This window comes from Nyctereutes procyonoides, unplaced genomic scaffold (assembly GCF_905146905.1).
Source record: "Nyctereutes procyonoides isolate TBG_1078 unplaced genomic scaffold, NYPRO_anot_genome, whole genome shotgun sequence".
In the NCBI taxonomy this organism is placed as follows: domain Eukaryota; kingdom Metazoa; phylum Chordata; class Mammalia; order Carnivora; family Canidae; genus Nyctereutes; species Nyctereutes procyonoides.
Genome location: NW_026575128.1, coordinates 17698923 through 17759870, shown reverse-complemented (window position 1 = coordinate 17759870; position 60948 = coordinate 17698923). Strand labels below are relative to the sequence as shown.

Genomic DNA, 60948 nt, shown 5'->3' with positions numbered 1-60948 from the left:
AGTTTTATTGTTAATTTAATGCTATGGTTCAAAATTAAAAAGGGACCAAAGTGTTATCACCAAGTCTCCTACGCCACCTAATTCCCCTCCCCAGTAACAGCATTAACAGTTTCTTATGTATCCTTTCTGAGATATTTTATGTAAGTATAAGCAAATACATGCATTTCACCCTCCTCTCTTCTTTACATACTCTAGCAGGTATTTTTTCCCAGTTAAGATTTCCAAATTGGGGGAAAAAAAAAGATTTCCAAATAAGTAAATAAAGAACATCCACACTTTTAAAAAAATTATTTATTTATTTATTTGAGAGAGAGAGAGAGAGAGAGAGAGAGTGAGTAAGTATGAGCAGAGTGGGGAGAGGCAGAGGGGGAGAAAAGCAGATTCTCCACTGATGCAGGCTCCATCCCAGGACCCTGGGATCGTGACCCGAGGCTCAAGGCAGATGTTCAACGGAGCCACCTGGGCACCGCCATCCACATTCCTTATAATGGTTATACAGCAATCTAATGTATGTGCATGCCATGATTTATTTAACCTTTATTGTCAACATTTAGGTAGTTTACAGTCTTATTGTTTGCCCCAAAATGAGTGTGCATAAGTCAGTTGTCACATGTGACAGTTCAGGTAGGTTTTGATATATTGTTTATCAGGACTCTAAATGTGCAGTTCTTCCCTTTAATATTTATTTTGTACACAATGATGACTAGAAACCAAACAGCACCATAAATATCTTGACTGAGCAATAAAGGATTTTCTATCAAAAGCAAAACCGTGCTTATGGCTTTTATGTGAATATACCTTAGCCCACTTCAGTTTAGGTAAGGGATGGTTTATTTTGCTGTGAGCATGTATCTAATGTTGAGAAAGAATGGCAGCAAGAACCAGAGAAACCACATGGTTGTGTTCACCAAGGGCAGAAGGGGCATGTTCCAGGGGTTGCGTAGCAAACTGTGTTGGATAGCTTCCCGAAATTATGGTGTTGAGGGGGTAAACTTGTATTTTAGCATTAAGTTAGGGAAAATGGAAATTTTTTTTTGGGATGTAAACATGCAAAACGAGCTTTTGGGAATCCCACTAAAGGTATAAATATATATCTTTTTCTTTTCTTTTCTTTTTCTTTTTTTTTTTTTTTAGGTCTTAGTCTTAAAAGACTAAAATCATGTCTTGTGAAACATCCAGTTTTCCAATTAGAAGTATCTCGGATTTGGAAGGGCCTTATGAGGGGTATGAATGACTTTCCTGGCTTCAAGATTATTTTGAAAAGTGAAATTGTTTGGCGGAGTATCTGGGTTCCTACTCTATTAGCTGGTTGAGCTTGGACACAATAATAAAAACAGCACATTAAACATTTAACTTACTAACTACATGCAAGCTACTGTGCAAAGTATTTTATGTTTATTTTACCTCATTTAATCTTCCCAACAGTCCTAAGGTAGGTGGTATTTGTTTTCATTTTAGAGAAGGGGAATCAGAAGCTTAGAGAAGTTGCAAATATGCCGGGGAGTCAAAGATTCAAATCCAGTTTTGTCTTGACTTCAAAATTTATTATCTGGGGCGCCTGGGGGGCTCAACAGTTGAGCGTCTGCCTTCGGCCCAGGGTGTGACCCCAGGGTCCCAGGATTGGTCCTGCATCGGGCTCCCTGCAGGTAGCCTGCTTCTCCCTCTGCCTGTGTCTCTGCCTCTCTGTGTCTCTTGTGAATAAATAAAATCTTGAAAAAAAAATTCATGATCTTAACCACTAGGCTGCCTGCCATTTAGTCTTCAAACCTTGCTTGCTGACCTATAAAATGGAGATGACATAGTATTTGCAAAAATGAGGTAAATATAGAAAGTGCTTTATAAGTTCTGAGATGGACCAAGTATTATGAAATAGGTAAAATATCAAGTTAACCGAGTAGTGGTGTTATTGCTTCTTCTATCCTGATTTCAAGTTATTCTTTCCCGCTGTTTTTTTTTTTTTCTTTAATTTATGATAGTCACAGAGAGAGAGAGAGCGCGCCAGAGATGAGAGAGAGCCCGACGTGAGATTCGATCCTGGGTCTTCAGGATCACGCCCTGGGCTAAAGGCAGGCGCCAAACCGCTGCGCCACCCAGGGATCCCTTTCTCGCTGTCTTGACCCAAGGCGGTCAGATACTTTGTTTTCCTTTGTTACACGAGCAGTGGGACTGGGGCTGCGTGAAATTCTGTTCTCTTGGCATGAATGAGCTGCATGGTTCTGCATTTCTGGGGAGTTTCTGAGTTCCCCACTTTTATTTTCTATATGCTGTGAGTGGATTCCTCCTGCACTGAGAGCAGTCTCTAACATAGTTGACCGCGCGCCGGAAGCAAAACTTGGAATCTGTTCTGATAGCAGCGCCTTATAGGGCCATTCCTAAAAGAGAACTCTGCCAAGTGATGATTCAGCATTTATTTCCTATACGAAGTTCTGTATTGTTTTCCTTTTGCTTCAGGTTGAGGATGGAGTCCACAGAGGAAGGCAGGCCTGCGTCCTCAGAGGCCTGCGTGCCAGCCCCGAAGAGGCACATGGAAGCATCCGCAACATTACTGTAGACTCCCCGCCAACCAAGTGGGCTTGGATTCAGACATTCTCAGTGGGGATGGTCAGAGGCTGATGGGACCATAAAGCAAGTATTTGAACTTTGACTACGATAGGCCTTAGTGTTCTCTGTGTCTCCCGTATTTGTGTCTTTTCTAGCGAAAAAAAAAAATAGGTTCTTTGAGTTACTGGTGTATCGCATAATGCTAGACACAGCGAGGGCACGGAGTCATCGGTGTGGAACCGAGTAAAACTGAGCAGTAGTAGTAATCTTAGAAACGTCAGATGATGGGTATTATCCATTTGTCGTTTGTGTAGACCTTCGCATATGTAAAATGTACATTTTGGCCATGAGCATTAGCACTTAGAAGCATTTACCTCTCATAGGGAACAAAAGGAGTGGGTCATTGATAGTTCTTCGGGTATTTACAGAATATTTACTTGAGCTCCCTAAATGCTCAGTACATATGAAGTGGCTTTCATGTGGCTGAAGCACAGCTAGAACCTGCAGGGAGCAGCACATCCTGGAAGAGGTGTCGTAGGCTTCACATCAGGATTTAGGTCCTACGCTTCAGCTCACGTGCCAAGGATGCAGAGACCAGAGCTTTTGCAACCGAAGTTGTTTGTGAGGTGGTTCGAATTGAGACGTTTCACCTTTATTTATTTTTTTTTTTTTAAATATTTTTTTTTTAATTTTTTTTTTTTTTTTATTTATTTATGATAGGCACACAGTGAGAAAGAGAGGCAGAGACACAGGCAGAGGGAGAAGCAGGCTCCATGCACCGGGAGCCCGACGTGGGATTCGATCCCGGGTCTCCAGGATCGCGCCCTGGGCCAAAGGCAGGCGCTAAACCGCTGCGCCACCCAAGGATCCCCGTTTCACCTTTAGATACAGAATTGTTCTCCTGTGAGGAGATCATGGAGTTTCGAGGTAGACATTGCTAAAACTGCAGGAACCTGGCACTTCAGGCCTTACTTCCTGTGTATGTTCCCTTATTAATTAATTGAACAGGCGCTCGTCCGAAAACCACTTACGTAACGAAAGCATTATTCAACTATAGGACGGGAGTTCAACTAACACTTTGATTATGTGTCTCAAGTACTTAAAACACCTCACTCTCTTTCTGACCTGAGCCGGCACAGTGTTCTCATGATCTGCCAAAACAAACCGTCTTCTGTAGCTCTGCCTCTTATTTTGCATAGGAAGTGGCATGGAGAAGTAAAAATTGGGGAGTTTTGACAGAACTGGATTTATGTCCTAGCTCTTAATAGCTAGGTGGCCTTGGGAAATTTATTTAACTTCTCTGAGCTTCAAGTTTCCCTAGAAATATGAGACTATGAAGTTTGAGTGAAATGATTTCTATAGTTCTTGATGGATTGTAGGAATTTTTTAAGAATGGTAGCTACTACTTCCTTTCTGTCAGCTTACTTTAGTTATATCCATCCTTTTTTTTTTCTTAAAGATTTTATTTATTTATTCATGAGAGACACACAGAGAGAGGCAGAGACACAGGCAGAGGGAGGAGCAGGCTCCACGCAGTGAGCCTGACGTGGGACTCGATCCCGGGACCCCGGGGGTCACGCCCTGAGCAGGAGGCAGACGCTCAACCGCTGAGCCACCCAGGAGCCCCTATACTGATCCTTTAAGGCACTGCTGTCCAACAGAACTTTCTGTGATGACGGAAATGTTCTCTATTTGTATTGTTCAATTTGGTGGCTATTAGCCACACTGTGGCTATTGGAGCAATGACAATGTGACTGGTGTGACTGAGGAATTTAATTTTTAATTTAATTTTAATGGCTGAATACAGTGTTATCTATTGGACAGTGCAGTTGTTTTTTTTTCACTTGTGATGAGAACTTTTAAGATCTCTTAGCAACTTGCAACTATACAATACAGTATTATTTTAAGTGTCATTTTATTTATTTATTTTTTATTTTTAATTTTATTTTTTATTTTTTTTAAATTTTTTTTAAGTGTCATTTTAAAGCTCATTCAAGACCTGTACCTTTTTTCTTCATGAAGACTTCTGTGCCCAATGATTCTTATTCTATCACTTTATTTGGTACTTCCCATGGACAGTAATTTTCTTTTTCTTCTTCTTTTTTTTTTTTTTTGGACAGTAATTTTCATGAATCTTGTCTTTCTAGCTCCATCGTATCTGCTATTATGGATTTTTAAATCTTCACACTGCTGTATCACACTGCTGTATCACAAACATGATAAAAATATAGTTGTAGGCTCGCGCGCCCCCCGCGCGCCGGAGGCCGGGGCTCCGCGGGGCTTCGCCGGGCGAGGAGGAAGCCGGGGCGCGCGCGGCCCCCGCCATCCCGGGGTCGTGGGGCCGGCCCCGGGTCTTGCACGCGGGGCGGGGCGGGGCGGCGGTGAGCCGGGGGCGAAGATGGAAGGCTTAACGCTGAGCGATGCGGAGCAGAAATACTACTCGGATCTCTTCTCCTGCTGCGACACTGAGAGCACCAAGAAGGTGGCGACCAACGGGCGGGTGCTGGAGCTATTCCAGGCCGCGCAGCTGCCCAGCGACGTGGTCCTCCAGATTATGGAGCTTTGTGGTGCAACAAGGCTTGGTTACGTTGGAAGAAGTCAGTTCTATATTGCTTTGAAACTTGTAGCTGTTGCCCAGTCTGGTTTCCCTTTAAGAGTGGAAAGTATAAATACAGTAAAGGACCTTCCTCTGCCAAGATTTGTTGCTTCAAAGAATGAACAGGAGTCTCGCCATGCAGCCTCATATTCTTCAGATTCTGAAAATCAAGGGTCTTACTCTGGTGTAATTCCACCACCACCTGGCAGGGGGCAAGTGAAAAAGGGATCTGTAAGCCATGATACTGTCCAGCCTCGTACATCTGCAGATCAGCAGGAACCTGCATCTCCAATAGTTTCACCCCAGCAGTCCCCACCAACTTCTCCACACACATGGAGGAAGCACAGCCATCACCCCAGTGGGGGAAATAGCGAGAGGCCTCTTGCAGGACCTGGACCATTTTGGTCTCCCTTTGGTGAAGCACAATCAGGTTCTTCTGCTGGTGATGCAGTGTGGTCAGGGCATTCTCCACCTCCACCACAAGAAACTTGGGTCAGTTTTGCAGATACTCCACCAACCAGTACTCTTTTAACCATGCATCCTGCTTCTGTCCAGGACCAGACAACAGTACGAACTGTAGCATCAGCCACAGCTGCCAATGAAATTCGTAGGCAATCCAGTAGTTATGATGATCCCTGGAAAATAACAGATGGACAAAGGCAGTATTATGTAAATCAATTTAAAACCATTCAGCCTGATCTAAACGGATTTATTCCAGGATCTGCAGCTAAAGAGTTTTTTTTACAAAATCAAAACTTCCTATTCTTGAACTTTCTCATATTTGGGAACTTTCAGACTTTGATAAAGATGGAGCATTGACACTGGATGAGTTTTGTGCTGCTTTTCATCTGGTAGTTGCTAGGAAGAATGGCTATGACTTACCAGAAAAACTTCCTGAAAGCCTAATGCCCAAATTGATTGATTTGGAGGACTCAGCAGATGTTGGAGATCAGCCAGGTGAGGTAGGTTATTCAGGCTCTCCTGCAGAAGCACCTCCAAGCAAGTCACCATCAATGCCATCACTAAACCAGACTTGGCCTGAGTTGAATCAGAGCAGTGAGCAGTGGGAGACATTTAGTGAACGCTCTTCAAGCTCACAAACTCTGACCCAATTTGATTCTAACATTGCACCAGCTGATCCTGATACTGCTATTGTTCATCCAGTTCCCATTCGTATGACTCCAAGCAAAATCCACATGCAGGAAATGGAACTGAAAAGAACTGGCAGTGATCATACTAATCCCACTAGCCCATTACTGGTGAAAACATCTGACCTGTCAGAGGAAAGTAAGATCAATTCATCAGTGAAATTTGCTTCTGGAAATACTGTAGCAGATGGGTACAGTAGTTCAGATTCTTTTACTTTGGACCCAGAACAGATTGGAAACAACGTAACTCATCAAAGGTCTCATTCAGGAACGTCTCCTGATAACAGTGCACCACCACCTCCTCCTCCAAGACCACAGCCTTCTCATTCTAGATCATCATCTTTAGATATGAATCGGACCTTTGCAGTCACCACAGGACAACAACAGGCTGGAGTTGTTGCCCATCCTCCTGCAGTGCCTCCAAGACCACAGCCCTCACAGGCTCCTGGTCCCATTGTGCATTGCCCAGTGGATGCTGATGGCCTGATAACTCACACTAGTACCTCACCTCAGCAGATACCAGAACAACCAAATTTTGCAGATTTCAGCCAATTTGAAGTATTTGCTGCATCAAATGTAAATGAAGAACAATATGATGAAGCTGAGAAACATCCAGAGGTCTTGCCGGTTGAAAAAGCTTCAGATCCTGCAAGTTCTCTTCGAGTTGCCAAAATAGATAGTAAAATTGAAGAAAAGACAGCTGCTAGTGTTCCCGCCAATGTGAGCAAAGGCACAGCACCTCTCGCTCCACCACCTAAACCTGTTCGAAGAAGATTAAAATCAGAAGATGAATTAAGGCCAGAAGTTGATGAACGTATGCAAAAGACAGGTGTCTTAGCTGCTGTGCTTGCATCACAGCCTTCTATTCCTAGGTCTGTTGGGAAAGATAAAGCAATTCAGGCATCAATTAGATGCAATAAGGAAACCAACACAGTTTTGGCCAGATTGAACAGTGAATTGCAGCAACAATTAAAGGATGTTCTTGAGAGAATTTCTCTGGAAGTTCAACTGGAACAGCTTCGACCATTCTCTCACCTATAAGCCAATTGCCGTTAACTGTGAACATACCCATTTTTAAGCAGTTTGGGTTTAAGCCAATTTGGAGACCCAAACATTCAGCTCACTGCTTAATTCAACGTTAAATTTTATGATTCTGTTTTGCCCTATATGTTCACCTGTATTTAAGTATCTTTTATTTTTTAATTTCAACAATAAAAGGGTCAGGATGACTTTTCCTGGAGGAAAAAAAATATAGTTGTAATAATAAAAATAATAATAAAAAATAATAAAAATATAGTTGTAATAATTTTAGTAAGTTTTAAATTATAATTAAATGTAATAAAAGAAAAAAATTTAAAAAATGTAATACAAGAAACTTCCTAGTTAGCAATTTGGTGAATGGGGAATAGTCTGAATGTTGCCTGCAGTGATGAACAGCCTGTAGATGACTCTCAGGTGTTGGAAGATGAAATCACGCTTTTTCTTGTATTGCCATCTTGTGGCCAGCTTGGGCTCCAAATGATGCCAATTCAGTTGGCTCCAAATGATGCCAATTCAATTTTGCTGTCAGAGGAAGGTTTTCTTTAGTTTATTGTAATAAATTTTTACCAAGAGTAAAGGTTAAATACAATCAGCATTGGCTGAAATGAAATTGATACATGCTTTGAAAAAAAAAAAGTATTTTATTTTTTTAAAGATTTTATTTACTTATTCATGAGAGACCGAGAGAGAGAGGCAGAGAGAGAAGCAGGCTCCAAGCAGGGAGCCCGATGTGGGACTCCATCCCAGGTCTCCAGGGTCTCCAGGATCAAGCCCTGGGCCAGGGCCAAAGGCAGGCGCTAAACCGCTGAGCTACCCAGGGATTTCCCCCCCTGGGAATTTTAAAGTAGGCTCCACACCCAACGTGGGGCTTGAACTCGTAACCTCGAGATAGAGTTGCATGTTCTACTGACTGGGCAAGTCAGGGCCCTAGATTACCTTTGTATATGAATTTATGGCTCCTTCCTTTTTTTTTTTTTAAGAGGATTCTGTGGGTACAGGGTTTTTTGTAGTTACCAACCCTGTGCACTTGGTGAGGTTCGTAGCATCCCGTGCCATTTGTGCCGTGTCTCTGAATTTGCTCCCACAGCTGCTGAGCTCTAGCTGCAGCCAGCACGCGGCTCCTTCCTCTTCCACACCTATTCTCTTCCTGTGAGACTACTAACTTTGTAATCTTTCAGAGTTTAGTTGGACTTCCTGCACAGTTTTACCCAAACTTTTAAATTTATAGGAAAAGCTGAGCTTGTGTAAGAAGTCCTGCTCTAATGTAATATTGAGCTTGGGCATTTTATGACAATCTCCAAATAGATGGGTCACTTTATAGTATTGACTGTAGGTTCATATAAAGAATGAAGTTTTCCTTGAGGTTAATTTTCTTTGAGGCTATAGGGTTATGACTTGGGAGTAGGTTAGTGTGCCTTCGGGTCATGTGATAATGACCTTTATTTATTTATTTACTTACTTTTCATTTTCCATAGATGATACATCTGGAAAGAAGATGCTCCTGTAGTTAGTTGGTAGATGGCGTAGTTCAACTAATTCCCAGATGGAAGTTGATACATCTGTTACCAGAAGTAAGTGCAAAAGAAAATTATTTTTACTTCATTTGGATTTCTAGTCACCTGCTGTTTCAGGGCTCAGTGTTCTTAGTGGTTGGAATTTGATAGTTTGAAAAAGCCTTAGTTCTCACCTCAAGAGGGTTCTCTTGGTTGAGATGAGGAGCCAGTGGTGGTTTGCCCTTCGTCGGTCACTCGCAGTTTGCCATGATGAAATGCATGGTGAGTCCGTGTTTCAGTCGATCACCCTGGTCAAACACATGCTCTGAGCAGACTAAGGCTAGGGCAAACACGGGAGTTGAATTCTGCTTCTTGGTATTCTTACTGGGATTTAGCCCTCAGGCCCAGGTAGTTCTTAAATCTTTGAATTTTGGATCCGATACTACAGCACTCTGTTGTGCTGTGATCTTTTGTGCTATCTTCTTGAGATGGATAGAACCTCCATCTAAACATCCAAACACTACAGAAAAGGCACTGATGACTGGTATAATCCTATCAATCACTTTATTTGGCAGTTTTAAACTTACCACTATTTTATTAATCTATCTGTAAGATCAAGAGAATCCCAGAGTTGGTTGAATCAATTTTGTCAAGATCATAGAAATGTGACACTGTATAGTCCTTTATAAGTTATGATACAGGTTTATCTTTCTTGAAATGGAAGGGTATTCATGATACATTAAGTTAAAAACTAGTTATAGTACAGTATGTGTAATCCTTTTTATGCTTAAACATTTTCATAAACTTACGTTTATTTCAGAAATTATCTGAAAGGATATACTCAAATACCAGGGGTTCTTGTCTCTAGAATTGGATTCTAAGGGGGACCTTGTTAATCTGTATTTTCTGATTTTATTATATTTATGTATTGTATAATGAGCCTGCACAGAACCGGCTTCTATTCTTTACCCGTGCCTGCATATTTCAGCAGAGAATGGGGGTACATATGAGGGAGAAACACAGGAAATGGAAATAATTCAAAGTAACAGCAGCACTTGAAATAGTTTTTAGTTTTGGCTATCTCTTTTGCAGAAATGAAGTTTCAGGAGACCAAAACTAGAGCTAAGTCTCACTTCTCTCCCAGCCTGGAATTCTTGGGTGCTACAAGTCCTGGATATACAATAGATGATGACAACATTTTTCTTTTATGGTAAGGCCTTTGTTGAAATTGAGAAGCTTTGAATACATATGAATCTTTGAAAATTCAGCCTTGTGTCTTCATGGCCAGTTGCTAAGTTGCTACAAATTTATTTTTTAAAAAAGTCAACTAAAGATGCTGAAATGATATGATAATAAAAGATGCATATGATAATAGTTACACATGGATTCTGGAGTCAGACTGGGTTCAAACCCATCCTTTGTCACTTAATCAGCTATGTAACCTTGGCACATTTCCTGACACATCAGTGTCCTTATAACTTAGAAGATGAGAATAACAGTAATGTTGTCAAAGAATAGTACTTGACTTTGAAAATTACATAATAAATGGTAAGTGGGTGGGCTTAGAACATTGTTTAAGCATATGGTAATTGCTCGATAGATGTTAGCTGTTTTATCATCAAAGTCCACGTGCAGTGTCTACTTACGTGCGTCTTTCTGCCAACTGGCCTATAGCTTCTCTTTATCTCCAGCACACAAAGCCTAATTTAGTTCTAGAATTAGGCAAAGTATGGTAGTAAGGACTATAGTGTGTATCTCTATATAACTGTATAACTGTTCTAATAACATTTGTAGTTGATTGATCTTGTTTTGCCACCAATTTATTTATCACCTTATTCTTCACTTTGTCTATTTAGCTGGTTCTTCTAGTTCTTTTTTTTTTTTTAAAGATTTTATTTATTCATTCATGAGAGACACAGAGAGAGAGGCAGAGGCACAGGCAGAGGGAGGAGAAGCAGGCTCAAGGCAGGGAGCCTGATGCGGGAATCGATCCTGGGACTCCAGGATCATGCCCTGGGCCAAAGGCAGGTGCTAAACGGCTGAGCCACCCAGGGATCCCATGGTTCTTCTAGTTCTTAATGGACTTCTTAAGAACTTAGATGTAGTGATTCCTATTAAGAGTGACTTGAATACAATGGAATATTACTCAGCCATTAGAAACGACAAATACCTACCATTTGCTTCCATTTGGATGGAACTGGAGGGTATTATGCTGAGTGAAATAAGTCAGTCGGAGAAGGACAAACATTATATGGTCTCATTCATTTGGGGAATATAAAAAATAGTGAAAGGGAATAAAGGGGAAAGGAGAAAAAATAAGTGGGAAATATCAGGTAGGGAGACAGAACATGAGAGACTCCTTACTCTGGGAAACGAACTAGGGGTGGTAGAAAGGGAGGTGGGCGGGGGTGGGGGTGACTGGGTGACGGGCACTGAGGTGGGCACTTGACGGGATGAGTACTGGGTGTTACTCTATATGTTGACAAATTAAACACCAATAAAAAATAAATTTATAAAAAAAAGAAAAGAGAAATAAAATCATGAATGAAAGAGATCACCAAAAAAAAAAAAAAAGTGATTTGATTGCTTTATCTTTAAAAATGTTTCTCAAAGCATTTTTAAAACTGGTTGGAGATAAATGTTGATGGCTGTTCCTCTCACTGCTTGGAGCCTTAGGTAGTGGGATTTTAGTCCATCATATATCAAAGCTGACTTGTCTTCACTCAGGGCACCATGGGGGATGGGTTGGCCATCCGTGAGTGTCTTCTGATATTTGCAGAGTCAAACAATTACAAAGCAGGTGGTGATTCTGGATTAAGAATGTACCTGTAACTGAAAAATAAAACTGATATGAAAATATGAGGATATTGTTCTTAGAAAACCCTTCGACTACAATAAATATTTGTTTTTTTTAAATTTTTATTTACTTATGATAGTCACAGAGAGAGAGAGAGAGAGGCAGAGACACAGGCAGAGGGAGAAGCAGGCTCCATGCACCGGGAGCCCGATGTGGGATTCAATTCCGGGTCTCCAGGATCGCGCCCTAGGCCAAATGCAGGCGCCAAACCGCTGCGCCACCCAGGGATCCCTACAATAAATATTTGAATAGCACCTACCTGGGCCTATGATAGAAGGAGATCTAGTAAAGGGATTCTGAGAGTTACTGAAACATTATACTCTGAAGTCATTAAATTTTAAGTGGTTTAATCAGTTTTCTACTGATGAGTTTCTAGTGATCAGTTTTCTACTGAGTGGCTGTTTACACATTTCAGGTTAATATTAAAAATGTCTTTTTCTTTACAACATGAAGGTACATGATTCTTCAAATTAAAGATAGAATCTGACTTCTCTCACCAGAAATGGTTTATAGAATCAACTTGCAAAAATGTAAGAGGCAGCAAAGAAAAGACCAAGATATATATATATATATTTTATCATTCTTACATTCTTTGCTAAATTATTAACTCCATGAAAACAGGAAAGCTTCCTTATGTGTAATGCCAGAATAGATACTCAAAATACTCAAAAATATGTGAAGTGAATTGAAACTTGCATTATATATATATTTTTCAAGTCTCTGGAAAGTGGTAACCATTTTAATGGCATTTAGCAAGACATTTTTTTTACATGTAATAATTAGGACTTAGATTTTGAGTCTGATGGATATTGATGGATATAACATTTAACTATCTGGATACCAGTGTCTACTTAAAACTCTTAATACTTGGGGCGACTGGATGGCTCAGTTGGTAAAGCATGCATCTCTTGATCTCAGGGTTGTGAGTTCAAGCCCCCTATTGAGTGTAGAGATTACTTAAAATCTTAAAAAAAGCCCTAAACTCTTTAATACCAGATTATGATGCTTGATCCATTAAGAGTCAATGAAGAATAGCCACCAGAACAACCTGGGTATGGGAAGAATAATTATATAAAAGCTTGCTGATATTTAATAGGAAATCTTTTATTATAAACATTTTATAGCCCTTTTGGACATTTGTCATTGATTTGAGTTTTACATACCACTCAGGTATGGTTAAAAAGTTATTATTTCTGCCTTATATTTATAATTTTATTTTCAGTTGTTTTGGCTAAATTATACTTCAGAGACTTTTTTGCTCTACATAGTATATTTATATCCCTGAGGTGGGATCCTTGAGTGGCTCAGCAGTTTAGCACCTGCCTTTGGCCCGGCGCGATCCTGGAGTCCCGGGATTGAGTCCCGCATTGGGCTCCCTGCATGGAGCCTGCTTCTCCCTCTGCCTGTGTCTCTGCCTCTCTCTCTCTCTCCCTGTGTCTCTCATGAATAAATAAATAAATCTTATATCCCTCAGGTTATATTTTACATGCAAAAGATATAAAATACAACTTCAAATATTGGAAGTCTAGTACATATCTCTGTATTTTGAAATGTGATTTAATACTCGTGCTTATACTAGAATTATACAAATGGTATGTCCCTATAACTTGTTAGAATTTGAAATCTATTTTATTAGATTAAAATTCTTCTATTAAAATGAATAATGAAATTAATTTTAGAGTATATCATGCTAACATTCTTAAGTTTCAGTGATAATAGGGGAAATTACTATCTTAAAATTCTTAGAGAAGTGTGGCCTATAAATACTCAATATAACTGTTAGGTACTTAGAATATCTACACGAGATCAGTATCAAACTTTATGGTAAAAAAAATCATTTTTGGAAAGTGAAAATGACCTGTAGTTAAATGGTCTAAGTGATATGTAAGCACAAATTATACAGTCAAAATTTATTCAGACCCTATGTTAGGAAGAGTAAATCTCTAAATGAAATGCAAAATTTTAAACCTATAGAAAACAAAGAATATAACGACATTGGAGTAGACATAAGTACAAAAAGGAAAGATTGATAAAATTGTGTACATTAAAATTCAGACTTATGTTTGCCTGCCATGTGGCCAACAAAGGACTCCATTTAAATCCACAAAATGATCAAAGGGTATGAATGAGTAATTCACAGATGTGGATCCCTGAGTAATTCACCTAAAAAGATGCTTAATCTCACTAATAATCAAAGAATTGCACATTAAAACAACATTCAGATACCATTTCACTGCCATGATAAGGGCAAGAATGAAAATAAAATGAAACCAAAAAATGACACTGGTATATGTTGCTGAGTCTGAAGCAACGTACTCCGGTGGCAGTGAAATTTATTTGATGCTGCTTTACACAAACCCAGTCTCTGGGTACTACATTTTATAGGAATTCTCGCCATGTGCACTCAAGGAGACATGTACGAAGGTTTATCGCAGTGTTTTTAATCGTAAAAACCTGGAAGAAATGTTCATTAGAAAAGTGGATAAACTGTGGTATACTTGTAGTATTTGGCTGTTAAAATGAATTGTGCAAGGTATGTGTATTTACTTGACTACATCTCAAAAATGGAGTTAATGAAGTGATAGGTGCTGTGTGATAAGGTTTAGTGGTTTTAGGGAAATGCAAAAGAATATTGATGTATACATATACACTAAAAATATAAAAGAATGATAAATACCAATATCTGGCTTGTTTACCTCTGGAGAGGTAGGAGGAAAATGCGGAGGCTTCAGCTGTATTTGTAATGTGTTACTTCATCAAAAAAATGTCAAATGTAGGGGTATCCCTGGGTGGCTCAGCAGTTTAGTGCCTGCCTTTGGCCCAGGGTGCAATCCTGGAGTCCTGGGATCGAGTCCCACATCGGGCTCCCGGCATGGAGCCTGCTTCTCCCTCCTCCTGTGTCTCTGCCTCTCTCTCTCTCTCTGTGTCTATCATGAATAAACAAATACATAAATAAATCTTTAAAAAAATAAAAAAATGTCAAATATGAGAAAGATTTCTGTTCATTAAAGCTGAGTGATGGCCAATATTTTAAAAAGCTCTTTTTGGTAGATGGGTCTCTATCTCAGCCTTGATTGATTTCAGTAATCTCATTCCCAGGAGCACTCTAGAAAAGAGTCAATGGAGGGTTTGTCTATGCCATAATAAAAGAGGACACAATGCCACTAAGAAGCAGGTTAGTTCAGTTCCTGGTGTCCCAGGAATATTAAGATTTTATAGCACCTCGCCCCTTTTATTCTATCTGGCAAAACTCATTGGCAAAAACAAAAAGTATACATAAATAGATGTATATATGGAGATGTTAACATAGTCCTACAGTCCTACAGCCGAGTGGGTCAGGAATTTGGAACGGATTTAGTGCGGAAGTGCTGTGGGGAACACTAAGGTCTGGGGAATCAGTTCTTGATTCAGGAGCAGGAAGAGATGGTTTTCTAGTACAAACCTAAGTGAGATCACAAGGTTAGGTCCTGGATGAATTGCTTTGTGTTTCCTAACTTTCAATGAGCTCGTGCCCTTTTGTTGTACTACGTCTGGCACTGTCACAATCAGAAACTGCACGAAGGCTCAGACGGCCAACGGCGCTGTTGCAGGTTCACACACGGAGCCTTACTTCTGTTGAGCCCAGTTGGGACCACGGTAAACTCCCCGGGAGTGATGAAGCCCGCAGTAAGGCCTGTATTCCTGGGACCCCTCAAACCCTCGGCTCCTGATCAATATAGTTTCTCTACTGATCTGTTAGAACCTGTATCGACTCTCACAGACGCCTATGGATTGCGCAGGAAATCACGCAGTTTGCACAGAGAGCAGCAGGTAACGGCACGAGGGTAAGACGCGGGCAAACCTCTGAATGATTCTAAGTAGGTCCCGGGAGTGCGGGCAGGTGTGGGGCAGGTGTGGGGCAGATGTGCAGCATGTGGCGGGCAGGTGTGGGGCAGGAGTCAGGCAGGTGTGGGACAGGCCTCGGGCAGGCATCGGGCAGGTGTCAGGAGGCCTCGGGCGGTGTCGGGCAGGCCTTGGGCAGGTGTGGGGCAGGCCTCGGCAGGTGTCCGGAGGCCTCGGGCGGGTGTCGGGCAGGTGTTGGGAGCGTGGGCAGGCGTCGGGCAGGCCTCAGGCAGGCGTCGGGCAGGTGTGGGGCAGGCGGATGTGGTCCTCCTCCGCCTCGCAGCGCCGCTGGGCACGTTCCGACACAGAGGTGAAGCAAGGAGCAGTTCCGTGTCCTGCGCAGGTGCTCACGGGTGTCCCTGGCGCGGGCGGCACAGCACCGCGGCGGAGCCCGGGTCTCCCCAGGGCGGCACCTCGCGTTTCCGCGCTTCTGCACCAGCCACTGACCAGTGGCGCGCCGCCCCGGGATAAGCCCCGCGCCGCCCGGGCACTGACCTCCGCGCCGCACCGGCCCCGCCGACGGGGCCTCGGTGGCGAGAGCGAGCAAGCTCGCGAGCGCAGCACCACGGCCTTCCCGCCGCGACCCCTCGACAGCGCAGCGGGACCCGCGCCTCGGCGCCGGAGACGCGCATGCGTGGGGCACGTGCGCCTGCGTGTGGGCCACAGCCCGACGGGCCCAGCATGCTGAGCGGCCGGAAGCCCGTGCCGGCGCTGGGGGGGCGGGACTGCGCATGCGTGGCTGGCGCAGCAGAGGCGGGACGACGAGGGCTGTGGGCGCGAAGGCGTGTTCCTGCGCTTTTCCTGGGCCTCAGGTCAGACGCGAGGCTGGAATCAGCGGTGTCGGGGTGTCGCCGTAGGGGCCACGGGGAGGCGGGAGCCCGGGCTGGGCGGCGGCGCGACGCCCCCGCCCTTCGCCTTCCCTCGCCTGCACGCGGCGCCGCTGGACGGGCCGCGCCTCCCTCCCGGCGCCCCTCCCCGCCCCCCTCCCGGTCCTCCTCCTGGTCCGGTCCGCCCGGCCGACCTCCCGCCTGCCTGCGCCCCTTACCCCGCGGGGGGAACCGGGCCTGACACTCAGGCCGCGGGGCCGCCCAGCCGTGGAGACAACTCAGCGAGTCTCTGCGGGGACAGGTGTCGGAGTGCCCTCGACCCTGTGACCTCGGCAACTTTTCTTTTTTTCTCTTCTCTCTTTTCTCTTTTTTCTTTTCTTTCTTTTTCTTTTCTTTTTTCTTTCATCAAAGTAACGTTCTTGACGGAATCTGTTGGTTAAGAGGTGTGTTTGGTGGGAGCATTTTCCTTGGCGTATAGTCGGGGCGTCGCAGTTTTCTTTTTTTTTATTTCTTTTTTATTTTTTTTATTTTTATTTTTTTTATTTTTCTCATATAATACATGATTTTGGTACATCCAGGATGTCGCTGTCCAGCCTGGGCCGGTAAAGCCAGGGAGTGGGGACGTTACATTGAAAAGTAACTTAAGGGTATTTATTTGTGTAAGAGTTAGTTCTAACAACTTTTTTTTCCCCTGAAAGTATAATATTCAATAGTATTTATATTAATAGGTGAGTTATTTGGTGGTAAAAATGAATCAGCTTTTATATAAATGGTTATTTGCTTGGACTGGTTATTTTCCACTAAATGCTATCAGATCACTACACTTTTTTAGGTAAGGCAACACAGGTAAACAATCTGAGAATATGAAAGACCTAAAAGTGCAACTTAAAAAACACTTTGCACTAAAGAATGGCTGAAAATTGGGGCGCCTGGGTGGCTCAGCGGCTGAGCATCTGCCTCTGGCCCAGGGCATGACCCCCCAGGGTCCTGGGATCGAGTCCCCCATTGGTCCCTGCGTGGAGCCTGCTTCTCCCTCTGCCTCTCTCTCTCTCTCTCTCTCTCTCTCTCTCTCTCTCTCTCTCCCTCCCTCCCTCCCTCTCTCTCTGTCATGAATTAATAAATAAAACCTTTTTAAAAAAAGAAAAAAGAATGGCTGAAATTGGTACCTGGACTTCTATCTGCCAAGTGTGAGAAGTGATAGTAAAATATTCTAGCAAACTACAGATGGGTTTATCACCCATGGGTTTATTTGGCTTTTTTGTTTAGGTGTTGAGGAATGGCAAAAGACACTAATTGTTACTTGTACTTTGAAAATGTTCCTAAAGTTTATTTAACATATACATATTATTTTTGGCTTTAATAAGATTTGGACTACTTGTGTCTTTAATTTGTCTCTAAGGGACACCTGAGTGGCTCAGTGGTTTAGAGCCTGCCTTCGGCTCAGGTCATGACCCCGGGGTCCTGGGATCAAGTCCCCTGTTGGGCTCCCTGTAGGGAACCTGCTTCTCTCTGCCTCTCTATCTCTTTCTCTCTGTGTCTCTCTTGAATAAATAAATAAAATCTTAAAAAAAATTTGTCTCTAAAAATTTTTTTCATGGGCTTTCTAGAGGTTTACACAAAGGATAACAGTTAATATTACTAGTAAAATGTATATGATATATTTATTATAATAAATACAAACAACAAAGTACAATATTTTATAATAAAATGAAAACATGCTCTATTTCATTTTCACTGACATTTGACTCTTTTGACCTTCATATTTACCCCTCGTTAGGTTTCCTTTCAGCATCGGGAGACTTTCTGCTATGTCTCTGTGTGAAGACATGCTGCTGTGTAACTACCGCAGGTGTCGACTCAAACTCTCTGGCTATGCCTGGGTCACTGCCTGCTCCCACATCTTCTGCGATCAGCACGGCAGTGGAGAGTTCAGTCGTTCCCCAGCTATCTGCCCTGCCTGCAACAGTACCCTTTCTGGAAAGCTGGACATTGTCCGCACGGAACTCAGTCCCTCAGAGGAGTACAAAGCCATGGTGCTGGCTGGACTCCGACCGGAGATCGTGTTGGACATCAGCTCCCGAGCACTGGCCTTCTGGACGTACCAGGTTAGTGCTCAGGCCAGTTTCCAGACAGCAGGATTTGAGGCGTATGTGGAAGCTTCTCATGTTTGTTTTTTTCTTCACTGTGTTTGTATTCATTTTTCATGAATATATAGAAAACTTTTTTTAAAAATAATTTTGTTTTTTGAAATCTGAAAGAAAATAAAAAAATCGACCATAATGCCATTGGTCAAAGATCATTGTTGGTATTTTTGTTTGTGTATTACTGGACTTTTTTTGTGCATAAGTATGTATTATATATGTGAATATATATTTTATCCAAAAATATGGGTAATATTTAAAGCTGACAGTATATTATGCTTATTATGAATATTTTATTAAATATTTTAAAATTAGTTGTCCTATCATAATTTAAATTGTATTGCATCATAATTTATTTTCAAGCTATAAAAGTGATGAGCTTTCTTATCATCAAATACACATATTTAATTCTTGGCTAAGAATAAATTCCTTAAAGTGAATGAGTACATTTCAAAGTTGTAAAAATTATAGTATTTTGTGACACCGGGTGGCTCAGTCAGTTAAGCATCCTATTTTTGACCGTAGCTGAGGTCATAATCTCAGGATCTCGAGGTCAAACCCTGATTTGGGCTCCTCACTGAGTTGTGGAGTCTGCTTAAGATTCTCCCTCTGCCCCTCCCCTGTGTGCACTTCTCTCTCTCTCTCAAAACAAAAAAATTTTTTTTAAATTGTAGTATTAAAAAAAATAAAAATAAATAAAAAATAAAAAATTGTAGTACTTTGTTTCTTTTTTTTTTTTGGATATTTCATTTTTAAGTAATCTCTATATCCAGTGTGGGGCTTGAACTCATAACCCCAAGATCAAGAGTTGTGTGCTCTGAGCCAGCCAGGCACCCCCCAAAAATTGCAGTATTTAATACTGCCCTCCACTTAGGCCATATCATTTTGTGTTCCCTTAGTTTATGAGGGTGCTTGATTCTCCATACTTTCTACTCACCAGTTAGATATGAATAAAGTAGGATCTCATTATTCTTTAAATATGCCTTTCTTGGATGACTTTTAGATGAAAACATTTTCTGGTATTTTTTTCATGTTTTTTTTTTATGAATTGCCTGTTTCAATTTGCTTATTTTAGTTGCTGTAGTTTTTTTTCTTATTGTTAAGAATTCTCTATATGTTCAACTCTGATTTTGCAAGGAATTTTCTCCTTTTTCACTTTTATTCTGATTTTTAATTTTTTTAAATTGTTGAGTTCTAAGAATTCTTTGTTTTGGATAACAGTCTTTTATCAGATATGTCTTTTATAAATATTTTCTTTCAGTCTATGTCTTTTCATTCTCCTGACATTGTCTCTGCAGAGCACAAATTTTTAATTTTAATGAAGTCTAGCTTATCAGTTCTTTCTTTTGTACATTGTGCCTTCTGGTGTTGTATCTAAAAAGTTGCTATCAAACCCGAGATCATTTAGATTTTCTCCTGTGTTATAGGAATCTTAGAGTTTTGTGTTTACATTTAAGTCTATGATTGATTTTGAGTTAATTTTTGTGCAGGTTGTACAGTCTATGTTTAGATTCATTGTGACCTCCCTACTTTGCTGGCTGTTGCCCCAAGGCTGCTATCATTTACTTGCCTTGTCAACCGTTGCAGGGTGGCTACTTGCCTCTACAAAGCCAGTTAAGAGAGAGAGCGCACTATTAAGGCAGACTTTATTTGTAGTCTTATGTAATGTACTCATGTAGCAGCATCCTGTCATTTTTCCTGTATTCTAGTCATAGTTTCTGTCCACATTCAAGGGGAGGATCTGTGTAAAGGAGGCAGGGATAAGTGGAGGCTCTTTTATAATCTGTTCTCCACACTCAGGATTACTGGAAATAGGAAATTATCTCTAAAAAACCTTAAGGGGATCCCTGGGTGGTGAAGCGGTTTGGCGCCTGCCTTTGGCCCAGGGCGCGATCCTGGAGACCCGGGATCGAATCCCACATCGGGCTCCCGGTTCATGGAGTCTGCTTCTCCCTCTGCCTGTGTCTCTGCCTCTCTCTCTCTCTCTCTCATAAATAAAAAAATAAAAAATAAAATAAAAAATAAAAAACCTTAAGACTACATGTCAGTTGTTAAGGTTAGACAAGTATACTTCTTTTGTTAGTATAATGGTCACAGTTTGAGAGTATTCCCCCAGAATTTTTTCCTATGCATTTAAGTGACACTGTATTATTTTCCAGAATAACCATCCTGCTATACATCTAGATTGCTTCTTAACCTGGTTCTAAATATTAAATTAATAACATCCCAGTGTGTAAGTCTTTCTTTTCCTTTTGCATTTAAAGGTTTATAATATGTAACTTTGTATTTATTACTTTTTTTTTTCTCTTTTGAGACAGGTACATCAGGAGCGTCTCTATCAGGAATACAATTTCAGCAAGGCTGAGGGCCATCTGAAACAGATGGAGAAGATATATACTCAGCAAATACAGAGCAAGGATGTTGAATTGACCTCTATGAAGGGGGAGGTCACCTCCATGAAGAAAGTGCTAGAAGAATATAAGAAAAAGTTCAGTGACATCTCTGAGAAACTTATGGAGCGAAATCGTCAGTATCAAAAGCTCCAAGGCCTCTATGATAGCCTTAGGCTGCGAAACATCAGTATTGCTAACCAAGAAAGCACCCTTGAACCATCCATGATTGCACAATCTGGTGTTTTTGGCTTTCCATTAGGTAAGAAGGGGCATATAATATCCAATAACTGTCCTTTAAATCTTTCACGTTGTGTTCTGTGTAGTTCCAGGAAGGCAGTGGAGACTCCAGAGGCCTACAGTGGTGGTAGGCTCCAGATTCTTTTTTGTTTGTTTGTTTAGATTTTTAAAAAATTTATTCATGAGAGAGAGAGAGAGAGACAGGCAGAGACACAGGCAGAGGGAGAAGCAGGCTCCCTGCAGGGAGCCTGATGTGGGACTCGATCCCAGGATCCCAGTATCATGATCCAAGCCAAAGGCAGACGCTCAGCTGCTGAGCCACTCAGGCGTCCCAGCTCCAGATTCTTTTTTTTTTTTAAAGATTTTATTTATTTATTAATGAGAGACACACAGAGAGAGAGAGAGGCAGAGATACAACCAGAGGGAGAGGCAGGCTCCATGCAGGGAGCCCAACGTGGGACTTGATCCCAGGTCTCCAGGATCAGGCCCAGGGCTGAAGGCTGCACTAAACCACTGAGCCATCTGGGCTGCCCCCCAGCTCCAGATTCTTCATCCATGTCCCAGCATGTACATCTTTGCTTTTGTCTATTTTATTGACTTGTGGTTAAATTACATCTTCAATGTAAACAGAGAGTAAATCTCTCCAAAGTAAAAGTTTTCAAATTGGTGCTTTAAGTGAAAAGCTATTTCCTTGCAGTAATAATAATAATATTAGCTGCCATTTATTGATTCCTTACTGTGCTAGCCACAGTTACAATTTTTTTCATGTTATTTTCAGAACTTTATGATGTAGTTATTGTTATTATCTTTATTTTACAGATGAGAAAACTGAGACACAGAAAGTTTAAGTAAATCGATCAAGGTCACAGAACTACCTTCAGAGCTCACACTCAACCCCATTTCCTTCCTCAAGAAGGCCATGTTCAGTTTCTCTCACATGGCAATACTGATTGCACAGTTCTTAAGTTGTTGGTTGGTTGGTTCACTTTTGTGTAATCATTCACCAAATATTCATCAAACATACTTCATTTGGTAGGCGGCTAGACATAATCTTGGCAGTGAGAGTATAAGGATTATCCAGATAGAATTCCTGCCTTCTGGAAGTGCCCATCTAGGAAGATACCACTTCTTTCCTGCTCACTAGATGCTTTGGCGAATGCAGTGAGCTCATACACATCTCTTCCTGAGTTCTCCTCTTTATACTACTCTTGATACAACAGATTCCAATAGATTTTTGCTATGCTATTAATATAAATTATTTTTGCATATAAAAAAGTGAAGTTTCTTGTACTTGATTTTCCTAAAAATGCATTTTTTAAATTATAGGCTGAGGAAAAAGATTTGGTAGGGGAGGAGATGTCCTAGAAAAGGCAGGAAGTAATGAGATGAGTATCAGATATAAGAACTGAAACAAAAACAGATTTTTGCTTAACTTTCAGTTAATCATAATTGTAATTTAGTCTTTCAATGTGTTATTGTATATTAACATTATAGGTATTTTTTCCTTGTTACATGATTCACATTTATTTTTATTTCTTTCATATTCACTAGTTCTTTCTCGTTCCACTTTTTATGCACACTTACCTTTTTACTTTTACTTGTTGCTACATTTGTTGGCTTGAAGCAGGTATAGTCCACATTCTCCTTTAATTACACGTTCCCTTTAAAACTTGTAGAAGCCAAAGAATGGCTCAGTGGAAGTGCTAATTTAATCAGATCTGTTGTCTGATTTTTCTTAAGGTTATTCTTGCATCATGAGTATATGCCAGTTTCTCACAGTTGTCATATATTTTCTAGCATGTTTATGGCAGTCTTTAAAAGAAAAATTATTCTTAACCTGGGACAAAAGATTCTATGTGCATACAATATTCCTTTGAAATAGATCACACAGATAACGAATAAAATTATGAATTGTAAGTTCTAGCTTTACTAAAAATGTATTTCATTGTGTCATTACTTTTGGTGATGAGGTCATGGCTCATTATTGGAAACTGCATCGGAGCAGAAGGTATCGTATATACTGTGGTCATGGGAGGGAGTGGGAGCCATTATAGTCCTTGTCTTTACCCAACATTAGGTTTATATTTTACTGTTTCATAGGAATTGAGTTCTGTTAAAATATTTATTAAATGAATTTTGTGTTTTTGTTCCTAAAGATCTGTAAGGAAATAGATGCTTACTTTTCCCCCCTTATTTTTAAACTAGGGAACAACTCCAAATTCCCTCTGGATGGTACACCAGTACGAAATCGGGGTGGCGGAGATGGAGATTTTCAGTTCAGACCATTTTTTGTGGCTTCTCCCACAGCACCGGAACCCAGCAACAGCTTTTTTAGTTTTGCCTCCCCAAGTCGTGAGTTAGAACAGCAGCAAATCTCTAGCAGGGCCTTTAAAGTAAAAAGAATTTAGCTCACTTTACAAAGTATTTCTCTCTTCACTATCAGTGATCTCATTTAGCAAATAATCTTTTATTCTAGTTAGGAGTCACCGACCTCTGTGTGCTGTTACATTTTCAACTTAGGAGAAACTCAGTGTCGGTAGGAGTGGCTTTAGAGTCTGGTTTCTTTTCCTGTTTCCATTATTTAATGCATGAGCATTATATTAAAGTCACCTTTATTGTGAATTGTTGAGTTTTCACCTGTAGTGAAAATGTTAAAATATTATTACGTGTTTTGTGGATCACCATTTGTTTTCTATGTTATTTCTGACTAAACTAGGTGTTTATGTATATAAGCACCTATGTTACATGTCTGCTTGTCACTTTGTGTTCTGGTATTTATGCATATATGTATATATGTATATTCCTTTATATTGATATTTTGTTGGATTTGCAAGTATATTTATGTGAAGATTTTGGTCTCAGGAAATGGCAGGTGAATCTACAGCTTGTTATTTGGATATGTTTATCTATTTGTATGTATTTGCCCTTGTATTAATTTGTTTGGAGGTACGCTCATGTGGGCGAATAAGAAGACAATTTGACGCTTGTATGTTGTCTGTATTTCTATTTAATAAAGTTATTTTATAAGTTGATTTTTTGGCATTTGTTTTAAAATGAAATGACTATCTTTTTGTCTTGAACCTACTTACTTAGAAATGTACTTTTACCATAGAAAACAACAATATGTTATTGATCTCAAGAGATTATGTTAATTAAAATACTTTTAAAGATTTATTTGTTTTCCTTTATTAAAAATTTTTTTTGACTTTATTTATCCATGAGAGACACAGAGAGAGAGAGGCAGAGGGAGAAGCAGGCTCCATGCAGGGAGCCCGAAGTGGGACTTGATCCCGGGTCTCCAGGATTACACCCTGGCCTGAAGGCGGTGCTAAACTGCTGAGCCACCCAGGCTGCCCTTGTTTTCCTTTATTAAATAGCATTTCTGACCACTATCACAAATACCTTATTTAAAATGTAGAGCCAGGGCACCTGGGTGGCTCAGTTGGTTAGGTGTGGGACTCTTGATTTCAGCTCAGGTCATGATCTCAGCCCCTTGCTCAGCGAGGAGTTTGCTTTAGGATTCCTGTTTCCCTCTGCCACCCCCGCCCTCTGGGCTCACACACTCTCAAATAAATCTTAAAAGCATACCTGTTGCAGAAGTAGGACATCTGGGTTCTAATTATGTTGTTTTCCCATATATTGGTTATGAGTTTAAGTTAAACTTTCTGAGACTGTTTCTAAATCTGTAAAATGAGGGACTGGATTAAATTATCCTGTAAACCTTTTCTAACTCTCAAATTTTATTATTTATTTTTATTGGTTTGGGAGTAATTACAGTGGAATTACCCTAAATACTAAATCCCATTGTCATTTGGGTAAGCATTTGAGGATCTTTTATAGTCCTAGAAAGGCAAGTTATTATCCTTGCTTTACATAATTGGATAGTAAGTAAGGTTTTCTTCCTTAGTATAGAATATAAAATCTCTTCAACATTTTTTACTGTATCTCAAAGTTAAAATGGTGTCTGAGAAAGAGGATGAAAAATCTTGACTTAAAAGTTTATTTTGAAAAAAATCTTTAAATATTTTATTTAAATTCAATTTGCCAACATAAAACACCCAGTGCTCATTTCATCATGTTGACCTACAAGTTTTAAAACATCTCTTCCTAATTCATAGTATCTCTTAATACATATTTTTTTATTTTTATAAATTTATTTTTTATTGGTGTTCAGTTAGCCAACATATAGAATAACACCCAATGCTCATCCCGTCAAGTGCCCACCTCAGTGCCTATCACCCCCACCCCCGCCCACCTCCCCTTCTTGTTGATACAGATTTTATAGATGACATTACAAAGTGTTTTTCTCTATGCAGTTTTAAATTTTGTTGAAAAAATGGTGTGGGGAAATAATTTTAGGTATATTCATGATTTCTGCCTTGCACCTTTGCTTCTTGTGTTTGGTTCTCAGGATTAGTTTGAAATATAAGTAAGCTATAATTAAAAGGTAAAGAGAGACTATTAGGACTATTACATGCTACTTTTAAAAAGTTACTTATTGTAGAGTTTAATATATTCACGTCACAAATTCAAAAGGTGGAAAAAAAACAGGCACAGAATAAATAAGGTCTCCCTTTCACCTCTGTCCCCCAGTCCCTCGCTTCACTTTTCTGAAAGCAACTACTGTTGTCAGTATCTGGCATCTCTTTCAGAGATAATCTGTGTGAAAGCAACTAGTATTTTATCGAAAAATTATGTTTATTTTTAAATAGGTGGTACGTGTACATGATGAGTTCAAACGTGTACACAGCAAAATAATTTTCTTTGCCTACTGACAACTCTTGGTCCCCCTTTCCCTTTACAGAGAAGTCATTGTTTCTTATGTATCCTTCTAGATAGATAGTCTATCAATATGTTGGGGGTTTTTACTGCTAAACTATTCGTTTATTAATCACGGCTTTCATGATACCATCCCAAGTGTAGCAGATTTATCAGGATCCTGTGAATTACCATTTATACTGCTGTCAGGCAGCTCCATAGTTGCCAATTTATCCAGTCAGTCCATTTGCTCCTCGCTCACTGAGAAACTCTGTGTAGAGAACCCTGTCAGGGACTAATGGGCTTAAGTTATGTGAAATTAGGGCCTTTGTCCTCTGTAGAATTCATTGTCTACTATCCATGTTTTTCCTCGATGAGGCCTTGGATTTGGCTGTTTTCCCTCAAGAATCCTATTTCCTCTAGGGCCTTACAGATGTAATCCCTGTGCATGATGGATAAATGGCGAGTTGTCTAGAAAGGACATTTATGCCTTTTCACAATAAATAGTGTATTTATGTTATAACCGTATAGAGTGATCCTATAAGAACGCCGGTGTTTTCTTGCAATCGGAAGTCATCCCTTGGGTCTGGCAAATGCATAATCAGTCCATATGCATGTTTTTTGATTCAAGAAGGGGTTTGCAGAACTAGGGGTGGTGGAAGGGAAGGAGGGCGGCGGGTGGGGGTGACTGGGTGATGGGCACTGAGGGGGGCACTTGACGGGATGAGCACTGGGTGTTATTCTGTATGTTGGTAAATTGAACACCAATAAAAATTAATTTATTAAAAAAAAAGAAGAAAAAAAAAAGAAGGGGTTTGCATAGCTGACCCCGCCCCCCCGCCCCGCCCCGCCCCGCCCAGCTCCGGGCTCCGGGCTTCGGGACCGCCGACTGCAGCGGGGCCTCCGGGCCGCCAGGGGGCGCGGTGCTCGCGGACGGGCCGGTCTCTGTGGTCGCGGAGGGCGGGCGGCGGGGACGCGATGGCCGAGCAGGACGCGGGCGGGCGGCGGGGCCTGGAGGCGCTGCAGGTGGGCCGGGCGGGGGGAGAGGACGGCGGCGGTGCAGGGGGGAGGGGGGGAGGGGGAGGGGAGGGGGGGCAGGGAGCCCGGCTGCCTGGGTCACTCGGCTCCTGGGGACCCCCCGCCCCTTCCCGGGTCACTCGGCTCGTGGGGAACCCCCCTCCCCGGGTCACCCGGCTCCTGGGGACCCCCCCATCCCCGGGTCTCCCGGCTCCTGGGGACCCCCCGCCCCTCCCCGGGTCTCTCGGCTCCTGGGGACCCCCCGCCCCTCCCCGGGTCTCCCGGCTCCTGGGGACCCCCCGCCCCTCCCCGGATCTCCCGGCTCCTGGGGACCCCCCGCCCCTCCCCGGATCTCCCGGTTCCTGGGGACCCCCCGCCCCTCCCCGGGTCATCCGGCTCCTGGGACCCCCCGCCCCTCCCTGGGTCATCCGGTTCCTGGGGACCCCCCGCCCCTCCCCGGGTCTCCCGGCTCCTGGGACCCCCCGCCCCTCCCCGGGTCTCCCGGCTCCTGGGACCCCCCGCCCCTCCCCGGGTCTCCCGGCTCCTGGGGACCCCCCGCCCCTCCCCGGGTCTCCCGGCTCCTGGGACCCCCCGCCCCTCCCCGGGTCTCCCGGCTCCTGGGGACCCCCTGCTGCCCCGGGTCACTTGGTTCACTCGCGGGTACAGGACGCTGTTGGCCCCTGACTTTGTCCTGCTCCTTCTCGGGGTTGTTTCCTCCCTGGGCTCGCCCATCCGGGCGCCGCGGGTCGGGGTGCGCAGCAGCTGTCGCCGCGGGGTCCTCCTTCCCACTGGCGTCCCCGTTCCCACGGGGGCCACCTCCTCGCCCTGCTCCCCCGCCGTGGGCAGCTTGATGACCGCGTGCCCCGTCGTAGCCTGGTCACTGCCCTCAGGACTCCCCGGGTTTGGTTCTTGTCCTCGGGCCCCCGCAGGGGGTGATGCGGGGCGACCCCCGCCCTGTTCCGGGTTCGCGGCTCCCGTGGTTCTTGGCAGGTGGGCGCTGCCTGGGTGCCGGCCCTTCACCTTCTGCCCAGGACCAAGATTGTCCTTAAACCTCAGAAACTCAGTTCCGTGTGTTCTAGGACAGCCCAGAATGTAGTTTTTATTTTTATTTTTATTTTTTTTACAGTTGTGGGTATTTGTCACCTCCGTACTGGTGTGGGGCTCCGACCCCGCGCCGCACCCCAGTGCATGCCCCCCGTGCCCCTGGCCCCCGGCCTGCAGCGGACTCACACCCGGCCGGCTGGCACCTGCCTGGAGCTTCGGGCGCAGAGGCCCGCGCAGGGGGACACCTGTCTGTCTCTTGAACATGTTCAAAGAACACCCTTAGAGCGTGGCCTGCATTTCTCCTCCAGTTGACCTGGATTTCCTTAATCTCGTTCCCCAGGCCAGGCGCAGGCCCCGTCTGCGTTACAAACACCGTGTGTTTGTGTGTGAATGTGTAGAACAAGGGCTGCGGACGCCCTCCGTGGGGTTCTCCCCGCCGCGTGGGGTGAGGAGAAGGAGTTTTAGCTCTGTGGGTTCACGCGTGCCTGTTTGAATTTTAGCAACTTACTTATGTTGATTTTTTCCACTAGACAAGAACGTTCACTGCAGCAAAACAAAACAAAGCCACACAATTTCATGCATATTTGCTTTCACGGCGGGAAAACAGGCCGTGAGACCCCCTAGAATCCCCAACATGCAGCCAAGCTGATTGGGGGGCACCAGGTGCGTCCCCCTGAGACCTGCCTTCCTGGGCCCATCTGTGCTACGTGGGCTCGGCCGGGGGCGCAGGCGTCTTGGGGGGCGGGCAGGGTGCTGCAGGGACCCAGCAGCGGGGAGGAGGACACGGGCCTTGCTGGTCCGTGGGACTGGCGCTACGTTCGGATTTCGTGGTCGTTTTAGGGCAGAAGGAGTGTAATAAAAGAGTGTTTCTCTCAGCGTGTTTTAGGGACCGTTTCCCCCCCCCCCCGCAGTCACCTGGGGCGCTTGGCAAGGGTGTCTGAGTTCTGCTGACGCTTCTGAAGTCAGAATCTGCAGCCTGAGGCCCAACAGTAATACCCCGGAGCCACCTTGCTGCTACAGGGGGTTCTGCTCGGCCTTTTCCTCCGGGTGGGGTCTGAAGTTAAGGGCACCGAGGTCTAGGTGAGGACAGGGAGGGAGGCCGAGGGCAGCCCCCCCCACACACAGGTGGGCTGAGCGTGCTGGGTCTGGGGACGCAGGGAAGGCCGGTGCCTTGGCTGCTGAAGAAGGGAGGTGCCAGGTGGGGTTTGGGGCCGCCTGCAGAGTGCCAGGTTGGATCCTACAGTCTTCAGGCTGCGGTAGGAGGTAGACCTTTGCCAGTCTGGGGATCGGAGAGCGTGGGCCGTGGCGAACACCTTGGTAGGGTCATTGTGTCTACAGGGCGGGGAATGGGGGGGGTTAGAAACAAGGCGAGAGGCCCCTGCAGCGGTGGGACCACGGGGCTGATTTGGTCCATCACGGCCCGGGGGCGGGGTGGGGGCTGCAGAGGTAGTTAGGATGACAAGGAATTGTGTTACATATTTTTGCAACTGGTCCATTTTAGGAGAGAATAGATAATGGAAAAGCTTTGGTGCACAGGAGGGCTCGGACACAGGTATTTAAAATAGGAAATGGAGCATTTACTTGGGACGAAGGCAAGAGAGCCAACAGATGACAAAAGCAAAACAAAAAAACCACGAGTGTTTAAGCAAACGATCCTGTAAGGACACCAAGGTTCTCAAACTTAAATTGGTCCCTGCCGCGGAAAGCAGTGGCTCTCCCGCGTTTTCATGACCACAAAGGCCATGTATTTCCAGATACCAGCACAGGCAAAACCAGGGGTAAGATTGTTTTTGTTAGCATGTCTGGGTTTAAGGGTGAATTTCAAGGTTTGGTGCTCTGGGGACCAGGAACCTAGGGTTATCTTAATGACGTTTCACCTCAAGTTGCAAAGCATCTGCCCCCTGGCGTGTGGGCTGCCGAGGGGTGTAGTCCTGCTGGAGGCCCTGCTGGCGCCGGGATGGGAGGAGCTGTGGCCGCGGGGGAGGGGTGGGCGCTGGGACCCGGCCACTTCCTTTATGACCCGTGGCGTCCGTCCTTCCGTCCGTCCGTCCGTCTGTCTGTCCGTCCCGGGGTAGGGGTCGGCTTGCTAGGCGGGAGCCGCAGGGCTAGCCCACTCCGCCCCGGGCCGGCTGCTCTCCTCCTACGGCACCAGCACTGTTCCTACTCTCCTAGGACCTGGTGGATCAGCTGTATTCCTTTCGAGAGTGCTACTTCGAGACCCACGGTGTCGAGGATGCTGGAAGGAAGCAGCGGGACGTGCGGGAGGAGATGGAGAAGACCCTGCAGCGGATGGAGGAAGTCGTGGGTATGAGGGGCAAGGAGCCCGCGACCCCTGCCCTTCGCCGAAACGCAGGAGTTTGCTCTCTTTCTGTGGACCCTCTGGTTTCCGAAACTCTGCCGCGGAGGCTCAGCAGAGCCCGTCCTCCGAGCGCCCCTGTGGCCGGCTGCCTTTGGGTCCTCCAACGACATTGCCTGAAGTTTGATGACAGCAATGGCACGACATAACATACCTGTTGCTTAAACTATTTTTTTTTTTTTTAAGATTTACTTATTTAAGATGGGGAGAGAGAGAGTGCGCGTGAGAGCAGGGTAGGGGCCAAGGGAGAAGAAGGGGAGTAGACTCCCCCCAGGCTGAGCGTGGAGCCCCCCTCGAGGCTCCGTGTCCAGGCTCCAGGATCATGGCCTGAATTGACACCAAGAGTGGGATGGACTCTCAACTGACGGAGCCACCCAGATGCCTCCAAACTGTTGTTGTTGTTGTTGTTCTTCTTCTTCTTCTTTTTTTTTAAAGATTTTATTTATTTGAGAGAGAGAGAGAGAGAGCACGAGCAGGGTGGGCAGCGGCAGAGGGAGGAGCCAGCTCCACGCTGAGCAGGGAGCCTGACGTGAGGCTTGACCCCAGGACCCCGGGATCGTGACCCAAGCTGGAGGCAGACCCTCCGCCATCTGAGCCCCCCCCCCCCAGGCACGCCCTAAGCTGTTCTTCTTAGCTGACCTTTCTTCCTCCAAGTTCTTTTACTTCAAATTCATGTATGTACTGATCATGCCATTAAATTTCTAAACGTTACCTCCTGCGTGGAGTCTTCCCTCGTGCCTGCCTCGCTGCTCATGTTATTTGGAGATTCCTGCTACTGACTGGTTGCAGTCTTCGTGCCCTAACTCGGTGCTCCAGTCTCCACCGTCTGACCATTTTTGTCCGTATTTCCCTCCGTCCCCCCCCCTCCCCCCCAGAGGAGCTGTAAGTGAGGCCTTTCAGGCTGGGTGTCCATTCTCCCTTGAGCGTGCCGCATGGCTTTCGGCCTCGCTGTCTTTGTGTACATCATTTTCTTAACCAGAGGGTCTTGTCTTTTCTCCTTTTCACTTTTTTAGAATTTTTATTTATTTTATATTTTTTTCATTTTTTTTTTAAAAGATAATTTTTTTGTTTATTTATTTATTCATGAGAGACACAGAGGGAGAGAGAGAGGCAGAGACACAGGCAGAGGGAGAAGCAGGCTCCATGCAGGGAGCCTGACGTGGGACTCGATCCCGGGACTCCAGGATCATGCCCTGGGCTGAAGGCGGCACTAAACCGCTGAGCCACCTGGGCTGCCCTTTTTTTTCATTTTTTTTAAAAACATTTTTTAAAAGATTTATCTTTTTATTTGAGAGAGAGCAAGCACAGGGGTTAGAGGAGGAGCAGAGGGAGAGGGAGAGAGAGAATCCCAAGTGGACTCTCTGATGAGCGTGGAGTGTGATGTGGGGCTTGATCTCACGACCCTGAGGCCATGACCTGAGCTGAAATCAGGACTTGGACGCTTACCCGACGGAGCCGTCCAGGTGCCCCTCCTTTTCGCTCTTTAAAGCCCGTTCGCTGGGTGCATTCATTGGGTATTTCATGGTTGTTTTAATATTGCGCGATTATGCCCTATCCTCTCCCCTAGACTGTAGGCCCCTCCAAGGCAGGGAGAGTGCTCCGGTCGCCACCCTGTTGCCTACCGTGGGAGGGGCCTGCGGATGGTAGGTGATCAGTGAGTGCTTTGTTCCCAGGGTTTTCTTCCGCTGTTTCACTCCTAGGGCTGACCTGAGGTGGCTTCTTGAGAGGAAGTGTCCTGGTCTTCCCAACCTCCTCTGCCTTCCCCTTCCTCCTAGGTTCTGTCCAGGGCAAGGCACAGGTGCTGATGCTGACTGGGAAGGCACTGAATGTGACTCCTGACTACAGCCCGAAGGCTGAGGAGCTTCTGTCAAAGGCTGTGAAGCTGGAACCCAAGCTGGTGGAAGCCTGGAACCAGCTGGGTGAGGTGTACTGGAAGAAAGGGGATATTGCGGCCGCCCACACCTGCTTCTCGGGAGCCCTCACCCACGTGAGCCGTCTACTACCCCTCGGGAAGCACAGATGGGAAGGCTGAGACTCCTCTGGTTCCGTGACTTTCCCCAGGATACGCATCCCAGAACAGAACTGTACTGGAACCGGGAGAACGGAATCAGAGGGGAGGGGGAGAGGGGGGCGGACCTGCTGCTGAGGAAAACAGGGATGGGCCCGAGGAAGGAAGAAGACGATGGCATCAGGTTCAGGGATAGAGGAGAATCAACCAAATTAATACAATTCATAAATACAAATTAACAACCAAGCTGATCCTTGTAGAGGGGGGCCGAACGTGTAGAGATGACTGTAAGAACCAAGATGAAAAATTGGATTTGCAAGGTTATGTACGATAGGAAAGATCTGGAAAGGGGAAATAGAGTCAGGAGGGTTGAGTATGTCTTCTGCATTTGCAGTGCAAGAATAAAGTGTCGCTTCAGAACCTGTCCATGGTGCTGCGCCAGCTGCGGGCCGACACCGGAGATGAACATTCTCGGCACGTAATGGACAGCGTCCACCAGGCCAAGTTGGCCGTGCAGATGGACGTCCACGACGGCCGCTCCTGGTGTGAGTGCTCCCAAAGGCTCTCCAGCAGGTTTCTGGAGCAGTGGTGCTCAGCACGGCTACGCGCCACACTCGTCTGGAGCCCAGGTGTAGAGTCCATACTGAGGGTCAGGCCTGGGCACCTTAGTCTTGAGGAAGCGTGGAAGGGGTTTGGATGAACCACTGTTCTAGGGGGTCTTGGATCTTTTCCTCCAAGGGACGATGCTTGTGCTTCTACGTCGGCCAGGCAGGGCTGTTGTGCGGCATGCCCAGGACTCTGCTCTGGGTCTGCGTCTGCCCCTTGGGCCCATGGCATTTGGAAGCTGCTAAATCTGGTGTTATTGGGGGGTCTTGCAGCTGTGGAGCCTTTCGAATAGACTGTTCGGGGTGACCCAGGGAGGTTGTATCTTGAGCCTGGCCTCCGGGATGACTCACCAGCGTGTTCCCAGGGTTCCCCCCACTGAGGGGGGCAGGATGGCTAGCGTGGGCGGCAGCTGCGGGCTCCCGGGCCCCGGGGACAGGGACGGCCAGGGGGATGTTGTCCCCCTGCGGGTTCAGTAGTGCTGGTTGGCTAGTGTGTCCTAGGCGGCGGCCTTGTGAAGAGCAGGTGCTCCACATACTTCGGAGCAGTCCTTTTGCCCCTTCCCCCTGTTGGCAGGATCGGGGAGTTTTGTCGGATGCGTGCCGTGGACGTGGTTGAGCTTCTGGGGGTGAATCTCACGGTGCTGTGGGGCCTCCTCATGCTGGGGACTCCCCGACTTGTCCACGCTGGGCCTCCAGCTCGTGGGGGGTTATAGTTCAGCTCTTCCTGCCTTGGCCCCGGGTCCTGCAGCTTGTGACTTGCAGCCCTGCGGAGCCAGAAGTCGCTGTTTGCCTGGACTTGGGTACATCCTATGTGTGGACAGGGACGGGAAATGTTGCCGAGTTTTCAGTCCGTTAGGATGCAGTGGCGGCTCCAAGCCCCTGCCGACCGGAAGCCTTTTGCTTCTCTTTCAGATATCTTGGGGAATGCGTATCTTTCTCTCTACTTCAACACGGGCCAGAACCCCAAGATCTCCCAGCAGGCCCTCAGTGCCTACGCCCAAGCAGTAAGTACTGTGGCCACGACAGAGGCCAGAGCGTCCGTCAGCGTTGTGCGTGGCCCTGCAAGCAGCACGGGCCGTGGTTGGCGGCCTCCGCTGTGTGCAGGGGCGACTTTTTTCCCCAGTAACCACAGTGTTAGGCACCACCTGAAAGGTAGAGGGGTCTTCGAGCTATCCAGTCTCCTGCAGGCGCTCCTGACCGAGTCACGGAGCCTGTCCCCGCATGTCCATCTCTCGTCATGGGAAAAGAGTCCACGTTAAAATAATGTCTGTTAATATTTGTGTACATTTTTAAAGAAAAACGAAAGCTCTGACGCTTATGTATAAATTAAGTGCTTATCCTGTGAGATACTGTGGCTCTGGATTTTTCCATAGGCTAAAATTGGAGACCGTGGGAATACCCAGCTGGCTCGGTGGGTAGAGCTCGCGACTCTTTTTTTTTTTTTTTTAATTTATTTATTTATTCAGAGAGACACAGAGAGAGGCAGAGACACAGGAGGAGGGAGAAGCAGGCTCCATGCAGGGAGCCCGACTTGGGACTCAATCCCGGGACTCCAGGATCCTGCCCTGGGCCAAAGGCAGGCGCCAAACTGCTGAGCCACCCAGGGATTCCCCCCTCCCCCCACTTTTTTTTTAAGATTTTATGAACATGCGACTCTTGATCTCAGCATTGTGAATTCGAGCCCCATGTTGGCTGTGGAGGTTGATTCAAAAGAAAATCTTTAAAATAGAAAACAGCATATAGTCCATCGGACATCATCTCGTCAGGATTAATCCACCGGAGCTCGTGCTTTGCTTGGGCCTTCAGGCTGTTTTTCAGTAGCTGCTTATGTGGGAGATTTCCTTCAGCCTGGAGTTCCTGATGCCTCGTTGTAAGAAGGCTCCCCTTGGCCTCTGAGCAGTTTTTATTTGGGCCTCGCATTCACCTTTCTTCTTTTGCTTTCTGTCTTCTCTTGACATAGAGAGTTGCTTCTTAACTTAACCACTACTTACTTTGTTTGGTGTGCAGAATGAAGAATGCAGCTGCCTTATATTTATGTTTGTCATTTAGGGACTGACTTTTTTTTTTTCCATCAGGGAATTTGAAGGCAGAGGAATTATAGTTTATTTTATTTTTTTTTTATTTTTATTTTTTAGGAATTATAGTTTAGTCTAATTTTTTACTTTGGTGGATGTTTATGTTTAAAAAATAGTAACAGTGCACTCTTTTAAAATTTTTATATTTGGCTCCCACCAAATTGTTGCTTTTGACTCGTAATTTCTTCACCCAAACCTGCATTTTTTTTTAGATTTTATTTATTTATTTATTTATTTATTTATTTATTTATTTATTTATGAATGAGAGAGAGAGAGAGAGAGAGAGAGAGAGAGAGAGGCAGAGACACAGGCAAAGGGGGAAGCAGGCTCCATGCAGGGAGCCCGACATGGGACTCGATCCCGGGACCCCGGGGTCCTGCCCTGGGCTGAAGGCAGGTGCTAAACCGCTGAGCCACCCGGGCTGCCCCAAACCTGCATTTTTAAACACATTTGAACCAACCATTTAAACCATTTTAATCCATGTTGTGTGTACTTTTGTAATGTGCTAGGCAATGAACGTAATTAGAAAAGGAAAATGAGCGTAGCCAGGGACCTGGCAGCTTGTTCACGGCACATCGGTCTGCTCTTTGTGCTGTTTGGCCACCCATTTACTTAAATTCCAGAATCAGAATTTGACTTTCAGTGGGTGTTTGAAGGGGGCTTGAATGTACCTGTATGTGAGCCGGGCTCATGGGCAGAGGAAATGTATTGGAGGACATGTCTAGCCTTCCTCATTTTTACCATTCTCTCACCATTAAAACTTTTTCTTTTTTTTTTTATCAAAATGCTTTTATACTTTTATCTCTGTACTGTTGCATGGAGAAATGATTATCATGTCAGAGTTTTATGCACACACGGAACCCTTATTACCTCCTGGAGGCGTCAGGGGCTGAGTAACCCCACTCAGGCAGGTACTATGTAACAGGGGCGGGGGGCAGGGGTACAGCTAACATTTTGACAGTGATGGAACCTACGTTTTCCAGGGGGCAGAGGCCTGGGCCGTGTTGGGCACGGCCATCCCGGAGAGTGAGGCGCCATCCACTGATCATCTCTTTCTCCCACGATAGGAGAAGGTTGACCGGACAGCTTGCAGCAATCCTGACCTTCATCTGAACCGGGCAACGGTAAGACCTGTGGACGGGTGGCCGTCTGACAGTCCAGCGGGTGACACGTGGGCCTAGCCTGGCCGGATACCGGCGTATTCCTTTGCCTGAGGACAGCCGGTTTGTTTCGAAGAAGACCTGGCTGTTTGACTTTGGGATCTGATGGAGTCTCTGGCGGGAAAGGAGAAGGGGCCGAGGAGGTGGGAGGGCACGCAGAGGGTGGAGGGACGGCTTAGAAGACTTTTCTGAAATGTTCATTATAAGTATAAAAATAGAGTGACACGGCCCATGCGGCGTGGCTTGTACAGGATTTGGGAGTGAGCTTCTGTGAAATGACCCCATCTTTGGGGTTTGTGATCTCCTTAGGCAGGATGAGAGGGGAAAGCATTACTGTTTCTTCAGGTTGGTCACCATGGAACGGGAAGGGAAACAGTTTATTTCTGCAGGTTCCTGGCCTGTGGCGCCATTGCTGCCCCAGCAGAGTTTGGGTTAAATACACGCGTAATCGGGAGCTTTTTGGTTACTTCTTATGCAGTTACATAAGTACGAAGAGAACTATGGGGAGGCCCTGGAGGGCTTCTCTCGGGCTGCAGCACTGGACCCTGGCTGGCCAGAGCCCCAGCAGCGGGAGCAGCAGCTGCTGGAGTTCCTCAGTAGACTGACCAGCCTCCTGGAGAGCAAGGTAACGACGTCGGAGGGTGGGGTCCTGGTTTTATTCTCTCGGGGGTGCATGAAGTAGAATCAAGTAGGCTTTGGCAGTGGTGATGCTGTCCAGGGACGCGGGCAGGCGGGAGGAGGAGTAGACCCTCAGCGAGATGGACTAGTTCTAGCTTCTTACTTTTCCTTTCTTTTTCTCTTTTGCAGGGAAAGGTGAAGACCAAAAAGTTGCAGAGCATGCTGGGAAGCTTGCGCCCGGCCCACCTGGGCCCCTGTGCTGATGGGCGCTACCAGTCGGCCTCTGGGCAGAAGCTGAGCCTGGAGCTCAAGCCGTTGAGTGCGCTGCAGCCGGGAGTGAACAGTGGAGCCGTGGTCCTGGGGAAGGTGGTGTTCAGCCTCACCACGGAGGAGAAGGTCCCCTTGTGAGTCCCCCCCCCCCCTTTCCTCTTTGTCATTCTTGGAGCTAACCCATCTCACTTCCTGCCCTTTCTCTGCCGCGGAGGACGTGCTCAGGGGTCGCAGGTGAGTGAGCTCTCCCTGCCGTGGCTCCCCTGAGCCGGTATGGTCCGGGTGATGCCCCGCCGTCTGCTTTGCCGTCTGCTTTGTCTTCTGGAGCTCGGTGCTCGGGTTCCTGCATCACAGCTGCAGTCGGACGGGCATGTGGAAAGTTACGGAATTCTGAAATTATCCTGCTTCTTTGTGATTTCATGATGACAGAATTTGGAGGAGAATGAATTTTCAGTCCTGTTTGGATTTAGGTGTGCTGAGGGAGTTCTGGAAGGTTGGCTTTGAGTCAGAGTTTAAGGCCTGAGGGGAGATTGTCTTAGATGTTATTCAACAAATATTTATCGAGCGTCTGCTCTCTGTATGGTAGGGAGTATAATACAGAGGATCCGGGTGAAGGTGCTCACAGTCTAGCAGAGGAAATGAGTCAAGATCATTTACTTAGAAAATTTCTTTTTTAAAGATTTTGTCTATTTATTTTTATTTTTTAGTTTTTTAAAGATTTTATTTATTCACAGAGAGAGGCAGAGACCCAGGCAGAGGGGAAAGCAGGCTCCACACAGGGAGCCCGATGCGGGACTCGATCCTGGAACCTTGGGGTCATGCCCTGAGCCAAAGGCAGATGCTCAGCTGCTGAGCCCCCCAGGTGTCCCAAGATTTGTTTGATTTTAATTTATATTAATTTAATTAATTTAACCACGCGGTGCAGGGCTTGAAACCACAGCCCTGAGATCATGAGTTGTGCGCTCAACCTCCTGAGCCACCCAGGCACCCCTTGTTCAGGAAATTTTTTAACTCTTGAGAAATTAGGGTTTGGTCCATGCTGTCACCCCCTGTCCTTACTCACCTCCTAAAGCCTCACTGACTGGTTTCCTTTTTCTGTTTTCTACTGAGGTGGTTTTTCCTAGCATTGCTGCGTCTGCTCCTGTGGCTTCCACCGCGTGGCTCCAGAACGCCCGGACCTGTCCCTCACTGTGCTCTTTCATATCCCTTCCACCTCATCCAAACTGAAATACTTCCCATTAGATGCCTGAGCTCTCTGTGTGGCGTTCTCTAGAGACCTAGGAATTGGAGAACAAGAGGATAGTTGAGAAAAGTTCAGTTACCTAGAGCAGACCGTAGTCCTAAGAGGAAGAAAAGGAGATGTAGACAGAGGTGGGGGCCTTGAGAACAAATATTTTGTCGCTCCTTGGTTTCTCTTTTTTCTTAAATTCTCACTGTTAGGTTCTAGGAGGACTCTTGTTTTTGTTCCTTTGCTCTTTTCTCTTTCCCAGGACGGCAAATGGGTGCCAACTTTTACCACTTGGTAGTGGCTGCCCAACGTACCGTGTAGGAGGATTCTGAGGCCTCGATCAGATTCGCCAGGAGAATGCTGGGCTTGTTTGGGGCATTGGTTGGGGATTTGGGTGCACCAAGGGATGGCATGAGCGCCAGTTCTTCACCGTCTCATGTACGGTCATCTCTTGGTGATGTCACACAACTGAAGGCTTCGGCTGCCTCAGCCGGGCCCACAGGCGTATCTGCAGTCCGGGGCTCATCTCTAAGTTCTAGGTTTCTGTGTCTAACTGCCTCTGGGCTCCAGTCAGAAATCTCTAACTCAGTATCGTCAAAATTACTTACTTCCCCTTTCTTTTTTAAAGATTTTATTTATTTATTCATCAGAGAGAGAGAGAGAGGCAGAGACCCAGGCAGAGGGAGAAGCAGGCTCCATGCAGGGAGCCTGACGTGGGACTCGAACCCGGGTCTCCAAGATCACGCCCTGGGCTAAAGGCGGCGCTAAACCGCTAAGCCACCCGGGCCGCCCTTGCTTCCTCTTTCTCTCCAAACTGTTTGTCCTCCCTGATTTCCTTGTCAGTCCGTGGTAGCTCGTCTGCTCAGTTCTGTAACAGAGGTTTCTGGAAGTCGTACTGCGAGTTTCCTTTCTCCTGCCTCGTGACGCTCACCCAGTTCAGCACTTGTTTTGTGCGCACCTCCTTTTCTGTCTCTACAGATTCAGTCTCGCACCTCATTGCTTCCGCAGACACATCTTCCAGCTCCCTGGTTTCTGTCCAGTGCTCCACGGTGCAGAGCAACGTCTGCTGGACGCAGAGCTGACCACTGCCATTCCTTACGTAAAATCCTTCCCTTACTACTACTGTGCTTGCTTTTAGGATAAAGTTGGAACTCATGCAGAGCCCTTCGTACTCTGCTCCCTGCCTGCCTCCTTCCATTCTCTTCTTTTACTTTCCCACTTGAGCCTCTTGGCCTAATTTTTTAGGTTTCAGAACAGCTATTTTCATGCCTCTGTACCTTTACACACAGTTCGTGTCTGTCTGGATAATTCTTTGGCTGCTTCTTGATATAGCTCATGTTCCCTGCCCTCCTGCCCCCCAGCATTTTAGTATAAAAATTTTCAAGCATATAATACAATTGGAAGAATTTTGCAGTGAACATCTCTGTACCCAACCACCTATATTCTGCTAATATTTTACTGTGCTGGTTTGTCACATATCTGTCTGTCCCTTAATTCATCCATTGATCCATCTTATTTTTGGTGCAGTGCTGAAGAAATTGCAGAGATCAGTATCTTTCCTGTGAATACTTTAGCATGTAGTCTTTAACTAGAGCTCGATTTGTTTAGTTTTCTTTTATGTAAAATTTACATAGAATGAAATACATGAACCTTAGTGTATATTTGCTAAGTTTTTTTTTTTTTTTTAAGATTTTATTTATTTATTCATGAGAGACAGAGAGAGAGAGATTGGCAGAGACACAGGCAGAGGGAGAAGCAGGCTCCATGCAGGGAGCCCGATGCAGGACTCGATGCCGGGTCCTCAGGATCACGCCCTGGGCCGAAGGCAGCGCTAAACCTCTGAGTCCCCCAGGGATCCCCTATATTTGCCAAGTTTTGACTAGTACATAGCCCGTGTGAGTGACCCAAACACCCATCAAGACAGAGAACATGAATTACCAGCACCTCGGAAAGTTCTCTTGTGTCCTCCCCGGTTAATCCCTGTCCCCATTCCCCTGGAGTTTTTTTATTCCCACTGAGGATTAGTTTTCCTTTCGTAACCCGGATAAATTTTCATCCTTTACCGTTCAGTTTAAGGGGCTCCTCGAAGAGCCTCCGTGCCTTCTAGTTTTGGACATTTCTCCTCTGGGTTCCCGTGGTCTCAGCTTCAGCCCCATTGAACTTGGCACAGGGGAAAAGCTGTTCTGGAGCCTCTCACACTTTTGACCATTGAGGGGTCGGACTCCTGCTGGACTGTGAGCTCACTCGTAGTGGATCACTGTTGCCTTGCTGAGCACGGAGCTTGACGCACGATAGGTACTCGTGCGAGGGCGGGACGGTTGTGGCGGTGATGTGGATGGACCAGGAATAACGTTGCAGCCGCAGCATTTGGGGCGGGCTCGTCACCAACACCTGCTGAGTGGTCGCGGTGAACACACGTCTCCAGTTTGTGGCAAAGTGACCGGCGGGTCTGGTGCGTCTGTGCTTTACCAGAGATGCTGTCCGTGTAAGGAGTGAGGACGCAGACACGCACCGTGCGTGATGGTGCCTGCCGCAAGCTCACTAAGGAACTGAGAAAGCTTCTGTTCGTTTCGTTGGTATCTTAAAACCACTGTCTTTGCTCTTCTCTCCTGCCCGCTGTCCTCCCCACCCCTCCTGGCCCTCCTCCCTCCCCCTGGCAGCACATTCGGCCTGGTGGACTCCGATGGACCGTGCTGTGCCGTGATGGTGTACAACATGGTGCAGAGCTGGGGAGTGCTCATTGGGGACTCTGTTGCCATCCCTGAGCCCAGCCTCCGGCTTCACCGAATCCAGCACAAAGGAAAAGTGAGTGACGGTCAGGATTTTCTCGTAGCTCGTAGGCTCTGAAAGCGGGACCAATTTATGTCTTTTAGCAAATATGCAAAGTGATACATGAACACACATGTGTGTATACACAATACACAGATCTATGATGTGCATACACTTTTTTTTTTTTTTTTTACTAAAAAGGGAAACTACTGTTAAAAAGAATTTTAAAAAAGGACCGGACAGAGAAAGACAAATGTTGTATGATATCAGTTCTATATGGAATCTAGTAAGGCTGGACTCATGAGAACAGGGAATGGAACAGTGGTCGCCAGGGGTTGGGGGGAGGTGGGCCACCTGGGGAGGTTGTTCAGGTTGCAGACTTGCGGTGACTGGACAGACACACCCGGAGAGCTACCGTACAGGACAGCAGTCACAACAGGATGGTCCTGCGTACTTCAGTCGCCAAGGGGCTAGATCCTAACTGTTGCCAGCGACAGTCCTCCGACCTGGTGGACGTGCTCACTGACACCTGGTGCTCGTCTCCTTCCAGTGGAGACGCGAAGTACACAAGCACGTCGCATACCTCGAACTTACACAGCGTCAGATGCCGGTTCTCGTAATAAAAAAATTTTTTTTTTTAAATGGGCTGAAATACCCTCCCTCAGATGCTGTCACTCTTAGCAGCTCTGTATGGACGCCCCCAGTCTTGTTTCCAAGAATCTGTATGTACACATTCACACGTGAACTTGCACGAGGAGCAGAAGATCATATCCAGGGCGTGAACATTCCCTGTGTTTTTACATATTCTGCAACTTTTGCAAATTTGTGTTTTTTTTTTTTTTTTTTGCAACTTTGTTTTGAATTGACACACACTCTGGTGGTGATGAAGATGACGATGATGGCTCACGTTTATAGAACACGACCGCGGGACGCTGTGCCGAAAGCTTTTGTGGCCCGTGCGGGCTCATGTCATAGTCCTGGAAACCTTGTAAGAGGAGCTGTCGGTCACTCGTTCGTCGTGTCCATCAGGGGTCGGCAAGTAGCGGCCTGGTGGCCAAACCTGGCTCCCTGCCTATCCTGTGTGGCTGGCGAGACAAGTGTGTCCGTATTTTTAAATGAAAACAGTTGGAGGAGTGATGATAGTTGGCGAAGCCTGCACGTTACAGCAGATTTGAACGTCAGCGTCCACAAGTGAACTCCTTTGGGAGCATAGCTGGGCTCGCACAGCTGCTTCCCGGGCCACGGCGTCGGAGGGCACGAGTCCTTGGTGGTGGCCGCACGACCCCAGGGCCTACGGGAGACAGTTTGATGCCCCTGGATCTAGGCCGTCTCTACACTCTCCCTGTTGTAGAGGCATCCAGCGCCGGAGCGGGCACCTGTCCAAATCCGGGATGATTTACTTCCGTGAACTTCTGAGGTGTTCAGGCTCCAGAGGGCGTGGGGGCTGGGACTCCGGTGCTGCCGCCTGGTCCTGGGAGGCCGTGCCTCCCCCTAGAGGTGTGTGCTGCGGCTTGCCCGAGTCGTCTCAGCTCAGGAGAGAAGCCTCTGAAACGTCGGGTGCTGCTTTCACGTGAAGAACACAGCATCACCGCTCTCTTGCTTTGGTTTCTTGATTATATTTGAGGTTGACTAGTTTATCCTATGTTTATTGGCTATTTATATTCCTTATATAAGGAATTCTCTCATTCTCTCCCAGCTTGGATCCTGGCATTAGGGTCACTCCAGGCCCTTATATAAATTGGCTTTTTTTTTTTTTTTTTGGTCACTGCCCGTGTTCCTGGTAGGATGTCAAAAAATTTTGATTTATGAGGTCTCTTTAATTCATGCCTTCACACTCCCAGGAGTGGGACAATATGCTTTGGATGGAGATCTTTTACCGTGTTTTATTACTTTATGACTTCAAGTGATAAAACTTCATAACTAAAGTCATAAAACTTGAAGTCCTAGAACTTCATGACTTAAAGCACATTTGAAGTGCTAGAGGGAGCTTTCTGTTATCAGAATGTCTGCACTGTGTCTTCTCTGTCTTCCTTCTGATACGAGAAGTGGCTTGAATTTACATCTGGCGCATTAATGTCTGGCCTTGGGGACACTTGGACTGAGTGGCCTCGTGGCGGCCGCGTGTCTAGTCTTGGGGTCAGGGCCTCATTATTGGGTGGCCCTGGGGGTCCCGCTGCCCCGGCTGAGCCAGCGGGTGCCCCGTGTCCCTGGCTTCCGCTGCCGAGAAACGCTGGGGACGGGCCCACGGTGTGGAGGCCGGGGCACCCGAGGGTCGGGCTGTGCCGGGCCCGCCTTTTTTCAGAGAATTGTCCCATTCTCGTGGAATCACTGGCTCCCCCCCACCCCCCCGCCGCAGACGTTTCCTTCTGAAGCTGGGAAGCATGGGGAGTCCCATCCCTCTGCTTACTTTGCCCTGTTGAGGGGTGCTGGGGGGCCGGGGCGGGGGGCCCGAGGTGGACCTCCGTGTGCTTGTCTCCCGCAGGACTTCTCCTTTGCCAGCGTCCGCGTGGAGACCCCTGTGCTGCTTGTGGTGAACGGGAAGCCTCAGGGCCCCAGCAGTCAGGCCGCGGCCACCGTGGCATCACGGCCGCAGTGCGAGTGACCGGCCTGGACGCGGCTGCGAGGACGGGCCCTGAGCGGCTCGGCCAGCCGCAGCGCCCCAGAGACCCTGCCGGCGGGGTGCTCGAGGCCCCCAGCCTGTGCCCGCCTCTGCTGCCGCCTCCTGTGCCCCCCATGGTTCAGGCAAGGAGCGGTGTCGGCAGCGCGTGGGGCCGCCGGGACCGAGGCCCGGGCCCCTATTCTCGCCTCCTTCCCGGGCTCCTGTGTATATATCATTTCAGTATTTATTGCTGAGGGAGGGGACTTAATTTTTTAATGGCTTGTGTATTTTTTTTTTTTTTTTTTGCTGCAATTTTTGTTTTTAAACTTTAGGTCCTTCCCCTTCTTTGGGGCTGGAAGAGAATTAAATTCGTTTGGAGAAAAAAAAAAATACCGTGTCGTTTGGCTTCATTCTCTCCCAGCTTGTATCCTGGCTTTAGGGTCACTCCAGGGCCCTGGAGTCATCTCCCCGCACCCTGCCTCTTTCTTTCCTTACATGAAACAGTTCACTTCTGTCCCAGTTACAAGGATTCTGGCAACAGGCGGCCCAGGGCAGGAACAGCGACCCCACAGAGTCACCGGGAAGAGGTTACCCAGCATCTCCTCCTGTCTTCCCTGCAGGCGGCCCTCGTCATGGTGCCAGACGCCATCAGTGGTGTCCCAGTGGCGTCCCGGGCTGAGAGACCTCGGAGCTACGTGCTCATTCCCTTTAGATTATAATGGTGACTTTTTTTTTTTAAAGATTATATTTATCTATTCATGAGAGATACAGACAGAGAGAGAGGCAGAGACCCAGGCAGAGGGAGAAGCAGGCTCCATGCAGGGAGCCCGACACGGGACTCGATCCCAGGACCCCAGGGTCATGCCCTGGGCCGAAGGCGTCACTAAACCGCTGAACCACCCAGGGATCCCCTATAGTGGTAACATATAGGGGAATCTATAGAAACTATGTAATAGTTTCTCTCTCTCTTTTTTTTAAAGATTTATTTGAGAGAGAACGCAGACCCATGTGAGTGGGGGTAGGATGGGGGAGAGAACCTGGAAGCAGACTCTGCTGAGTGTAGAGCGTGACTGGGGATCATGACCTGGGCCGAAACCATGAGTCGGGTGCCTAACTGACTGAGACCCCGGGGCCCCCGTAATAGTTTCCTTTAATGTTCGTATGGAAAAATGGAAAAACGTGAAGGAGGATTAATGCCCAGCTGGATGGCTGTAACCAGAGAGTACGTTCGTGGATACAGATAAATCTGGAAGAGGTCTGGTGATCTGCCTTAGGTCTCTCTACTTGTCTGGTCCTGTTGAACTCTCTCTCTCTCTCTCTTTTTTTTTTTTTTTAAAGATTTATTTATTAGGGCAGCCCGGGTGGCTCAGTGGTTGAGCGCCACCTTCAGCCCAGGGCCTGATCCTGGAGACCCGGGATTGAGTCCCATGTCGGGCTCCCTGCATGGAGCCCGCTTCTGCTTCTGCCTCCCTCTCTTTCTGTGTCTCTTACTAATAAGTAAATAAATCTTAAAAAAAAAAGAGAGAGATTATTTATTTATTTATTTATTTATTTATTTATTTATTTTAGAGAAACCTTGTGCAGTGAGCAGGGGAGGGGCAGAGGAGGAGGGAGAGGGACAAGCAGACTTCCTGCTGAGGGAGGAGCCCAGCGCAGGGTTCGGTCTCACATCCAACCTCCTGACCAGAGTCGGAATAAAGAGTTGGAGACTTAACTGGCCGAGCCATCCAGGCACCTTGGTCCTGCTGGACTCTTGATCTGTCGCTTGAACATCATTGGTGACTCATTCATTTTATGAAGATTATAAAGCACAGAGGTCAGAGAATGATGATAAAATAAGCTAAATGGACAACAACACGAAGGAAGTTTCAAGGGCTGGATCCAAGAGAAAAGCTTGAAGGCCATTGTTTTAGTCCCTGAGGGCCAACTTTCTAGGTGTATCTTAAGCATCGTGTGTGAAACGTTCCTGGGAATTCTAATAAAGTTCGTAGTTGTTAACGACATAGTTGCAAAAACACTTTTTCTACTGTCCCAACGTGTCTGTAGTAACCAGGGAAGGTTTTATTTATTTTTTATTTTTCTATTTTTCCACTTGAAAGTAGTCATTTATTAACTGACCAGATTACAAAAATAATCATGGTAGATACCCGAGTTCATCCTTCTAATAAGCCTATTGATCTGGTGGGAAGGAGGTGTTAATGCAGCGTCCGTCTGCCCACACGTGGAGCTTTGTGCATGACTCGGTGTTGATTTTGAGGCCTACAGTCACCGAAGGGCAACGAGGAGCTTGGAGGCGCCTTGAGAAGTGGTTGTGAGCAATGGGGAGGAAGCGAGGGGTGATGCGTGCCTTAGGGTCAGAAGAGAGATGAGACCAGTCACTGTTCCCCCGTCACTCAAGTCCTGAGTGTGATTCCACCCCGGCTGTAGGGCTGGACAGCAGGGAAATGGCCCGTAGGTGGTGGATGGGGCGCCCACATGGGGTCCGTTGGTTGGAGAGGGGCCCCACATGGGGCAACCCTTGGGTGGAAGCTGGGGGCGCAGGTGCTGAAAGCATTCACCTGGGGCAGAAAAAGGAGAGAAGCTTTTGGAGGCACCGCCAGGGAGCAGCAGGCAGGACACTGAGGTGCGCCCCCTGCCACGCGTGGGAGCGGGCGCTGTGGTGGTCGGGATGTTCCCTTGTCTGGTGACCGTGCCGGCTGAGGTGGCCCACCGGGCAGGGCCTGTGGAGGTTTGGAGGTGCCCCCGGGGCCTGCGTGGGGGCTGCTGTGGCCTTTCCTGCCTTCCCGGGCCGCGGCCTAAAGACCTCTACGGTGGGGTGAAGCGGGACTTCAGAGATTCACGACGAAGCACATGTACACGTGAGCACACACACGTGTGTACAGTTCACGGGATGCCTGTGGGCATGTGCTGCTGCAAGCAGGACAGTGTTAATATCCTGCCCTGAATGGCAAGTGGGAGGGTTCCCTTAGTAGCCACGGTTCTAAAAGACTGGTCCCCCACTAATAGCATCATCTGGAACTGCATTTTAATTCTTTTACTTTTTAGATTTTTAAAAAAGATTTTATTTATTTATTCATGAGAGAGAGAGAGGCAGAGACCCAGGCAGAGGGAGAAGCAGGCTCCATGCAGGGAGCCTGACATGGGACTCGAACCCAGGACCCCGGGGTCACGCCCTTGGCCGAAGGCAGGTGCTCAACTGCTGAACCACCTGGGCATCTCTTTTTTTTTTTTTTCCAGAGAGAATGCACGAGAAGGGGACAGAGGAGGAAGGGGCAGAGGGAGAGAATCTTAAGCAGGTTTCACCTTGAGCCCGGAGCCTGTGTCAGGGCTCAACTTACTGCCCTGAGATCACGACCTGGGCCAAAACCAAGCATCAGGCGCTTAAATGATTGAGCCACCCAGGTGCCCTGGGAGCCTCTTTTAATGCCAAAAACGTTTTTTTAAAAAGATTTTATTTATTTATTTGAGAGAGAGGGAGGGAGAGCCTGAGCAGCGGGGAGAGGGAGAAGCTGGCTGCACGCTGAGCAGAGAGCTCCACGTGGGGCTCTGTCTCGGGGCCGGGATCACCACCTGAGTGACGGCAGATGCTCAACCAGCCGAGTCACCCAGGCGCCCCTTTTAGTGCAAATTCTTAGGCCCCAATCCCTGAATTAGACGCTCAGGGTTAGAGTCCGATAACCCATGTTTAAGGAATTCCGTCGCATGTAGCGCGTGAGAAGCGGTGCCGCAGCATTAGCACAGCAGTGCACACAGGGTAGAAACACGCTCAACTTTTTTTGAGAAATACCAAGCATTTCCAGGGTGACTATTCCGATTTATGCGTCTACACTCAGCGGGTGTGTCTCCCTGGTCCTCCTTACTCTCCTCTATGTCTTATTGTTTAGGGTCACAAATAGAGGAGGCTTCAACGATGCCCGCTGCGGCCCCAGGCTGCATTTCTCTATTAATGGGCTTGAGCCTCTTCTCACGTGTTTATGAACTAATATTTTCTCCACTAATATTTTCTCATGGTGAAAGGACTACTTGTGTCTTTGCCTACTTCTCTTTGGATTTCAAATGGATTTGTAGGACTTATTTATCCTCCGTAATAATCTTTTGTCATTTTATGTGCTGCAGACATCATCTAACAGGTGCTCAGTGTGTAATCTCTGTGTTGGAGCTTTTGTTGAACAGAGTTCTTCATTCCAGTCGTACTGAACTTGTCAATCTTTTATGGTCGGTGTCATTTGTGTTTTTAGAAGTCCTTCCCTATCTGGAAGTCATAAAGACATCTGTCCTCTATTGTTTTATGAAGTTTTATCCTTTGGTTTTTTTTCCTTTCATTATGACATTTATGTTGTGTTGTAGGTATATACTTTTTTTTAATCGTATGATTAATTGGCCCAGCGTCTTTTATTAAGGAATCCATCTTTTAACCACAGATCTTTATTTATTTTTTTTTTATTTTTTTTATAAATTAATTTTTATTGGTGTTCAATTTACCAACATACAGAATAACCACAGATCTTTAAAGCCCAATCTTATACCAACTTTCCATATATATATATATATATATATATATATATATATATATGCAGGTTTGTTTCTGAGCTCTCTGTTGTGACTTACTCTGATCTATTGGTTCATTTCTCTACCCAGATCACATTGTCCTATAGCTTTATAAAAAGTCCATATCTGACCAGACAAGCTCCTTGATGTTTGTTCTGAATAAGCAGCCTGTTTATATTTAGAATCAGCTTGTACATTTTCTTTTTTTCTCTTTTTTTAAAAAGATTTTATTTTTTACTTTTTATTTATTCATGAAAGACACATAGAGAGAGAGGCAGAGACACAGGAGGAGGGAAAAGCAGGCTCCATGACGGGAGCCTGACATGGGACTCGATCCCAGGACTCCAGGATCACGCCCCGGGCCGAAGGCAGGCGCTAAACCACTGAGCCACCCAGGGATCCCCTCAGCTTGTACATTTTCACAAAAAACTCTGGGATTTTGATTGGATGGCATTTAGTTTATAGATCAATTTAGGAAGAATAGACATCTTTATGACTTTGAATCTTGTATCCATGACTTCCTTCATTTTTTAAGTCTTCTTCAATGTCTTAGAGTATAATTACACATTTCCCCCAGAACAGTGTTACATATATTTTATTAAATTCATTCCTAGATACTTTATAGTTTTCAGTGCTATTGTAAATTGTATCATTTTAACAAATACTTTTGCTATGTTTGGGGATAGAAATACAGCTGGCTGTTTTATGTATTTTTTTTTTTGTAGCTGTGATCTTTTTAGAATCTCTCATTCTAATAATTTGTTGCCTCTGTTGAGTTTTCTATATACAAGTAATGACTGTTTTGTATCTTCCTTTCCAATCTTTTTACCTTTTTTTTTTTCCAGGATAGCTATGAGCTCTAGTGTGCTGAATACAAGTAATGATTATAAGTGTCCTTGTCTTGTTCCTGTACTTGAAGGAAATATTTTCAATGTCTGGTGAAAAATGTAGACTCAAAAACTAATATTGCTTGTGACCCACAGGTATAAAATCCTAAATGCTACGCAACTGAATCTAACAGCATATAAAAATATATATCCTGAATATATATCCTGACTAAGGAAGGTTTGTACCAAGAATGCAAGTTTGGTTCATTAAACAAAAGTTGAATGTTCTATTTCACATTAGCAGATTAAAGGAGAAAAATTATTTGCCATTTATTAATTTATAAAAGTTACGCTAGCCTCACACAATGAGTAAAGAGTGGTTCTTTTACTCATTTATTTGCAGTTTGTTTTAAATCAGTTTATCTTTTTCTTGGTAAAACTTGCATATACAGTTATCAGCACCTGGCTGTTTTCATTGTTGTTTCAAGTTTTTATTTAAATTCTAGTTAATTGGGCAGCCCGGGTGGTTCAGCAGTTTAGTGCCGCCTTTGGCCCAGGGCATGATCCTGGACACCTGGGATAGAGTCCCGCCTCAGGCTCCCTGCATGGAGCCTGCTTCTCCCTCTGCCTGGGTCTCTGCGTCTCTCTCTCTCTGGGTCTCTCATGAATAAATAAATAAAATCTTAAAAAAAATTCTAGTTAATTAGCATATCGTATAATATTGATTTCAGGAGTAGAATTTAGTGACTAATCACTTACATACAGCATCCGGTGCTGATCATTGCAAGTGCCTTCTGTAATACCCTGCACCCCTCAGGCCAGGCCCCCCGCCCTCCCCTCTAGCAACCCTCAGTTTTCCTCTGTAATTAAGAGTTTATGATTTGCTTCCCTCTTTTTTTTCTTCCTTCCCCTGTGTTCATCTGTTTTGCTTCTTAAGTTCGTCACGTGAGTGAAATCATATGGTATTAGTCTTTCTCTGACTTATTTCATTCAGCATAATACCCTCTAGTTCCATCCACATTGTTGCAAGTGGCAATATTTCATTCTTTTTTATGGCTGCGTCCTGTTCCAGTGTGTGTGTGTTGTGTGTGTAATATTGTACACTCACACACATCTCCTTTATCCATTCTCCAGTCAATGGACATTCAGGCTCTCTTCATAGTTTGGCTATCGTGGACATTGTGCAATAAACACTGGGGTGCATGTGCTCCTTTGAATCTGTATTTTTGTGCCCTTTGGGTAAGTGCCCAGTGGTGCGATTGTTATTTAACTTTCTGAGGATGCTCCATGTTGTTCTCCAGGGTGGCTGCATCAGCTTGCGTTCCAGCCAGCAGCATCTTGGGGTTTCCCCTTTCTCCTCCTCGCCAACATCTGTTGCTTCCTGTGTTGCTAATTTTAGCCATTCTGAGGTGTGAGGAGGTATCTCATCATGGTTTTGATTTGTATTTCCTTGATGATGAGTGATGTTGAGCATCTTTTCATGTGTCTGTTGGCCATCTGGGTGTCGTGTTTGGAAAAATGTCCATACGTGTCTTCTACTGGCATTTTTATTTTTTTTTTAAATATATAAAGAACCTTTATTTTCAATAATAATAATAAAGATAATAAAAGACAATCCAATCTAAGGGCAATTCTTTAACAGATACTTCACAAAAGAAAACCACAAATGATTAACAGGCACAATACAGACGTTCCAGTATTATCAGCCCTCACCTTGTGAAGTGCAAATGGAAACCATGAACAGATAGCATTTAACACCCCCTAGAATGGCTAAAACAGAGGTGACTACACAAATGCTGGGCAGGATGTGTTCTGGCGGGAATCCTTGGGCATCATCACTGGCAATGCAAGATGATATAAACCCTTCAGGTGAAGACCTGGTGGTTTATTTCATAAAACTAACTGTACTCTTACTGTGTGATCTCATAATTACACGTTGGTGTTTATCCAAAGGAAGTGAGAACAAATCTACACTATGTTTGAAAAGCTCAGTCAACCTATTTTCCAGAGTATAGACTTTATTCGAGTGCATGTTTCCTGAAGACACACAGGTTTATTATCACCACAACTATGGATTCCCCACTTCACACAAAGCAAAACGTACTTGCATCTAGTAGCCACCCAACGCATATGGTATTATATATGTCTACTGGCATTTTTAAATGGAAAGATTAATGATTTAAATCTTTAATGTTTATTTTTCTCTTGATTTGATTTTGATATTTTTTAGTAATTTATTCACTTCATTTAAGTTTTCAAATCTAAATTATTTATATGTTCCTTATTTATTTATTCTTTGTGGTATCAGAATTTTTGTTCTCTTTTTCTCTATTGTGTCTTTTCTTTCAGAAGTTTGTCTCTTACTAGTCTTCAAGGAACTTGACTTTGTTTACCCCCATATTTTGTATTTTTTTCCATTTTTTAAAGATTTTATTTATTCATGAAAGAAACAGAGAGAGAGAGAGAGGCAGAGACACAGGCAGAGGGAGAATCAGGCTCCATGCAGGGAGCCTGATGTGGGATTTGATCCTGGGACTCCAGGATCACGCCCTGGACTGAAGGTGGTGCTAAACCGCTGAGCCACCCGGGCTGCCCTATTTTTTTCCATTTTATTAATTTTTATTTGTATCTTCATACTATTGATTTTCTCCCTTCCCAAATGTTATAAGAATGGCTATTCATAACCTGGGAAATAGCTTTTATATCTGATAGGCAACGTGACACTTCATTCTTTTAAATTTATATTTCTTTATCTGTGATATTGAGCATAGTCTAACAACGTATTTGTTAGTTACTTATGAATTTGATGTGAAATGTAACAGATGATATCCAAGACTGAGGAAACTGTATTTAAAAAATTTAGAGGGGGATCCCTGGGTGGCTCAGCGGTTTAGCGCCGCCTTCAGCCCAGGGCGTGATCCTGGAGTCCCAGGATCGAGTCCCACATGGGGCTCCCTGCATGGAGCCTGCTTCTCCCTCTGCCTGTGTCTCTGCCTCTCTCTCCCTCTCTGTGTGTCTCATGAATGAATAAATAAAAAATCTTAAAAAAAATTTAGGGACATATGTTTAGGGAATGATATAGCACTGTGTACATTCTATGTTATATGATACATGTTTTATCGTATTAGAATCGCTTGGTTACATGGTTTGAACTCTTTAAGGACAGACACGAATTCATACTTATCTTTGAGTTTTAGACACTATCACATGCATCAGAAGGTTAGACATTGTCTGACTCTACCAAATAGATGGGTGGCTGGATAGATGGTGGATTAGGAAAGTAGGGTATGTTCAACTAATAGAGAGGGCGTTGACACCTTGTTTGCAGAATAAGAATAATGTTGAACCCGTAGTCTATTGGCGTGAAGAGCCTGCAGTGCAGGGCTCCTGCTTTGATAGTTGCTCCTCTTGTAAGTCAATGTGGTCTGTAGCCTTTCAAAGAGACAGTGGAAATTATGATATTCTTTATCAGTATATGGAGCATGGAGGTCAGGGTGAGGGAAGAAAGGATGGAGCATGGTTTAAACAGGGAGCAGGACCTTTATGAGTTACAGGATAAAAGATTTATTATATGAATTAGACCTTATGCAACTGTCAGAGGGGCTGGAGAGGTGAAGATCCAGGAGGAAGTTAGGAGTCCCTCACTTCCAACCACTGAAATGGGACTGACCGCAGAGGGAAGGCTGGTGTGTGTTGTGGGCTGTGTCTGTGGGAGGCCGGGCCACTGGACGGTCTCTGAGGGCCTGCCCGCTGCCGGCCAGCCAGTCAGTAATAACGAAGAGCAGGGCAGAGTGAGGGAGAGTGAAAACAGGCTGCTGGAACTTGTTGGCACCTCCGGGTCTGTCACCACCTCTTGCCACAATGACCTTCAGAGTAAGGACTCCTGATTCATTTCCACCTTTCAGGTCTTGTGAAAATCGCTCTTTTGGCCAACTCCAAGCCAGAACTGTGAAGGGTAGAGGATGCCTGGAAATGTTGCTCCAGCTCTGCAGGTTGACACCGTGCCATCCAACACAGGACTTCCAGAAGGGAGCACCCTTCCAAGGGTTACAGAAGCTGAGGCTTAAAAACTAGATTCTACAGTGGGGAGGAAAGAGGCCTAATTGCAATGATTAGGGGAAGAACTGAGAGGAGAAATGCCCAGAGTGCTACATCAAAGAGAATAACTACGAGCATAGTGAACAGTGCCAAAATGTGCACCGTTTCCGATTTGGGGATGTCGTGAGCACAGCCCTGGTGGTGAAGTTGGAATCCTACTAAGTCCTACTTCCTGCACATACCCTTTCTCATCCCATATTCATTTATTTATTTTACATATTTATTAAATATTTATTTATTTTGTTTATTTGAAAGAGAGGGAGAGTGAGCGAGCGAGCAAGCAGGGGGAGGGGCAGAGGAAGAAGCTCTGTCCCCTGGGGTTCTGGGATCATGACCTGAGCCCAAGGCAGATCTTAGCCAACGAGCCACCCAGGTGGCCCCACCTCATCCCATATTTAAATGATGGTGCCCTTAGGAGTTCTACCTACGGCCTGCTGCTTCTCTGCCTCAAAACGTTTTTCTCCCACCGTTCCACTCATAGCTACATGTTCAATTACCAAACCAATCTTCCTAAATCTCTACATCCAGATAGTTTCCTGAAGCAGTAGTAGTGAATTTACACCAGCTTCATAGGCTGCATGTGCCACAGACACGTTAGATCCAGCATGTCTGAAACACAACTCGTTATCTCTGGCAGCCACCTCTGTTGTGTCTGTAGTAGTGGCTGACATCCCCATGTATTCAGCTTCCAAGCCAGAAACTCAGGAAGTCACCTCTGACTGTTCCTTCTTCATTTCTGATATACAGCCTGTCATTGGATGTTTTAATCATACCTCTTAAAAGATCTCATTTATTTTCTTTCCATTCCTGTTATCTTAGTCCAGTGGTTCTGCATTCTTGCCTGACTCTTGCAATGGCCTTTTCTTTTCTTATTTTTTATTTTATTTTATTTTACTTATTTTTTATTTTATTTTATTATATTTTGCAAGAGAGTGACTGTGGAGTGCCCGTGAGTGGGGAGGAGGGGCAGAGAGAAAAGGGGAGAAAGAATCTTAAGCAGACTCCACATTGAGTGCAGGGCCTGACATGGGACTTGACCTAACGACCATGAGATCATGATCTGAGTCAAAATCAAGAGTCAGTTGCTCAACCAGTTGAGCCACCCAGGTGCCCCTACAATGAATGCTTTTTCTTCTTCTTATTTTTTTTAAAAAGATTTTATTTATTTATTTATTTATTTATTTATTTATTTATTTATTTATTTATTTATTTTAGAGAAAGAGAGAGAGAGAGAGGCAGAGACACAGGCAGAGGGAGAAGCAGGCTCCATGCCAGGAGCCTGATGTGGGACCCGATCCTGGGACTCCAGGATTGTGCCCTGGGCCAAAGGCAGGCGCCAAACCGCTGAGCCACCCAGGGATCCCCGAATGGTCTTCTTTTTATTTTCTCTATAGTGGAAATTGTTTTTCCCCATTTTTAAACTTTTTAATAATAGTCACCATAATAGTAGCGTTGTCCAAGTTTATAAGCTAGTAAGTAGCAGAGCCAAGATTTGACATCATAACTGTTATTCTGCTTCAAAGGCTTTGGTCAAGTTTCTTCTCTGAGATTCGATGTCCCCACCTGTAGGATGCAGATAGTGTCATTACCTACCTGCAGGGCTGTTGGGAGATTGAAATGAGTTAACGCACATCCTCCGTGTGGTACATGGGCGAGCAGAGGCAAGCAGACAGCGCTCAGTCATGCTGACATTCCAGCTGTGGGGCAGCTGGAGTTTGCACCCCATCACCCTGGCTCTAGCTCTGGGAGTCTGGTCCATTCTGCTAACGTGCTCTGCTGTTCAGGATGGGAAATGCTGCCGATAGGCTCCCCTTTCTCAAACCTCAGTCTGGTCATGTTCCGGTGGCCCTCCTCGCTGCAGGTCACGCTCCCTCAGTTCCACTTGCTGCTGTTTCAGGCCCAGTGGTCGCCATCTGGAAGCAGGCGACCCCCCTGGTGACTTGTCGGAAGGTCGTTAGTGGGCTCAGACTAGGTCACAAGGCCCGTATCATTCACCTGCTTCATCGCATCACGTAGGCGTGTTACCAGCTCATGTCATCACAAGTAGAGGGGAAGGCACAGTGCAATAAGCTGCGTTGGGAGGCCCCGCATAACTCGAGTCACAGCCTGTTGTCGTATTTTTGGCTGCTGCTGGTGATCTCTTACTGGGCCTCATTTACAAATTCGACTCTATCATCCATGTACGGGTATAGGAAGAGACAGTGTGTGTAGGGTTCAGTTCCCTCCAGGTTTCTGGCCTCCACTGGGGGGTCTAGGAACAGTATCCTGGTGGATAAAGGGGGACTGCCTGTTTCCTTATTTAGAAACCTTCAGCAGCCCTATAATTCCAGTAAGACATTCCTTCACACAGCCACAACGTTCATGTTTGTCTGCTTATTTATATTATCTTGCGTCTGCTTTTCTCCTTTAATCCTAATCCATGGAACCCCCAACATATTCTTAATATCCGGACATTTTCCATGCTCTTTCATACCTCAGCACTTTTGCACCTGTGATCCCTTCTGCTTGAAATGTGTTGTCTCCCCCGCTAGAGAGTTCCTAATTGTCCTTTGAGACTCAGTTCAAATTTTACCTCTCTTAAAAAACCCTGAGCTCTCCCATCCAAGTACTAACCATGTTGGCAAATTGATCATCAATAAAAAATAAATTTAAATTAAAAAAAAACCCTGAGCTCACCTGAAGCAGATTTTGATGTGTCTATATTGATAGTCTCAGAGCCCTTAGGACATTGTGTTTTAATTATTTGCTAGTGGGGCTGCAAGCTTTTGGAAGGTTCTCATTTTTGCAGCCTTAGATCCTAGCTTGGTGCTCAGTAAATCTACATGGAACAGATGAACAGACTTTAAAAGAGCATTTATGCTGTTCCCATGGTAATCACCTATTTAGCTCATGGTAATGGGGAGCTCTCGGTGTCAGGATTGTGTCATCATTTTCTGTTCTTTAAAAATATTTTATTTTTTATTAAAAAAATATTTTATTTATTTATTCCTGAGAGACACAGAGAGGCAGAGACACAGGCAGAGGGAGATGCAGGCTCCCCGCGGGGAGCCTGACATGGGACTTGATCCCAGGACCTGGGGTCACGCCCTGAGCCCAAGGCAGACACTCAAGCGCTGAGCCCCCCGGGTGCACCCCTCTTTTTAAAAGATTTTATTTATTTATTCATGAGAGACACACAGAGAGAGGCAGAGACCCAGGCAGAGGGAGAGGTATTTATTTATTTTATTGAGAGAGCGTGCACTCACAGGTGTGAGGGTGGGGGGGAAGGAGAGGGTCTCAAGCAGACTCCACACTGAGCCCAGAGTGGGGGCTCCCTCTGTGACCCGGGACCATGACATGAGCCAAAGCCAAGACTCGGCTGCCTAACCTCTGGGCGTGCCCTGGCCCTTTCTTCCCTCTTTACTGCTCTACCTACAGCCGTGACTTGTGACCATGGGGTGTCCTTGCTTGCCGTGGTGTGGGACGCAGTTTCTTCCAATGCCCATCAACTTAGCTTTGTCTGTTTGGTCTCTAGATGTGTGGCTGCAGGCGCCCTGTGTCTTACGTCCTCTCGCCTTCCTGGGGGGCCTGTCCCGCCGTGTCCGGTGGGGAAGTCTCCCCTGGTGTCCGGGACAGGCCGTCCCTCCCTCGGCTCAGTGACATGCGGCCTGCTGAGGAGGCGGGAGCCACGGGCCCGGCGCTGGCTGGTTTTGGGCCTTCATTCTTTCTACGCTCGATCCCTTATGCTGAAGTGTTGCTTTATATTTCTATTCCCTTAAAATAGTGAACAAAAAAGCTATTTTTTTTTCCCCAAAGGAAACTGTATTGTTAGGATCACTCCACCTCCAAGCAGAACCATGTTTTCACTTTCCTTACCTCTTGGTTGGTTGTCGGCACATGCTTAGCTCCTGGCAGACTCAGAGCAGGGAACGTTCTCATGGAAAATTGTGCTTGTGTATGTATATGTGGATGGGGGAGAGGGAAGGGGGAGGTGGAGGGATGCAGGAGGAGGACGGCTGCGCTGGCCTCTTCCCCAGCATGGGAGGCAGCATCATGCAGGGGGACGAGGTTTGCATTGTGGTTTTCTGCTCCCTGATCATATTTATTTTTTTTATAAATTTATTTTTTATTGGTGTTTGATTTGCCAACATAAAGCATATCACCCAGTGCTCATCCCCTCCCGTCAAGTGCCCCCCTCCGTGCCCATCACCCAGTCACCCCCACCCCTCGCCCACCTCCCCTTCCACCACCCCTAGTTCGTTTCCCAGAGTTAGGAGTCTCTCATGTTCTGTGTCCCTTTCTGATATTTCCCACTAATTTTTTCTCCTTTCCCCTTTATTCCCTTTCACTATTTTTTTTTATTGGGGAATAATCTTTTTCATTTAATTTCTGGAAGTTAAGTATACAACAGGGTAAAATTGTAAAGTTACATAAAAAGTAACAGAGGCAAGCTTCATCTCCACTCCTGCCCCCTAGTTCCCTTGCTGTAGTAGCTGCTCCTCTTTCCTGTTTTCCTCCAGAGAGAGTCTATGTATATGTAAGCCTAGTGGCACATCACTTAAAATACAAAAAAATCATATTGCCTGTGTGATCTTAGGCACATCTCTTAAACTTCAGCACAATTTAACTTCTTTAAATTCCTAGATGGAAATACTAAAACACACTTGATGAAACCCACACGGGTTCTGTGACAATTAATGAAGTGCTGTTTGTAAACGGGCTTGAGAATCATTAGGTGTTTTACAACCACAGGGTGGAGGGGAGGGTGATCGTGCAAGCGCTGTCGTTCTGCATGAAGGACAGTGAGCCGTGTGTGGTCTGACCTGACAGGCGTGGTTCAGAGTTGGTAGCAGGGCTGTTGTGTCAGCAGCACCCTGCATAACTCCACGGGGTGTTTCCCAGCCTCCAGGGGCGGTTGGCCTCATGGCATGTTCTCGGGGTTTTCTGCACAGCTAATCAAGAGATAACACTTGCACCCTAATTGCCAGGTATGTGTGCACTTGGGATATGAAGTGGTCACTTGTCAGGTGTGGAACTCGTCTGGCTCCCTCCCGTTTGCTCCCTCCTCATGTTTGGGGAGTTGGTACTGACACTTGACTGACGCAACAGTTTGAGTCATGGTCCCTTGATGCTGTAGGATCCATATTCACTTTTAATTGGTAGTTTCTGGAATCATTTCTCTCTTCCTCGCCCTGACTTCTTTTTTCTAATTGACTCTCAGGGGTCTCCAACTCCCGCTTTAATTAACCAAGGCAGAGCTGCTGCAGAGGGACCCAAACTGGCACCTGGAGACCTCAGGATCTTTGCTACGATTCTGCTGCTTCAAGTTTCCTTTCTAATCTGTTAAAACAACTTTGTCTTTGGATTAGGCCTGGGGGACAGGGATCCTTTGGGCATTGCGTTCGCAGAGGCCGCTTGAACAGTGCCAGTCTCTTCAAGACTTTGCCAACTACTGTGTTTCCCTGAAGTTTTTTGTTTTTGCTAGCAGAGAGGGGAGAAGAAGATATTTGGTTGAGCCATCCAGAATGGGCAAAGTGAATTATGGGGTAAATGAATAGATGGAAAAAACCTATCATTTGAGGCAAACTTACTAGTTGAGCCTCTACATTTTTGGTCTACAGACTGTTTCTCTATAGCAAAAAGCCTTGTAGAAAACTTACTTTGTCTGCTTCTGTTTGTCACTGCCAAAAAGAGAATAAACGAATTATGGAGTTTTGGCCAATAATTATTATTGGGTTACATTTTTAAAGTTATTTAAAGAAATAATTTATTTTTTAAAGCACTTTTACATTCACAGCATAATTGAGTGGAAAGTACAGAGTTCCCATGTACCCTCTGTACACACGTGCGCACACACACACACACGCTTCCCCAACCATCAACATCCTACATTAGAAGGGTACATTTGTTATAGCCAATGAACTTACATTGATACATTATTATCACCCCAAATCTATGGTTTCCATTAGGATTCACTTTTGAGGTCGTACATTCTGTGGGTTTTGACAAATGTATAATATTGTATCCGCCATTACAGTATCATACGGAATAGTGTCACTGTCCTAGAAATCCTCTGTGCTCCTCTTATTCATCTTTTCCTTCCCTAACTCCCAGCAACCACTGGTCTTTTTACTGTCTTTACAATTTTGCCTTTTCCAGAATGTCATACTGTTGGAATCATAGAGCCTGTAGCCTTTTGGGATTGACTTTTGGGTTACATTTTTAAATGATATTTGAAAACATTTTTAAAAGTATGATTTTAAAGCTATGTTAGAGAATAAATTTGTCTCCTTCTGGCATACACAAACACATTTGTGTGCCCTCTTTCCAAACAAATGGATACTGCTGAGGGGGATTGTCCTGGTTCCAGCTCACCCTTGGAGAAGCAAAGCATAGACTTGACTTTGAGCGCCTTATTACCAATGCTCTTTGGCCAGGGCACAGTCAAGATCTAGGATGGAAAACTTCTCTGAGGGTTGAATTGTTACCTTTCTGCTGAACGATGGGATAGTTGTTAGCCTGCGGATAAACTTGCTCACAAGGCTGTGTCTTGGGACAAGACCAAGAAAGAGACAGAAATCTCAGTCTATACAGCTTTATTGCTGTTCATTGGGAATGTGTTCTAGAAAAAGCATCTATCTATCTATCTATCTATCTATCTATCTATCATCTATCTATAATCTATCTATCCTTATTACCATCTAATGTATATGATTTATAAAGTATTATAAATATTTCCTGCAAGATTTTGATCTCTTCTAGGTAGGAAACGTCTTTCTAAAATATGTTACTAACTCTAGTTATCTGTTTCTAGTAAACACTCAATAAATATTGAGTTGAATATATATCATCCTGTTGTTGATTACAATTCTCTGAACACACGTTTTTTTTCTGTTTTTGTTTATGTATGTCTTTCTTATTCTTGCTTTAGATTTAGGAGATCAGATTCTCATTTTTTTCCCATGTATTTTACATGCTCATATTGATAGAGAAACAAAATGGCTACATGGTCTTGCTTATCTTTGCTCAGGTCATGAGAAAATATTAACGAGAATTCTATCAGATGAATAGAAGCAGATCTAGAATGCTGGGATTTTAGTGCATGGCCTCACTGCATGGTGGAGTGCATGGCTTCCCAGTGTGGTCAGGGAAAACTGCTTCCCAGGGTAAAGGAATCTTAGTGAAGGTCTAAGTCTACCTGTCTTTTTGCCCTGTTGGCTTTCCTTCCCTTTGTGCTCATTTCCTGGTGCAGGCCATTTTTCTTTGCCCGGCCAGGATTGAACAATTGCTGGGGGGAGGACTAGATCCTTTCTTATATTTGCTTACCTGTTTTTTTTTTTTTTTTTTTTGCTTACCTGTTGTTATAGCTCACTTAATAAGTTGGCAAGCAAAGAGGAGGCCTCTTTCACTTTTTCCCTGGTTTCTCCTGGACTCAGTTCCTGATTAAATTTATAAACGTTGATTGGACACCTACTCTTGTATTGGATACAGGAGTGTGAAAGTTTTAAGATGAATGTCATACAGCTAGTGAGTAATAAGCTCGAGCTTAAATTTAGATCTGAAACCAGGTCTAGTGCTTTTGACACTATACTGGGCTGTTTTGTGGGGATATTATTGCAAAGAAAATGAAAAATCATGTGTTTTTATTTAAACCCACAAAAAGATAATGCAGGAAGGACTAAAGATATTTTAAAAGATTTTATTTATTTATTAGAGAGAGAGAGAGAGAGATCATGAGCAGGAGGGAGAAGGAGAAGCAGGCTCCCCGTTGAGCAGAGAGCCCAATGTGAGGCTCAATCTCAGGACCCCAGGACCATGACCCAAGCTGAAGGT

General features: G+C 45.4%; 3 protein-coding genes and 2 non-coding genes across 8 annotated transcripts; all 5 read left to right on the top strand.

Annotated features, from left to right (window-relative positions):
- Positions 1-3410: 3410 nt before the first annotated feature.
- Positions 3411-24238, top strand: CCNB1IP1 (cyclin B1 interacting protein 1). Of its 4 annotated transcripts, XM_055341857.1 has the most exons (8): positions 3411-3468; positions 8802-8897; positions 9912-10029; positions 15267-15312; positions 15416-15486; positions 18163-18490; positions 20845-21178; positions 23362-24238. In XM_055341857.1, exons 2-8 carry the CDS (start codon positions 8870-8872, stop codon positions 23562-23564), a joined length of 1128 nt encoding a protein of 375 aa, XP_055197832.1. In that variant the 5' UTR covers positions 3411-3468; positions 8802-8869; the 3' UTR covers positions 23565-24238. The 4 variants fall into 4 exon arrangements, with proteins under 4 accessions (XP_055197832.1, XP_055197834.1, XP_055197833.1 ...); XM_055341859.1 differs by lacking the exon at positions 3411-3468 and having other exon boundaries at positions 8877-8897; positions 9891-10029; positions 15226-15312; positions 15416-15500; XM_055341858.1 differs by lacking the exons at positions 3411-3468; positions 8802-8897; positions 9912-10029 and having other exon boundaries at positions 14443-15312; positions 15416-15500.
- On the top strand, positions 4940-7520 carry LOC129520688 (ralBP1-associated Eps domain-containing protein 1-like). Its single transcript, XM_055341856.1, is given in 2 exon segments — positions 4940-5872; positions 5875-7520. Coding segments are annotated over 2 exon segments (2385 nt in total). The 3' UTR covers positions 7327-7520.
- Positions 9079-9155, top strand: LOC129520982 (small nucleolar RNA SNORD126). The gene has a single exon (XR_008666741.1). It is a non-coding gene; the product is annotated as a small nucleolar RNA SNORD126 (small nucleolar RNA).
- On the top strand, positions 11462-11610 carry LOC129520981 (small nucleolar RNA SNORA79). Its single transcript, XR_008666740.1, has one exon. It is a non-coding gene; the product is annotated as a small nucleolar RNA SNORA79 (small nucleolar RNA).
- A 2641-nt stretch (positions 24239-26879) lies between the features above and the next one.
- On the top strand, positions 26880-44043 carry TTC5 (tetratricopeptide repeat domain 5). Its single transcript, XM_055341854.1, has 10 exons — positions 26880-26940; positions 30148-30280; positions 32107-32318; positions 32734-32884; positions 33857-33948; positions 36087-36143; positions 36658-36804; positions 36987-37201; positions 40956-41100; positions 43547-44043. Exons 1-10 carry the CDS (start codon positions 26893-26895, stop codon positions 43664-43666), a joined length of 1320 nt encoding a protein of 439 aa, XP_055197829.1. The 5' UTR covers positions 26880-26892; the 3' UTR covers positions 43667-44043.
- Positions 44044-60948: the final 16905 nt, after the last annotated feature.

Bases quoted from the DNA above. Each gene is read 5' to 3' on its own strand.
- CCNB1IP1 (XM_055341857.1), top strand. From the start codon at position 8,870: ATGGAAGTTGATACATCTGTTACCAGAA. The intron at 15,313-15,415 runs GTAAACTCCCCG...CTGATCTGTTAG, and splicing joins TGAGCCCAGTTGGGACCACG to AACCTGTATCGACTCTCACA. The intron at 18,491-20,844 runs GTTAGTGCTCAG...CTTTTGAGACAG, and splicing joins TGGCCTTCTGGACGTACCAG to GTACATCAGGAGCGTCTCTA.
- TTC5 (XM_055341854.1), top strand. From the start codon at position 26,893: ATGGCCGAGCAGGACGCGGGCGGGCGGCGGGGCCTGGAGGCGCTGCAG. The intron at 32,319-32,733 runs GTGAGCCGTCTA...CTGCATTTGCAG, and splicing joins TCTCGGGAGCCCTCACCCAC to TGCAAGAATAAAGTGTCGCT. The intron at 33,949-36,086 runs GTAAGTACTGTG...CTCCCACGATAG, and splicing joins TCAGTGCCTACGCCCAAGCA to GAGAAGGTTGACCGGACAGC.